General features: G+C 45.1%; 5 long non-coding RNA genes across 5 annotated transcripts; all 5 read right to left on the reverse strand.

Annotated features, from left to right (window-relative positions):
* Positions 1 to 4,709: 4,709 nt before the first annotated feature.
* LOC142069991 (uncharacterized) lies at positions 4,710 to 6,412 on the reverse strand. The gene is made up of 2 exons (XR_012665952.1): positions 6,366 to 6,412; positions 4,710 to 5,300 (listed from the first exon to the last, which is right to left on the reverse strand). It is a non-coding gene; the product is annotated as an uncharacterized LOC142069991 (long non-coding RNA).
* Positions 6,413 to 16,136: 9,724 nt separating this feature from the next.
* LOC142069992 (uncharacterized) lies at positions 16,137 to 17,839 on the reverse strand. The gene is made up of 2 exons (XR_012665954.1): positions 17,793 to 17,839; positions 16,137 to 16,727 (listed from the first exon to the last, which is right to left on the reverse strand). It is a non-coding gene; the product is annotated as an uncharacterized LOC142069992 (long non-coding RNA).
* Positions 17,840 to 27,564: 9,725 nt separating this feature from the next.
* On the reverse strand, positions 27,565 to 29,267 carry LOC125626001 (uncharacterized). Its single transcript, XR_007353677.2, has 2 exons — positions 29,221 to 29,267; positions 27,565 to 28,155 (listed from the first exon to the last, which is right to left on the reverse strand). It is a non-coding gene; the product is annotated as an uncharacterized LOC125626001 (long non-coding RNA).
* A 22,031-nt stretch (positions 29,268 to 51,298) lies between these two features.
* LOC142069989 (uncharacterized) lies at positions 51,299 to 53,001 on the reverse strand. Its single transcript, XR_012665950.1, has 2 exons — positions 52,955 to 53,001; positions 51,299 to 51,889 (listed from the first exon to the last, which is right to left on the reverse strand). It is a non-coding gene; the product is annotated as an uncharacterized LOC142069989 (long non-coding RNA).
* Positions 53,002 to 63,170: 10,169 nt separating this feature from the next.
* Positions 63,171 to 64,873, reverse strand: LOC142069994 (uncharacterized). The gene is made up of 2 exons (XR_012665957.1): positions 64,827 to 64,873; positions 63,171 to 63,761 (listed from the first exon to the last, which is right to left on the reverse strand). It is a non-coding gene; the product is annotated as an uncharacterized LOC142069994 (long non-coding RNA).
* Between the last annotated feature and the right edge of the window lie 6,866 nt (positions 64,874 to 71,739).

Genomic DNA, 71,739 nt, shown 5'->3' on the forward strand with positions numbered 1-71,739 from the left:
TTTCCCTGAATCACCCCCTACTGTTTTAGTTCCTGCAGGAGCTGTGGTATCCTTCCTCTTTGTGTCTGTCAGACACAATCGTCCCTGTATTGCTGTACACACAGTGAGAGATAATCCTAAGACAAAGCATTTCCCCAAAGATTCTGCATGTGGTTTCATTATTTGTCACAACTAACACCCGTAACTGAGAACAGACTAGGTTTTCCGAAAGAAAAAATATTGTTAAAAATCGATCTCCATTTGAAGCTGAATTCTCTGGGTCCCATCTGCTTTTGCTCTGGATCATGCAAGCTGAGCGGAAGTGAGTGTCAAGTGTCAGATCTTGTAAAATGTACGCCCACAGTACACTGGCATAAATGATGGCTCTCTAGATTGATTCTAATCTCTACGTAACAGTGGAGGATCTGGCAGCGAAGAAATGAAAACCAGGATGGAGAATGGGCCGTTATGATGAAGAGAGGACTGGTGAGTCCAGAATTAAGGTCTGGAAGAATTTCTGTTTAAGAGCTGCGTGGGCATAGAGGGGGTAAGAGACGGACTGATTGGAGGATTCATCAGGAACTGAGATCGTATTAGTCATGCAAACTACAAGATTTGCTCCTGAATGGAAACTATCGCTAGTGTGGCACCTCAGTAGTTATAAAGAGAGTGATTCACATCAGACGTACCCAGTTCAGCAAAGAAAAGAGGTGAAGAGAAGTAGGGAAATAGCCCTGAGTTGAAAGAGCTTTTATACAGTTTCTCAGATCTCCTGGAAGGTCTGAGATGCCCTTTGTTCACGAGGTCTTTATTAGTTGCAAATTAATGTTGTTGCATACATTACTCTTTCAACTGATATAATTGTTTTCCTTCATGTTTGTGATTTCCAGTCTGTTCTCAACCTCACCTAGTAGTTGTGAGAAATATTGCAATTGTATGCAATAACTTTGTGGGAATGTATGTTATGAAATTTACATGTCACTGTGGGTCAGAGATTGTACGTAGGATTGTGTTTTACTCCAGCGGGAAGGGTATCACTGCTTCCCTAGAAACTAAAACAGTGTGTGCGTGGGTGATTAAGGTAAAATGCAGACGTTTGTAAATATCCACACAGAGGTACCATCTCTCTCTGATTCATGCTGGATTTTCCAAAGACCAACGAAGAAAGGGCTTCTGGTATAAAACGTCTGGGCTTGAACTGACTCAGAGCCTTCTTTCTGATCCACAACCATACAGGACCTTCTGGCCAAGTAGTTGCCGAAGAGTAGGAAAGACTTGGCTGATGGTGCCCTCTGGTAAGCTTTGAGCATGCTTATAGGGACTTTTATTGTTGTTCATCTGCTTTCTCCGAAATGCCTTTACCGTAAGAGTAGAGGTGCTTGCACCGAAGGAGCTGTGTGGTAACGTGTAACTGAAGGCACTACACTGTTCATAGACCTCAGAGAGAAAAGGAGGCACAGGGGCTACAGGTGCTCACCTTTAGGTAGTCAGGCTTGCTGGGGATATCAGAGGGTAAGGCAGAGATCTGCTGCAGCCTGAAAGCACCCTGTCAGAAGGGAGAGAGAGAGGCAGATCTCCACCCAAGAGCACTGTTGCCTGGGAACCGGAAACTTGAAGGGGCCACAGTGGGGGAATACAGACGTATTTACATGAAACTGTAAGAGTACGATGCACACATTACACCTTGCAGGTTTCTTTCACAGTAAAAGTTTTAAGGGCAACCTACCTTCCTGACTTCACTGGAGTTACTGATATCCAGAGTTGTATCTGTGCATGAGCAATCCAGTCAGGTCATTTAGATCCAGTCTGGGCCTTCAAATCCAGGCGACGAGAGGCCAATGTGAGAGTAAACCCAAGGAAATGCCAGGTGAGAAATAAGGAGACTAACTACTGAGGGGCACTTGTCCTGCTGACAGATCGCGAAGTTCTGTGTTGGCTCCAGACAATGAAGGACTCAAATGGCTGTCTTACCCAGTGGTACTTGGCATTGCAGTTCTTTTGGGTCTGGGTAGGACACCATCCTAAAAAGGAGCGTGAGAAGGTGGACATCTTCTCATGAACAGATGAGGAGATCTGGCTATTCGGTGAGTGCACCAACTGGTCCACTCACGGTAGGGAGGTATGTGAAGCAGCGTACTCCCCTTTTAGCAGTCAGCCTGGAGGCCACAAACAGAACAGACTGTGTGCAACTAAGGAGACTCCCTGCTCTGCGCTAGTGACTAGTTCATCCGGAAGAAGCAGCTGGATAGGGGAGAGGATACGAGGAGCTGACCAGCCTGTAAGAGGTGGTGATCTCCCAGCTGTGGAAGTTTACCCCGCGCAGGCACAAGAGACTTTGTCTGGACTTTAGTGAGTGGGATCTGAACATGGATCTGGCGAAAAGGGCATTTGGTTTGTTATTACATGGGCTCCTGTCCCGGGGCTTCATTAAGGGAAACACACTTCTTTGGACTAGTTTGTTTTGTCCTTTTGTTGCCCTGATCTGTGCAAGTGCATGGTTGACACAGTGGGCAGCACAGCATGGGGAGGAGGTGACCAGCCCTCTGTGGAGAAAGAAGTGGTTTGGGACTATTTAGAAAAGCTGGAGAAGCTCAAATCCATGGGGCCGGATGCGCTGCATCCGAGAGTGCTAAAGGAGTTGGCGGATGTGATTGCAGAGCCGTTGGCCATTGGCCATTATCTTTGAAAACTCATGGCGATCGGGGGAGGTCCCGAACGCCTGGAAAAAGGCTAATGTAGTGCCCATCTTTAAAAAAAAGGAAGAAGGAGGATCCTGGGAACTACTGGCCAGTCAGCCTGACCTCAGTCCCTGGAAAAATCATGGAGCAGGTCCTGAAGGAATCAATTCTGAAGCACTTAGAGGAGAGGAAAGTGATCAGGAACAGTCAGCATGGAGTCACCAAGGGCAAGTCATGCGTGACTAATCTAATTGCCTTCTATGGCGATATAACTGGCTCTGTGGATGAGGGAAAAGCAGTGGATGTGTCGTTCCTTGACTTTAGCAAAGCTTTTGACACGGTCTCCCACAGTATTCTTGCCAGCAAGTTACAGAAGCATGGGCTGGATGAATGGACTCTAAGGTGGATAGAAAGTTGGCTAGATTGTCGGGCTCAACGGGTAGCAATCAATGGCTCCATGTCTAGTTGGCAGCTGGTATCAAGTGGAGTGCCCCAAGGGTCGGTTCTCGGGCCGGTTTTGTTCAATATCTCCATAAATGATTTGGGGGATGATGTGCATTGCACCCTCAGCAAATTTGCAGATGACACTAAATTGGGAGGAGAGGTAGATACACTGGAGGGTAGGGATAGGATACAGAGGGCTCTAGCCAAATTAAAGGATTGGGCCAAAAGAAGTCTGATGAGGTTCAACAAGGACAAGTGCAGAGTCCTGCACTTAGGTCGGAAGAATCCCATGCACCGCTACAGACTAGGGACCGAATGGCTCGGCAGCAGTTCTGCAGAAAAGGACCAAGGGGTTACAGTGGACGAGAAGCTGGATATGAGTCAACAGTGTGCCCTTGTTGCCAAGAAGGCCAATGGCATTTTGGGATGTGTAAGTAGGGTCATTGCCAGCGCATCGAGGGAGGTGATCCTTCCCCTCTATTCGACATTGGTGAGGCCTCATCTGGAGTGCTGTGTCCAGTTTGGGGCCCCACACTACAAGAAGGATGTGGAAAAATTGGAAAGAGTCCAGCGGAGGGCAACAAAAATGATTAGGGGACTGGAACACATGAGTTATGAGGAGAGGCTGAGGGAACTGGGATTGTTTAGTCTGCGGAAGAGAAGAATGAGGGGGGATTTGATAGCTGCTTTCAACTACCTGAAAGGGGGTTCCAGAGAGGATGGCTCTAGACTGTTCTCAGTGGTAGCAGATGACAGAACAAGGAGTAACGGTCTCAAGTTGCAGTGGGGAAGGTTTAGGCTGGATATTAGGAAAAACTTTTTCACTAGGAGAGTGGTGAAACACTGGAATGCATTACCTCGGGAGGTGGTGGAATCTCCTTCCTTTGAAGTTTTTAAGGTCAGGCTTGACAAAGCCCTGGCTGGGATGATTTAGTTGGGGACTGGTCCTGCTTTGAGCAAGGGGTTGGACTAGATGACCTCCTGAGGTCCCTTCCAACCCTGATATTCTGTGTTTCTATGATTCTAAGTAGGGGGCGGTAAGGTGGCTCACCCAGAGTGGCACATCTGGCCAAAAGGGGGCGCTTAGGTTGCCCCTTCCCTTTACACAGGACCAAGGCCCAGTGATGCACAAGATTTCTGAAATTTAAACCTGACGGGCTTTTAATTAAACACCCTTGGGAGGGAGGGAATAGGAGGGATGGTTTCAGTGTTGGCATTGCCCATCTTGAGGGTACCAAGCACCTATTGTTCGAGATTGAACCGGGACTGGCAAGGTCTAGAAGATGTGAATCAGAAGGCATCCCCGACACCTAATTGGTAAAGAGAGGGGACCTAGAGGGCTAATACCTCTCTTATGATATACAGACTTTTGCCAGACCTGATGCTCTTCGCAATACAGGGCTTGAGTGGGACTTAAGTAATGCACAGGCACTGGTTCCCTGCCCAGCAGCGAGTTGTTACCCACAGACCCAGATTCACAAAGGTATTTAGGTGCCTGGCTCGCACTGATTTCAGTGGGAGTTAGGCACGTAAGTAGCTCTTTTGAATCTGGGCCATAGTGGCTGGTAAATCGGGAATGGAGCCGAAAGGAAAACGAAAAGATTGATATTTTGAGGCAGAATCAGTTTAATGTGAAAAAGAGGAGAAGTACACAGGAAGAGACAGACAGTAGGCAGCGTAAAAAGAACCTATTTCCAGGGTTTCATGAAAGTCAACAAGAAATCACCCGTTACAAGGTGACGCCTTTCACACCAGATGTTCTGGAAGACAATAGAGGAAAAAGTCATAAAGTGTAAGTGGGGAAATAAAGATCCTGGGCAGATTTCCGGAGGTGCTGAGGACTCAGAGCTCCCATGGGAGTTGTGCGCAATCAGCATTTCTGAACGTCATTGCCCATAAGCCCAGCTGTGATTCCATATCTCGCTTGACGTTTCCTGGTTGTTCCTTGTTGCGGGTCTATTGCTCCTCGGCTAAACATGGCCAGAACTTTCCATAGCCGTACCCATGGCCCCATCGGTAAGGGTAGTGGCCACCATACTGATGGCCCCACCCATACCTGTATGGCTTCCAGGAACCCCAGGGCCTATAGCAGCCATAATGGCCTCTATAGCCGCGCCAGCCCTGGTAACAGTAGGGGTTATAATACAATTCATCATTCATGAGTTCATCGAAAGTCATCTTTCTGCGCCGGAGGTTAACCTGAAACACACAGCAGGGAAAAGAGTCAACACAATGCGCTAGGGCCAGTGGAATAATAAGGGTCAAAACTCAGTTACTACTGTATTGCCGGCCAGGGAGATAGAGAGAGGTAGAGAAATGGTGACCTAGACCCTTATGTCCTGGCTACCTATTGCCTCCCAGTTTCTCCTTCTTGTCCTCTTGCTCCCCTCTCTCTTAGCCCCCCTCTTATCCAACCCTTTTGAACACTTCTCAGTCCATTTCTCCTAAGAACACTCTTTGGAATAAGTAAACGTACAACACAGAGTATTTCTGTCATACACGCAAGGGATTTTTATTCCTTCTTACAAAATGTTTCTAAGGAGGATGGCAGGGACAAATTTGTTCGGGATAGTTTCCTTGTGAGGATTTAACCTCATCAGAGAGATCAGTTCCCTTCAAAATCAGAGCATGGTGCTTTGGCTTCTGAACCTTGTGGGTCAGTAATACTTACAAATGAATCAATGGACAATATGCTTTTGGGAAAACAAAACAGTAAGAACCAGATCCTCAGCCGGTAGCAATCAGCACTGATCAACTGAGTTCAGTGGAGTTACACCAGTTGTGGCTCTGCATCTTAATATGCTCCTGGTGCACAGAAGAACATAGACATTGCCCTGCTGGATCAGATCAGAATAATGTGTCTGAAAGAATGTTCGGTACCAGCTGCCACAGAAGAACGCAGAAGCACACAGAAGCAATCTGTTTGGCAATAAACTGGGGGAATTTCTTCCTAACCCCACAAACTGAAAAGTTGGGTCTGAGATTTTTCAAATCTACCGAAGGGAGTTGAACACTTTATTCTTAATGAAAATAAAGAGGACCTAGTGTCCAGAAATTCCTATGTACCTCTGAAAGTTTGCAGCCTTAACTTCTAAACCCTGAATCCACCAATGCCTGCAACTTAATAACTTACCATTTTTTCCAGTGGGAAAACCCCTGAATAAAGCCAGTAATCACAGAGGTATGTGCAAGTTTCAGTCCTAAATCAAACCATCACGAACACGTCTTGATAGCTATAGAAAGATAGAGTCAAATCAGACTTACCAAGGTCACCAGGGAGGAGAAGTCAAGAGAAGTGGTTAAAGAACCCTGAGTCGCGAGCACTTTTATACAGTTTCTTAAACAGCCTGGAGAACTTGAGACATCCTTTTGCTCGAGGTCCTAATTAGTTACAAAACGTATGTTGCTGGGCACATGACTCCTGCAATTGATATAATTGTTTTCTTCTGTGTTCAGGATTGTTGTGTTATCAGGCTCACATGGGGTATAACATGCACATACAAGCCCACGGGTTTCTTTTATTTTAAAAGTTTTATAGGACACGTTCGTGCCTGGTATCATTCTAGTGACCTCCTCAGGAGTGCTAATGAGAGTGATTGTCAAGGAGATTCAGGGCTGTATCAGTTTCGCAGTCTGCTGTCCTGCAGAGGAATCCAGTTTGGTCCTGCTAAGATATGCTGATATGTATTGCGGGCATTGTACTGCTCTTGTAATTCCTAGGAGGGAGGGGAAATCTCAGTGTTCAGAATCTGTAACCCCAAGTTTTGAGATCTAACGCCCATAGAAATCAATGTGAGATATTAGTGTGGGAGGGTTTTGACTCAGACCTTATGACTTGAAAATTGCCCCTGGAAGAAAGAGAGGATAAGGTCTTTGAACTCTCTAAGTCCCATTTCATCTTTCAAATTAGGTCTTAAGAGGGACCTGTGAGTTGAATAGGCCTTTGTGTTGGTCCTCTGTGCAGGGGTGAATTTCCCCATACATTGATTAGAAATTCAGTTCATAATCTACCTCTAGTTATGTCACCAATGCTGTGGGGTCAGGATGATCATGATGGCAGAAGCTCATGGTGCTGCCTACTGCAGGGTTCCTCTTGCGTTGAGGTGAGGGTGGGTGATAAAAAGCATTGCAATATTTTATAAAGGCTTTGAGGTCAATCCCGGAACATTTACCACATCAGCAATATGATTTCCCTCCAACAACAGCCAAGACAATTCTTGTCTTGCAGGAAAATGCAGCTGATAAAGCCTCAGGAAAATGGAGATATGGCTTTCTCGGCCAAGGCTATGTTATGAGGTTAGATTAATTCAACGTCTGACCAACTTTAGGGCACGTTGCAAGACCCGGAGTTTGCAGAAAGCTTTCTTAGCATGATGAGAATGTTTTTTAAAGTATAGCAACCTCTCTTCCCAAAGGCTCTTTCCTCTAACCAGGCAGGGTTGAAGACACTTGATGTTGATTCAAATGCCACGAACATCTCTGAATTCTGCGGAGCTGTGCTTATTTATGCCAGCTGATCTCCTGTTCTTAAACTTGAAAAGGAATTTTTATCTGAAAAGGAAATGCCATTTTTTTCCCAATGGAAATCAAATAGTCCAAAACTCTGAGCTACAAATCATGACTTAATTAGGAGAATGACACGAGTGACCTTGACATGCATTTTAAAGTGACTCTATTGCTCATTCGAAGGGCGTCTTCCAGTAAGAAACTATTACCATTGTAATAATCCAACACTTTGGACATCAACAACCTTAATGAATGTTTGTGAAGTGCTTTGAGATCTGGTGTCCTGGGGAAATAGAACATCCACTAGATTGTTATCACTCCTGTCTTATGTGCAAATAAATAGAGTTACGTTGGGGTGAAGGTCACAGAGGAAGTGACAAAGTTACAAATAACGCACCGTAATCTAGATAGCATTTGCTACCCACTTCTCACTGTTGCTAAACTTTCTTAGACCCTTCACTTTCTCGGCTTCCAAATATTTCACTAACAAAAGAAAAAGTAGGTAACGTCATATATTTTATTGGACCAACTTGTGTAAGTTTTCCAGCCCATGCAGAAGAATCATTCTGTGGAAACTTGTCTCTTTCACCTACAAAAGATATTACCTCTCCAACCTTGTCTTTCGAATACCCTGGGCCCAAGACAGCTAGCACCACATTGCAAACCACTTCTTCAAACCTTAGCTGCAACCTCAGCTAATGTAGGTGGAACAGGTCCAGGGCCCATGTTGCTGGAGGAGATGGGAAAATGTTTGGAGGGAAATATGAGGTTGGAGTTAAGATTCTGCTTTATAGTCACAGTCAGATGGAGAGAAGCGAGGAATGGGATTTTCCACAGGAATAAACGTAAGTGTCTTATCACAATCTTCTGGATATTTGAATTCTAAACTGAAGATTATGTTACTGATCCTTATTATGATCATTATGATTATGATCCATCAGGGATGAGTTCTGGGTCCAGTTTTGTTCCATTTCTTCATCAGTGATTTAGATAATGGCATAGAGAGTACACTGAGAAAGTTTGCGTCTGGTACCTGAGAGAAAACCCACCCAGCCAGAGTAATGGCTGTCATTGACTTCAATGGGCAGGAGATCAGAAAACTTGAGGGTTCAGACTTTGGACAGCGTTCCTTCCCTCCTTTGAATTTTAAGAGGAACTGTGCAATGCCCGCAACGCTTACCGGCTTGGCTCACAAGGACCAAACTGGATTCTTTTACAGGACAGCAGATTGTTCAATAGATACAGCTCTGACGAACCTTTGCATTAATTCTTCCTGTAAATCTGATGGAGGTCCCTAGAATAATTCCAGGTTAAATTCTGCCCCATAAAACCTTTCAGATGAAAGAAACCTAAAGGGTGTTTTTGTGGCACCTTAGAGACTAACAAAGGTGCCACAAGTCCTTCTTTTCTTTTTGCAGATTCAGACTAACACAGCTGCTACTCTGAAACGGAAAGGGTGTTGTGTGCATGTCATGCCATGGGAGGCTGAAAACACAATAATCTTGAAAACAATTATATCAGATGACGGAGTGACGTGCGTAGCAAAGCCTGTTTTGTAGTCATTTAAGACCTTAAACTAAAGGTTGTCTCAGATTCTCCTGGCAGTCTGCGAAATTGTATAAAAGCGCTCAGGACTCAGGGCTCTTTAACCACTTCCCTTGATTTATCCCCCTCGGTGAGCTCGGTGAGTCCTATTTCTCTCAAACTCTCTAGAGCTATCGAAATGTTACTACGTGATGGTTTTAATTTAGGACGGAATCTTGCAAGTAACTTTGTGAATATTGGCTACGGAAAGGGGCTTCTCCATTAAAATAGCAGTTAGTCAGTTGCAGGCATTGGTAGATTCATGGTTTAGAAGCATAGGCTGCAATTTTTACAGGTACCTAGGCGTTTGGGACACTAGTGCCTGTTTATTTTCCTTAAGAATTAGGTGTTCAAATCTCTTAGGTAGATTGGAAAAATCTCATACCCACCTTTTCACTAAGGGGTGCTAGAAAGAAACTTCCCCAGTTTATTCCATAAGAAACCACGTCTGTGTGCTTCTTTATAGTGTGACAGCTGCTGCTCAACAATAGTTCAGAGAGTCTGACATTACATGGACTTCTGGTGTGAGGGAGGCTAAGAGAGAGGGGAGCAAGAGGACTAGGACGAGGCAATAGGAGGCAAAATGGAGCTGGGAACTAAGGGGCTAGATTATCATTTCCTGGCTCCGTCTCTCTCTCTCTCTAGCCCTCGTGACAATAGGAACTGAGCTTTTTCCTTTTCATTCTCTTGGCTCTAATGCATTACGCTGACTCTTTTCCCTGCTTTTCCCTGTGTGTTTCAGGTTTACCTCCAACGCAGAAAGATGACTTAGCACCACCAAAAGATTTCTCATTACTGGGGCTGTGACCCCTGTTGGAATAGGGGCTGGGGCGGTTATAGGGGCTATTATGACTGCTATCGGCCATGGGGTTACTATAGGCCATACAGTTATGGATGGGGCCCTAATTACGATTCCTGCTACTCTTACCCTTACCGATGGGGCAGTGGGTATGGCTATGGACGATGCTGGCCATGTTTCGCTGAGGAGCAATAGACCCGGAACAAGGAACAACCAGGAAACGAAAAGCAAGATACGATTCAGCGATCAGCTTATGGGCAATGGCTTTCAGAAATGCTGAGCAACCACCACTGCCATGGGAGCTGTGATTGCTCAGTGCCTCAGGAAACCTACCTAGTAGCTGGATTTCCCTTTATGACTGTTTCCGCTAATGCCTCCTCTTAGAGTATCAGAGTTGGAAGGGACCTCAGGAGATCATCTAGTCCAACCCCTTGCTCAAAGCAGGCACACTGCCCAATTTTTTTTTGCCCCAGATCCCTAAACGGCCCCCTCAAGGATTGAACTCACAACCCTGGGTTTAGCAGGCCAATGCTCAAACCACTGAGCTATCCCTCCCCACCGTTATTCTAACGGCTTCTTCTAGAACTCTCTAAAGGCCTGACTCCCAATTCCATGAAGGCCCCTTTAGGCCACTCTGGCAGTGTCACTGAGGCAGGGACCTTAAAGTTGGCACAAATAACATTTACACTCACGAGCAGGCTCCTTACAGAGCAACGTAAAGGGACCTTAGTGTCAGTGAGAATTAGGCCCTGGGTGTACTGGCCTCTTCCTGGGTATGGGCCATTTGTCTCTGCCTTTAGTTTTGCTACAGAAGATGACTCACAGAGAAAGAGCGTAGTGCTCTGCTCCCATTCTGCTTTGTCTCATTTGATCCTGACTGGGATAAAAATGCTGGAAACAGGACTTCACTCTTACCGCTACAGCTGCAATGAAGGAAGAAGAACATCTGGTATGAAATGCATCACCGTGGAGCCAGTGATTTCTTGTAGACCTTCTTGAAACCCTAGAAATATAGTCTTTCTGCTCTGCATTCCTTGTGTCTCTTGCTATGCCCTTCTCTTCTAATTCACATTAAAGTCCTTCTGCATCATATTACCAGCCTTTTGGTTTTCCTTTCTGCTCCATTTCTTATTTGCCAACCACTGTGGCAGAGAGTCACAGAACTAATGAGGTACATAACCTGTATTGCAATCGGCGTGAGAGAGGCACATGAGTACTGATTTGTATGTGGATGTAACGTGAATATCACACGATCACAGTTTCAGTGTAAATGCAACTGTAGCCCCCTGTGTGATTCCCTCAGCTCCCGGTTGTCAGCGTTCTTGGTTGGAGACCCGCATCAGGCTCCCTTCTCACCCAGGGATTGAAGGCTGCACAACCATAGGCCAGGTTGCCAGGGGGTAGTACCTCTCTGGAAGTGTTTCCATTCCTCAATGATTTCCCTGAATCACCCCCTACTGTTTTAGTTCCTGCAGGAGCTGTGGTATCCTTCCTCTTTGTGTCTGTCAGACACAATCGTCCCTGTATTGCTGTACACACAGTGAGAGATAATCCTAAGACAAAGCATTTCCCCAAAGATTCTGCATGTGGTTTCATTATTTGTCACAACTAACACCCGTAACTGAGAACAGACTAGGTTTTCCGAAAGAAAAAATATTGTTAAAAATCGATCTCCATTTGAAGCTGAATTCTCTGGGTCCCATCTGCTTTTGCTCTGGATCATGCAAGCTGAGCGGAAGTGAGTGTCAAGTGTCAGATCTTGTAAAATGTACGCCCACAGTACACTGGCATAAATGATGGCTCTCTAGATTGATTCTAATCTCTACGTAACAGTGGAGGATCTGGCAGCGAAGAAATGAAAACCAGGATGGAGAATGGGCCGTTATGATGAAGAGAGGACTGGTGAGTCCAGAATTAAGGTCTGGAAGAATTTCTGTTTAAGAGCTGCGTGGGCATAGAGGGGGTAAGAGACGGACTGATTGGAGGATTCATCAGGAACTGAGATCGTATTAGTCATGCAAACTACAAGATTTGCTCCTGAATGGAAACTATCGCTAGTGTGGCACCTCAGTAGTTATAAAGAGAGTGATTCACATCAGACGTACCCAGTTCAGCAAAGAAAAGAGGTGAAGAGAAGTAGGGAAATAGCCCTGAGTTGAAAGAGCTTTTATACAGTTTCTCAGATCTCCTGGAAGGTCTGAGATGCCCTTTGTTCACGAGGTCTTTATTAGTTGCAAATTAATGTTGTTGCATACATTACTCTTTCAACTGATATAATTGTTTTCCTTCATGTTTGTGATTTCCAGTCTGTTCTCAACCTCACCTAGTAGTTGTGAGAAATATTGCAATTGTATGCAATAACTTTGTGGGAATGTATGTTATGAAATTTACATGTCACTGTGGGTCAGAGATTGTACGTAGGATTGTGTTTTACTCCAGCGGGAAGGGTATCACTGCTTCCCTAGAAACTAAAACAGTGTGTGCGTGGGTGATTAAGGTAAAATGCAGACGTTTGTAAATATCCACACAGAGGTACCATCTCTCTCTGATTCATGCTGGATTTTCCAAAGACCAACGAAGAAAGGGCTTCTGGTATAAAACGTCTGGGCTTGAACTGACTCAGAGCCTTCTTTCTGATCCACAACCATACAGGACCTTCTGGCCAAGTAGTTGCCGAAGAGTAGGAAAGACTTGGCTGATGGTGCCCTCTGGTAAGCTTTGAGCATGCTTATAGGGACTTTTATTGTTGTTCATCTGCTTTCTCCGAAATGCCTTTACCGTAAGAGTAGAGGTGCTTGCACCGAAGGAGCTGTGTGGTAACGTGTAACTGAAGGCACTACACTGTTCATAGACCTCAGAGAGAAAAGGAGGCACAGGGGCTACAGGTGCTCACCTTTAGGTAGTCAGGCTTGCTGGGGATATCAGAGGGTAAGGCAGAGATCTGCTGCAGCCTGAAAGCACCCTGTCAGAAGGGAGAGAGAGAGGCAGATCTCCACCCAAGAGCACTGTTGCCTGGGAACCGGAAACTTGAAGGGGCCACAGTGGGGGAATACAGACGTATTTACATGAAACTGTAAGAGTACGATGCACACATTACACCTTGCAGGTTTCTTTCACAGTAAAAGTTTTAAGGGCAACCTACCTTCCTGACTTCACTGGAGTTACTGATATCCAGAGTTGTATCTGTGCATGAGCAATCCAGTCAGGTCATTTAGATCCAGTCTGGGCCTTCAAATCCAGGCGACGAGAGGCCAATGTGAGAGTAAACCCAAGGAAATGCCAGGTGAGAAATAAGGAGACTAACTACTGAGGGGCACTTGTCCTGCTGACAGATCGCGAAGTTCTGTGTTGGCTCCAGACAATGAAGGACTCAAATGGCTGTCTTACCCAGTGGTACTTGGCATTGCAGTTCTTTTGGGTCTGGGTAGGACACCATCCTAAAAAGGAGCGTGAGAAGGTGGACATCTTCTCATGAACAGATGAGGAGATCTGGCTATTCGGTGAGTGCACCAACTGGTCCACTCACGGTAGGGAGGTATGTGAAGCAGCGTACTCCCCTTTTAGCAGTCAGCCTGGAGGCCACAAACAGAACAGACTGTGTGCAACTAAGGAGACTCCCTGCTCTGCGCTAGTGACTAGTTCATCCGGAAGAAGCAGCTGGATAGGGGAGAGGATACGAGGAGCTGACCAGCCTGTAAGAGGTGGTGATCTCCCAGCTGTGGAAGTTTACCCCGCGCAGGCACAAGAGACTTTGTCTGGACTTTAGTGAGTGGGATCTGAACATGGATCTGGCGAAAAGGGCATTTGGTTTGTTATTACATGGGCTCCTGTCCCGGGGCTTCATTAAGGGAAACACACTTCTTTGGACTAGTTTGTTTTGTCCTTTTGTTGCCCTGATCTGTGCAAGTGCATGGTTGACACAGTGGGCAGCACAGCATGGGGAGGAGGTGACCAGCCCTCTGTGGAGAAAGAAGTGGTTTGGGACTATTTAGAAAAGCTGGAGAAGCTCAAATCCATGGGGCCGGATGCGCTGCATCCGAGAGTGCTAAAGGAGTTGGCGGATGTGATTGCAGAGCCGTTGGCCATTGGCCATTATCTTTGAAAACTCATGGCGATCGGGGGAGGTCCCGAACGCCTGGAAAAAGGCTAATGTAGTGCCCATCTTTAAAAAAAAGGAAGAAGGAGGATCCTGGGAACTACTGCCAGTCAGCCTGACCTCAGTCCCTGGAAAAATCATGGAGCAGGTCCTGAAGGAATCAATTCTGAAGCACTTAGAGGAGAGGAAAGTGATCAGGAACAGTCAGCATGGAGTCACAATAGATATACGTATACGTGACTAATCTAATTGCCTTCTATGGCGATATAACTGGCTCTGTGGATGAGGGAAAAGCAGTGGATGTGTCGTTCCTTGACTTTAGCAAAGCTTTTGACACGGTCTCCCACAGTATTCTTGCCAGCAAGTTACAGAAGCATGGGCTGGATGAATGGACTCTAAGGTGGATAGAAAGTTGGCTAGATTGTCGGGCTCAACGGGTAGCAATCAATGGCTCCATGTCTAGTTGGCAGCTGGTATCAAGTGGAGTGCCCCAAGGGTCGGTTCTCGGGCCGGTTTTGTTCAATATCTCCATAAATGATTTGGGGGATGATGTGCATTGCACCCTCAGCAAATTTGCAGATGACACTAAATTGGGAGGAGAGGTAGATACACTGGAGGGTAGGGATAGGATACAGAGGGCTCTAGCCAAATTAAAGGATTGGGCCAAAAGAAGTCTGATGAGGTTCAACAAGGACAAGTGCAGAGTCCTGCACTTAGGTCGGAAGAATCCCATGCACCGCTACAGACTAGGGACCGAATGGCTCGGCAGCAGTTCTGCAGAAAAGGACCAAGGGGTTACAGTGGACGAGAAGCTGGATATGAGTCAACAGTGTGCCCTTGTTGCCAAGAAGGCCAATGGCATTTTGGGATGTGTAAGTAGGGTCATTGCCAGCGCATCGAGGGAGGTGATCCTTCCCCTCTATTCGACATTGGTGAGGCCTCATCTGGAGTGCTGTGTCCAGTTTGGGGCCCCACACTACAAGAAGGATGTGGAAAAATTGGAAAGAGTCCAGCGGAGGGCAACAAAAATGATTAGGGGACTGGAACACATGAGTTATGAGGAGAGGCTGAGGGAACTGGGATTGTTTAGTCTGCGGAAGAGAAGAATGAGGGGGGATTTGATAGCTGCTTTCAACTACCTGAAAGGGGGTTCCAGAGAGGATGGCTCTAGACTGTTCTCAGTGGTAGCAGATGACAGAACAAGGAGTAACGGTCTCAAGTTGCAGTGGGGAAGGTTTAGGCTGGATATTAGGAAAAACTTTTTCACTAGGAGAGTGGTGAAACACTGGAATGCATTACCTCGGGAGGTGGTGGAATCTCCTTCCTTTGAAGTTTTTAAGGTCAGGCTTGACAAAGCCCTGGCTGGGATGATTTAGTTGGGGACTGGTCCTGCTTTGAGCAAGGGGTTGGACTAGATGACCTCCTGAGGTCCCTTCCAACCCTGATATTCTGTGTTTCTATGATTCTAAGTAGGGGGCGGTAAGGTGGCTCACCCAGAGTGGCACATCTGGCCAAAAGGGGGCGCTTAGGTTGCCCCTTCCCTTTACACAGGACCAAGGCCCAGTGATGCACAAGATTTCTGAAATTTAAACCTGACGGGCTTTTAATTAAACACCCTTGGGAGGGAGGGAATAGGAGGGATGGTTTCAGTGTTGGCATTGCCCATCTTGAGGGTACCAAGCACCTATTGTTCGAGATTGAACCGGGACTGGCAAGGTCTAGAAGATGTGAATCAGAAGGCATCCCCGACACCTAATTGGTAAAGAGAGGGGACCTAGAGGGCTAATACCTCTCTTATGATATACAGACTTTTGCCAGACCTGATGCTCTTCGCAATACAGGGCTTGAGTGGGACTTAAGTAATGCACAGGCACTGGTTCCCTGCCCAGCAGCGAGTTGTTACCCACAGACCCAGATTCACAAAGGTATTTAGGTGCCTGGCTCGCACTGATTTCAGTGGGAGTTAGGCACGTAAGTAGCTCTTTTGAATCTGGGCCATAGTGGCTGGTAAATCGGGAATGGAGCCGAAAGGAAAACGAAAAGATTGATATTTTGAGGCAGAATCAGTTTAATGTGAAAAAGAGGAGAAGTACACAGGAAGAGACAGACAGTAGGCAGCGTAAAAAGAACCTATTTCCAGGGTTTCATGAAAGTCAACAAGAAATCACCCGTTACAAGGTGACGCCTTTCACACCAGATGTTCTGGAAGACAATAGAGGAAAAAGTCATAAAGTGTAAGTGGGGAAATAAAGATCCTGGGCAGATTTCCGGAGGTGCTGAGGACTCAGAGCTCCCATGGGAGTTGTGCGCAATCAGCATTTCTGAACGTCATTGCCCATAAGCCCAGCTGTGATTCCATATCTCGCTTGACGTTTCCTGGTTGTTCCTTGTTGCGGGTCTATTGCTCCTCGGCTAAACATGGCCAGAACTTTCCATAGCCGTACCCATGGCCCCATCGGTAAGGGTAGTGGCCACCATACTGATGGCCCCACCCATACCTGTATGGCTTCCAGGAACCCCAGGGCCTATAGCAGCCATAATGGCCTCTATAGCCGCGCCAGCCCTGGTAACAGTAGGGGTTATAATACAATTCATCATTCATGAGTTCATCGAAAGTCATCTTTCTGCGCCGGAGGTTAACCTGAAACACACAGCAGGGAAAAGAGTCAACACAATGCGCTAGGGCCAGTGGAATAATAAGGGTCAAAACTCAGTTACTACTGTATTGCCGGCCAGGGAGATAGAGAGAGGTAGAGAAATGGTGACCTAGACCCTTATGTCCTGGCTACCTATTGCCTCCCAGTTTCTCCTTCTTGTCCTCTTGCTCCCCTCTCTCTTAGCCCCCCTCTTATCCAACCCTTTTGAACACTTCTCAGTCCATTTCTCCTAAGAACACTCTTTGGAATAAGTAAACGTACAACACAGAGTATTTCTGTCATACACGCAAGGGATTTTTATTCCTTCTTACAAAATGTTTCTAAGGAGGATGGCAGGGACAAATTTGTTCGGGATAGTTTCCTTGTGAGGATTTAACCTCATCAGAGAGATCAGTTCCCTTCAAAATCAGAGCATGGTGCTTTGGCTTCTGAACCTTGTGGGTCAGTAATACTTACAAATGAATCAATGGACAATATGCTTTTGGGAAAACAAAACAGTAAGAACCAGATCCTCAGCCGGTAGCAATCAGCACTGATCAACTGAGTTCAGTGGAGTTACACCAGTTGTGGCTCTGCATCTTAATATGCTCCTGGTGCACAGAAGAACATAGACATTGCCCTGCTGGATCAGATCAGAATAATGTGTCTGAAAGAATGTTCGGTACCAGCTGCCACAGAAGAACGCAGAAGCACACAGAAGCAATCTGTTTGGCAATAAACTGGGGGAATTTCTTCCTAACCCCACAAACTGAAAAGTTGGGTCTGAGATTTTTCAAATCTACCGAAGGGAGTTGAACACTTTATTCTTAATGAAAATAAAGAGGACCTAGTGTCCAGAAATTCCTATGTACCTCTGAAAGTTTGCAGCCTTAACTTCTAAACCCTGAATCCACCAATGCCTGCAACTTAATAACTTACCATTTTTTCCAGTGGGAAAACCCCTGAATAAAGCCAGTAATCACAGAGGTATGTGCAAGTTTCAGTCCTAAATCAAACCATCACGAACACGTCTTGATAGCTATAGAAAGATAGAGTCAAATCAGACTTACCAAGGTCACCAGGGAGGAGAAGTCAAGAGAAGTGGTTAAAGAACCCTGAGTCGCGAGCACTTTTATACAGTTTCTTAAACAGCCTGGAGAACTTGAGACATCCTTTTGCTCGAGGTCCTAATTAGTTACAAAACGTATGTTGCTGGGCACATGACTCCTGCAATTGATATAATTGTTTTCTTCTGTGTTCAGGATTGTTGTGTTATCAGGCTCACATGGGGTATAACATGCACATACAAGCCCACGGGTTTCTTTTATTTTAAAAGTTTTATAGGACACGTTCGTGCCTGGTATCATTCTAGTGACCTCCTCAGGAGTGCTAATGAGAGTGATTGTCAAGGAGATTCAGGGCTGTATCAGTTTCGCAGTCTGCTGTCCTGCAGAGGAATCCAGTTTGGTCCTGCTAAGATATGCTGATATGTATTGCGGGCATTGTACTGCTCTTGTAATTCCTAGGAGGGAGGGGAAATCTCAGTGTTCAGAATCTGTAACCCCAAGTTTTGAGATCTAACGCCCATAGAAATCAATGTGAGATATTAGTGTGGGAGGGTTTTGACTCAGACCTTATGACTTGAAAATTGCCCCTGGAAGAAAGAGAGGATAAGGTCTTTGAACTCTCTAAGTCCCATTTCATCTTTCAAATTAGGTCTTAAGAGGGACCTGTGAGTTGAATAGGCCTTTGTGTTGGTCCTCTGTGCAGGGGTGAATTTCCCCATACATTGATTAGAAATTCAGTTCATAATCTACCTCTAGTTATGTCACCAATGCTGTGGGGTCAGGATGATCATGATGGCAGAAGCTCATGGTGCTGCCTACTGCAGGGTTCCTCTTGCGTTGAGGTGAGGGTGGGTGATAAAAAGCATTGCAATATTTTATAAAGGCTTTGAGGTCAATCCCGGAACATTTACCACATCAGCAATATGATTTCCCTCCAACAACAGCCAAGACAATTCTTGTCTTGCAGGAAAATGCAGCTGATAAAGCCTCAGGAAAATGGAGATATGGCTTTCTCGGCCAAGGCTATGTTATGAGGTTAGATTAATTCAACGTCTGACCAACTTTAGGGCACGTTGCAAGACCCGGAGTTTGCAGAAAGCTTTCTTAGCATGATGAGAATGTTTTTTAAAGTATAGCAACCTCTCTTCCCAAAGGCTCTTTCCTCTAACCAGGCAGGGTTGAAGACACTTGATGTTGATTCAAATGCCACGAACATCTCTGAATTCTATGGAGCTGTGCTTATTTATGCCAGCTGATCTCCTGTTCTTAAACTTGAAAAGGAATTTTTATCTGAAAAGGAAATGCCATTTTTTTTCCAATGGAAATCAAATAGTCCAAAACTCTGAGCTCCAAATCATGACTTAATTAGGAGAATGACACGAGTGACCTTGACATGCATTTTAAAGTGACTCTATTGCTCATTCGAAGGGCGTCTTCCAGTAAGAAACTATTACCATTGTAATAATCCAACACTTTGGACATCAACAACCTTAATGAATGTTTGTGAAGTGCTTTGAGATCTGGTGTCCTGGGGAAATAGAACATCCACTAGATTGTTATCACTCCTGTCTTATGTGCAAATAAATAGAGTTACGTTGGGGTGAAGGTCACAGAGGAAGTGACAAAGTTACAAATAACGCACCGTAATCTAGATAGCATTTGCTACCCACTTCTCACTGTTGCTAAACTTTCTTAGACCCTTCACTTTCTCGGCTTCCAAATATTTCACTAACAAAAGAAAAAGTAGGTAACGTCATATATTTTATTGGACCAACTTGTGTAAGTTTTCCAGCCCATGCAGAAGAATCATTCTGTGGAAACTTGTCTCTTTCACCTACAAAAGATATTACCTCTCCAACCTTGTCTTTCGAATACCCTGGGCCCAAGACAGCTAGCACCACATTGCAAACCACTTCTTCAAACCTTAGCTGCAACCTCAGCTAATGTAGGTGGAACAGGTCCAGGGCCCATGTTGCTGGAGGAGATGGGAAAATGTTTGGAGGGAAATATGAGGTTGGAGTTAAGATTCTGCTTTATAGTCACAGTCAGATGGAGAGAAGCGAGGAATGGGATTTTCCACAGGAATAAACGTAAGTGTCTTATCACAATCTTCTGGATATTTGAATTCTAAACTGAAGATTATGTTACTGATCCTTATTATGATCATTATGATTATGATCCATCAGGGATGAGTTCTGGGTCCAGTTTTGTTCCATTTCTTCATCAGTGATTTAGATAATGGCATAGAGAGTACACTGAGAAAGTTTGCGTCCGATACCTGAGAGAAAACCCACCCAGCCAGAGTAATGGCTGTCATTGACTTCAATGGGCAGGAGATCAGAAAACTTGAGGGTTCAGACTTTGGACAGCGTTCCTTCCCTCCTTTGAATTTTAAGAGGAACTGTGCAATGCCCGCAACGCTTACCGGCTTGGCTCACAAGGACCAAACTGGATTCTTTTACAGGACAGCAGATTGTTCAATAGATACAGCTCTGACGAACCTTTGCATTAATTCTTCCTGTAAATCTGATGGAGGTCCCTAGAATAATTCCAGGTTAAATTCTGCCCCATAAAACCTTTCAGATGAAAGAAACCTAAAGGGTGTTTTTGTGGCACCTTAGAGACTAACAAAGGTGCCACAAGTCCTTCTTTTCTTTTTGCAGATTCAGACTAACACAGCTGCTACTCTGAAACGGAAAGGGTGTTGTGTGCATGTCATGCCATGGGAGGCTGAAAACACAATAATCTTGAAAACAATTATATCAGATGACGGAGTGACGTGCGTAGCAAAGCCTGTTTTGTAGTCATTTAAGACCTTAAACTAAAGGTTGTCTCAGATTCTCCTGGCAGTCTGCGAAATTGTATAAAAGCGCTCAGGACTCAGGGCTCTTTAACCACTTCCCTTGATTTATCCCCCTCGGTGAGCTCGGTGAGTCCTATTTCTCTCAAACTCTCTAGAGCTATCGAAATGTTACATACGTGATGGTTTTAATTTAGGACGGAATCTTGCAAGTAACTTTGTGAATATTGGCTACGGAAAGGGGCTTCTCCATTAAAATAGCAGTTAGTCAGTTGCAGGCATTGGTAGATTCATGGTTTAGAAGCATAGGCTGCAATTTTTACAGGTACCTAGGCGTTTGGGACACTAGTGCCTGTTTATTTTCCTTAAGAATTAGGTGTTCAAATCTCTTAGGTAGATTGGAAAAATCTCATACCCACCTTTTCACTAAGGGGTGCTAGAAAGAAACTTCCCCAGTTTATTCCATAAGAAACCACGTCTGTGTGCTTCTTTATAGTGTGACAGCTGCTGCTCAACAATAGTTCAGAGAGTCTGACATTACATGGACTTCTGGTGTGAGGGAGGCTAAGAGAGAGGGGAGCAAGAGGACTAGGACGAGGCAATAGGAGGCAAAATGGAGCTGGGAACTAAGGGGCTAGATTATCATTTCCTGGCTCCGTCTCTCTCTCTCTCTAGCCCTCGTGACAATAGGAACTGAGCTTTTTCCTTTTCATTCTCTTGGCTCTAATGCATTACGCTGACTCTTTTCCCTGCTTTTCCCTGTGTGTTTCAGGTTTACCTCCAACGCAGAAAGATGACTTAGCACCACCAAAAGATTTCTCATTACTGGGGCTGTGACCCCTGTTGGAATAGGGGCTGGGGCGGTTATAGGGGCTATTATGACTGCTATCGGCCATGGGGTTACTATAGGCCATACAGTTATGGATGGGGCCCTAATTACGATTCCTGCTACTCTTACCCTTACCGATGGGGCAGTGGGTATGGCTATGGACGATGCTGGCCATGTTTCGCTGAGGAGCAATAGACCCGGAACAAGGAACAACCAGGAAACGAAAAGCAAGATACGATTCAGCGATCAGCTTATGGGCAATGGCTTTCAGAAATGCTGAGCAACCACCACTGCCATGGGAGCTGTGATTGCTCAGTGCCTCAGGAAACCTACCTAGTAGCTGGATTTCCCTTTATGACTGTTTCCGCTAATGCCTCCTCTTAGAGTATCAGAGTTGGAAGGGACCTCAGGAGATCATCTAGTCCAACCCCTTGCTCAAAGCAGGCACACTGCCCAATTTTTTTTTGCCCCAGATCCCTAAACGGCCCCCTCAAGGATTGAACTCACAACCCTGGGTTTAGCAGGCCAATGCTCAAACCACTGAGCTATCCCTCCCCACCGTTATTCTAACGGCTTCTTCTAGAACTCTCTAAAGGCCTGACTCCCAATTCCATGAAGGCCCCTTTAGGCCACTCTGGCAGTGTCACTGAGGCAGGGACCTTAAAGTTGGCACAAATAACATTTACACTCACGAGCAGGCTCCTTACAGAGCAACGTAAAGGGACCTTAGTGTCAGTGAGAATTAGGCCCTGGGTGTACTGGCCTCTTCCTGGGTATGGGCCATTTGTCTCTGCCTTTAGTTTTGCTACAGAAGATGACTCACAGAGAAAGAGCGTAGTGCTCTGCTCCCATTCTGCTTTGTGTCATTTGATCCTGACTGGGATAAAAATGCTGGAAACAGGACTTCACTCTTACCGCTACAGCTGCAATGAAGGAAGAAGAACATCTGGTATGAAATGCATCACCGTGGAGCCAGTGATTTCTTGTAGACCTTCTTGAAACCCTAGAAATATAGTCTTTCTGCTCTGCATTCCTTGTGTCTCTTGCTATGCCCTTCTCTTCTAATTCACATTAAAGTCCTTCTGCATCATATTACCAGCCTTTTGGTTTTCCTTTCTGCTCCATTTCTTATTTGCCAACCACTGTGGCAGAGAGTCACAGAACTAATGAGGTACATAACCTGTATTGCAATCGGCGTGAGAGAGGCACATGAGTACTGATTTGTATGTGGATGTAACGTGAATATCACACGATCACAGTTTCAGTGTAAATGCAACTGTAGCCCCCTGTGTGATTCCCTCAGCTCCCGGTTGTCAGCGTTCTTGGTTGGAGACCCGCATCAGGCTCCCTTCTCACCCAGGGATTGAAGGCTGCACAACCATAGGCCAGGTTGCCAGGGGGTAGTACCTCTCTGGAAGTGTTTCCATTCCTCAATGATTTCCCTGAATCACCCCCTACTGTTTTAGTTCCTGCAGGAGCTGTGGTATCCTTCCTCTTTGTGTCTGTCAGACACAATCGTCCCTGTATTGCTGTACACACAGTGAGAGATAATCCTAAGACAAAGCATTTCCCCAAAGATTCTGCATGTGGTTTCATTATTTGTCACAACTAACACCCGTAACTGAGAACAGACTAGGTTTTCCGAAAGAAAAAATATTGTTAAAAATCGATCTCCATTTGAAGCTGAATTCTCTGGGTCCCATCTGCTTTTGCTCTGGATCATGCAAGCTGAGCGGAAGTGAGTGTCAAGTGTCAGATCTTGTAAAATGAACGCCCACAGTACACTGGCATAAATGATGGCTCTCTAGATTGATTCTAATCTCTACGTAACAGTGGAGGATCTGGCAGCGAAGAAATGAAAACCAGGATGGAGAATGGGCCGTTATGATGAAGAGAGGACTGGTGAGTCCAGAATTAAGGTCTGGAAGAATTTCTGTTTAAGAGCTGCGTGGGCATAGAGGGGGTAAGAGACGGACTGATTGGAGGATTCATCAGGAACTGAGATCGTATTAGTCATGCAAACTACAAGATTTGCTCCTGAATGGAAACTATCGCTAGTGTGGCACCTCAGTAGTTATAAAGAGAGTGATTCACATCAGACGTACCCAGTTCAGCAAAGAAAAGAGGTGAAGAGAAGTAGGGAAATAGCCCTGAGTTGAAAGAGCTTTTATACAGTTTCTCAGATCTCCTGGAAGGTCTGAGATGCCCTTTGTTCACGAGGTCTTTATTAGTTGCAAATTAATGTTGTTGCATACATTACTCTTTCAACTGATATAATTGTTTTCCTTCATGTTTGTGATTTCCAGTCTGTTCTCAACCTCACCTAGTAGTTGTGAGAAATATTGCAATTGTATGCAATAACTTTGTGGGAATGTATGTTATGAAATTTACATGTCACTGTGGGTCAGAGATTGTACGTAGGATTGTGTTTTACTCCAGCGGGAAGGGTATCACTGCTTCCCTAGAAACTAAAACAGTGTGTGCGTGGGTGATTAAGGTAAAATGCAGACGTTTGTAAACATCCACACAGAGGTACCATCTCTCTCTGATTCATGCTGGATTTTCCAAAGACCAACGAAGAAAGGGCTTCTGGTATAAAACGTCTGGGCTTGAACTGACTCAGAGCCTTCTTTCTGATCCACAACCATACAGGACCTTCTGGCCAAGTAGTTGCCGAAGAGTAGGAAAGACTTGGCTGATGGTGCCCTCTGGTAAGCTTTGAGCATGCTTATAGGGACTTTTATTGTTGTTCATCTGCTTTCTCCGAAATGCCTTTACCGTAAGAGTAGAGGTGCTTGCACCGAAGGAGCTGTGTGGTAACGTGTAACTGAAGGCACTACACTGTTCATAGACCTCAGAGAGAAAAGGAGGCACAGGGGCTACAGGTGCTCACCTTTAGGTAGTCAGGCTTGCTGGGGATATCAGAGGGTAAGGCAGAGATCTGCTGCAGCCTGAAAGCACCCTGTCAGAAGGGAGAGAGAGAGGCAGATCTCCACCCAAGAGCACTGTTGCCTGGGAACCGGAAACTTGAAGGGGCCACAGTGGGGGAATACAGACGTATTTACATGAAACTGTAAGAGTACGATGCACACATTACACCTTGCAGGTTTCTTTCACAGTAAAAGTTTTAAGGGCAACCTACCTTCCTGACTTCACTGGAGTTACTGATATCCAGAGTTGTATCTGTGCATGAGCAATCCAGTCAGGTCATTTAGATCCAGTCTGGGCCTTCAAATCCAGGCGACGAGAGGCCAATGTGAGAGTAAACCCAAGGAAATGCCAGGTGAGAAATAAGGAGACTAACTACTGAGGGGCACTTGTCCTGCTGACAGATCGTGAAGTTCTGTGTTGGCTCCAGACAATGAAGGACTCAAATGGCTGTCTTACCCAGTGGTACTTGGCATTGCAGTTCTTTTGGGTCTGGGTAGGACACCATCCTAAAAAGGAGCGTGAGAAGGTGGACATCTTCTCATGAACAGATGAGGAGATCTGGCTATTCGGTGAGTGCACCAACTGGTCCACTCACGGTAGGGAGGTATGTGAAGCAGCGTACTCCCCTTTTAGCAGTCAGCCTGGAGGCCACAAACAGAACAGACTGTGTGCAACTAAGGAGACTCCCTGCTCTGCGCTAGTGACTAGTTCATCCGGAAGAAGCAGCTGGATAGGGGAGAGGATACGAGGAGCTGACCAGCCTGTAAGAGGCGGTGATCTCCCAGCTGTGGAAGTTTACCCCGCGCAGGCACAAGAGACTTTGTCTGGACTTTAGTGAGTGGGATCTGAACATGGATCTGGCGAAAAGGGCATTTGGTTTGTTATTACATGGGCTCCTGTCCCGGGGCTTCATTAAGGGAAACACACTTCTTTGGACTAGTTTGTTTTGTCCTTTTGTTGCCCTGATCTGTGCAAGTGCATGGTTGACACAGTGGGCAGCACAGCATGGGGAGGAGGTGACCAGCCCTCTGTGGAGAAAGAAGTGGTTTGGGACTATTTAGAAAAGCTGGAGAAGCTCAAATCCATGGGGCCGGATGCGCTGCATCCGAGAGTGCTAAAGGAGTTGGCGGATGTGATTGCAGAGCCGTTGGCCATTGGCCATTATCTTTGAAAACTCATGGCGATCGGGGGAGGTCCCGAACGCCTGGAAAAAGGCTAATGTAGTGCCCATCTTTAAAAAAAGGGAAGAAGGAGGATCCTGGGAACTACTGGCCAGTCAGCCTGACCTCAGTCCCTGGAAAAATCATGGAGCAGGTCCTGAAGGAATCAATTCTGAAGCACTTAGAGGAGAGGAAAGTGATCAGGAACAGTCAGCATGGAGTCACCAAGGGCAAGTCATGCGTGACTAATCTAATTGCCTTCTATGGCGATATAACTGGCTCTGTGGATGAGGGAAAAGCAGTGGATGTGTCGTTCCTTGACTTTAGCAAAGCTTTTGACACGGTCTCCCACAGTATTCTTGCCAGCAAGTTACAGAAGCATGGGCTGGATGAATGGACTCTAAGGTGGATAGAAAGTTGGCTAGATTGTCGGGCTCAACGGGTAGCAATCAATGGCTCCATGTCTAGTTGGCAGCTGGTATCAAGTGGAGTGCCCCAAGGGTCGGTTCTCGGGCCGGTTTTGTTCAATATCTCCATAAATGATTTGGGGGATGATGTGCATTGCACCCTCAGCAAATTTGCAGATGACACTAAATTGGGAGGAGAGGTAGATACACTGGAGGGTAGGGATAGGATACAGAGGGCTCTAGCCAAATTAAAGGATTGGGCCAAAAGAAGTCTGATGAGGTTCAACAAGGACAAGTGCAGAGTCCTGCACTTAGGTCGGAAGAATCCCATGCACCGCGACAGACTAGGGACCGAATGGCTCGGCAGCAGTTCTGCAGAAAAGGACCAAGGGGTTACAGTGGACGAGAAGCTGGATATGAGTCAACAGTGTGCCCTTGTTGCCAAGAAGGCCAATGGCATTTTGGGATGTATAAGTAGGGTCATTGCCAGCGCATCGAGGGACGTGATCCTTCCCCTCTATTCGACATTGGTGAGGCCTCATCTGGAGTGCTGTGTCCAGTTTGGGGCCCCACACTACAAGAAGGATGTGGAAAAATTGGAAAGAGTCCAGCGGAGGGCAAGAAAAATGATTAGGGGACTGGAACACATGAGTTATGAGGAGAGGCTGAGGGAACTGGGATTGTTTAGTCTGCGGAAGAGAAGAATGAGGGGGGATTTGATAGCTGCTTTCAACTACCTGAAAGGGGGTTCCAGAGAGGATGGCTCTAGACTGTTCTCAGTGGTAGCAGATGACAGAACAAGGAGTAACGGTCTCAAGTTGCAGTGGGGAAGGTTTAGGCTGGATATTAGGAAAAACTTTTTCACTAGGAGAGTGGTGAAACACTGGAATGCATTACCTCGGGAGGTGGTGGAATCTCCTTCCTTTGAAGTTTTTAAGGTCAGGCTTGACAAAGCCCTGGCTGGGATGATTTAGTTGGGGACTGGTCCTGCTTTGAGCAAGGGGTTGGACTAGATGACCTCCTGAGGTCCCTTCCAACCCTGATATTCTGTGATTCTATGATTCTAAGTAGGGGGCGGTAAGGTGGCTCACCCAGAGTGGCACATCTGGCCAAAAGGGGGCGCTTAGGTTGCCCCTTCCCTTTACACAGGACCAAGGCTCAGTGATGCACAAGATTTCTGAAATTTAAACCTGACGGGCTTTTAATTAAACACCCTTGGGAGGGAGGGAATAGGAGGGATGGTTTCAGTGTTGGCATTGCCCATCTTGAGGGTACCAAGCACCTATTGTTCGAGATTGAACCGGGACTGGCAAGGTCTAGAAGATGTGAATCAGAAGGCATCCCCGACACCTAATTGGTAAAGAGAGGGGACCTAGAGGGCTAATACCTCTCTTATGATATACAGACTTTTGCCAGACCTGATGCTCTTCGCAATACAGGGCTTGAGTGGGACTTAAGTAATGCACAGGCACTGGTTCCCTGCCCAGCAGCGAGTTGTTACCCACAGACCCAGATTCACAAAGGTATTTAGGTGCCTGGCTCGCACTGATTTCAGTGGGAGTTAGGCACGTAAGTAGCTCTTTTGAATCTGGGCCATAGTGGCTGGTAAATCGGGAATGGAGCCGAAAGGAAAACGAAAAGATTGATATTTTGAGGCAGAATCAGTTTAATGTGAAAAAGAGGAGAAGTACACAGGAAGAGACAGACAGTAGGCAGCGTAAAAAGAACCTATTTCCAGGGTTTCATGAAAGTCAACAAGAAATCACCCGTTACAAGGTGACGCCTTTCACACCAGATGTTCTGGAAGACAATAGAGGAAAAAGTCATAAAGTGTAAGTGGGGAAATAAAGATCCTGGGCAGATTTCCGGAGGTGCTGAGGACTCAGAGCTCCCATGGGAGTTGTGCGCAATCAGCATTTCTGAACGTCATTGCCCATAAGCCCAGCTGTGATTCCATATCTCGCTTGACGTTTCCTGGTTGTTCCTTGTTGCGGGTCTATTGCTCCTCGGCTAAACATGGCCAGAACTTTCCATAGCCGTACCCATGGCCCCATCGGTAAGGGTAGTGGCCACCATACTGATGGCCCCACCCATACCTGTATGGCTTCCAGGAACCCCAGGGCCTATAGCAGCCATAATGGCCTCTATAGCCGCGCCAGCCCTGGTAACAGTAGGGGTTATAATACAATTCATCATTCATGAGTTCATCGAAAGTCATCTTTCTGCGCCGGAGGTTAACCTGAAACACACAGCAGGGAAAAGAGTCAACACAATGCGCTAGGGCCAGTGGAATAATAAGGGTCAAAACTCAGTTACTACTGTATTGCCGGCCAGGGAGATAGAGAGAGGTAGAGAAATGGTGACCTAGACCCTTATGTCCTGGCTACCTATTGCCTCCCAGTTTCTCCTTCTTGTCCTCTTGCTCCCCTCTCTCTTAGCCCCCCTCTTATCCAACCCTTTTGAACACTTCTCAGTCCATTTCTCCTAAGAACACTCTTTGGAATAAGTAAACGTACAACACAGAGTATTTCTGTCATACACGCAAGGGATTTTTATTCCTTCTTACAAAATGTTTCTAAGGAGGATGGCAGGGACAAATTTGTTCGGGATAGTTTCCTTGTGAGGATTTAACCTCATCAGAGAGATCAGTTCCCTTCAAAATCAGAGCATGGTGCTTTGGCTTCTGAACCTTGTGGGTCAGTAATACTTACAAATGAATCAATGGACAATATGCTTTTGGGAAAACAAAACAGTAAGAACCAGATCCTCAGCCGGTAGCAATCAGCACTGATCAACTGAGTTCAGTGGAGTTACACCAGTTGTGGCTCTGCATCTTAATATGCTCCTGGTGCACAGAAGAACATAGACATTGCCCTGCTGGATCAGATCAGAATAATGTGTCTGAAAGAATGTTCGGTACCAGCTGCCACAGAAGAACGCAGAAGCACACAGAAGCAATCTGTTTGGCAATAAACTGGGGGAATTTCTTCCTAACCCCACAAACTGAAAAGTTGGGTCTGAGATTTTTCAAATCTACCGAAGGGAGTTGAACACTTTATTCTTAATGAAAATAAAGAGGACCTAGTGTCCAGAAATTCCTATGTACCTCTGAAAGTTTGCAGCCTTAACTTCTAAACCCTGAATCCACCAATGCCTGCAACTTAATAACTTACCATTTTTTCCAGTGGGAAAACCCCTGAATAAAGCCAGTAATCACAGAGGTATGTGCAAGTTTCAGTCCTAAATCAAACCATCACGAACACGTCTTGATAGCTATAGAAAGATAGAGTCAAATCAGACTTACCAAGGTCACCAGGGAGGAGAAGTCAAGAGAAGTGGTTAAAGAACCCTGAGTCGCGAGCACTTTTATACAGTTTCTTAAACAGCCTGGAGAACTTGAGACATCCTTTTGCTCGAGGTCCTAATTAGTTACAAAACGTATGTTGCTGGGCACATGACTCCTGCAATTGATATAATTGTTTTCTTCTGTGTTCAGGATTGTTGTGTTATCAGGCTCACATGGGGTATAACATGCACATACAAGCCCACGGGTTTCTTTTATTTTAAAAGTTTTATAGGACACGTTCGTGCCTGGTATCATTCTAGTGACCTCCTCAGGAGTGCTAATGAGAGTGATTGTCAAGGAGATTCAGGGCTGTATCAGTTTCGCAGTCTGCTGTCCTGCAGAGGAATCCAGTTTGGTCCTGCTAAGATATGCTGATATGTATTGCGGGCATTGTACTGCTCTTGTAATTCCTAGGAGGGAGGGGAAATCTCAGTGTTCAGAATCTGTAACCCCAAGTTTTGAGATCTAACGCCCATAGAAATCAATGTGAGATATTAGTGTGGGAGGGTTTTGACTCAGACCTTATGACTTGAAAATTGCCCCTGGAAGAAAGAGAGGATAAGGTCTTTGAACTCTCTAAGTCCCATTTCATCTTTCAAATTAGGTCTTAAGAGGGACCTGTGAGTTGAATAGGCCTTTGTGTTGGTCCTCTGTGCAGGGGTGAATTTCCCCATACATTGATTAGAAATTCAGTTCATAATCTACCTCTAGTTATGTCACCAATGCTGTGGGGTCAGGATGATCATGATGGCAGAAGCTCATGGTGCTGCCTACTGCAGGGTTCCTCTTGCGTTGAGGTGAGGGTGGGTGATAAAAAGCATTGCAATATTTTATAAAGGCTTTGAGGTCAATCCCGGAACATTTACCACATCAGCAATATGATTTCCCTCCAACAACAGCCAAGACAATTCTTGTCTTGCAGGAAAATGCAGCTGATAAAGCCTCAGGAAAATGGAGATATGGCTTTCTCGGCCAAGGCTATGTTATGAGGTTAGATTAATTCAACGTCTGACTAACTTTAGGGCACGTTGCAAGACCCGGAGTTTGCAGAAAGCTTTCTTAGCATGATGAGAATGTTTTTTAAAGTATAGCAACCTCTCTTCCCAAAGGCTCTTTCCTCTAACCAGGCAGGGTTGAAGACACTTGATGTTGATTCAAATGCCACGAACATCTCTGAATTCTGCGGAGCTGTGCTTATTTATGCCAGCTGATCTCCTGTTCTTAAACTTGAAAAGGAATTTTTATCTGAAAAGGAAATGCCATTTTTTTCCCAATGGAAATCAAATAGTCCAAAACTCTGAGCTACAAATCATGACTTAATTAGGAGAATGACACGAGTGACCTTGACATGCATTTTAAAGTGACTCTATTGCTCATTCGAAGGGCGTCTTCCAGTAAGAAACTATTACCATTGTAATAATCCAACACTTTGGACATCAACAACCTTAATGAATGTTTGTGAAGTGCTTTGAGATCTGGTGTCCTGGGGAAATAGAACATCCACTAGATTGTTATCACTCCTGTCTTATGTGCAAATAAATAGAGTTACGTTGGGGTGAAGGTCACAGAGGAAGTGACAAAGTTACAAATAACGCACCGTAATCTAGATAGCATTTGCTACCCACTTCTCACTGTTGCTAAACTTTCTTAGACCCTTCACTTTCTCGGCTTCCAAATATTTCACTAACAAAAGAAAAAGTAGGTAACGTCATATATTTTATTGGACCAACTTGTGTAAGTTTTCCAGCCCATGCAGAAGAATCATTCTGTGGAAACTTGTCTCTTTCACCTACAAAAGATATTACCTCTCCAACCTTGTCTTTCGAATACCCTGGGCCCAAGACAGCTAGCACCACATTGCAAACCACTTCTTCAAACCTTAGCTGCAACCTCAGCTAATGTAGGTGGAACAGGTCCAGGGCCCATGTTGCTGGAGGAGATGGGAAAATGTTTGGAGGGAAATATGAGGTTGGAGTTAAGATTCTGCTTTATAGTCACAGTCAGATGGAGAGAAGCGAGGAATGGGATTTTCCACAGGAATAAACGTAAGTGTCTTATCACAATCTTCTGGATATTTGAATTCTAAACTGAAGATTATGTTACTGATCCTTATTATGATCATTATGATTATGATCCATCAGGGATGAGTTCTGGGTCCAGTTTTGTTCCATTTCTTCATCAGTGATTTAGATAATGGCATAGAGAGTACACTGAGAAAGTTTGCATCCGGTACCTGAGAGAAAACCCACCCAGCCAGAGTAATGGCTGTCATTGACTTCAATGGGCAGGAGATCAGAAAACTTGAGGGTTCAGACTTTGGACAGCGTTCCTTCCCTCCTTTGAATTTTAAGAGGAACTGTGCAATGCCCGCAACGCTTACCGGCTTGGCTCACAAGGACCAAACTGGATTCTTTTACAGGACAGCAGATTGTTCAATAGATACAGCTCTGACGAACCTTTGCATTAATTCTTCCTGTAAATCTGATGGAGGTCCCTAGAATAATTCCAGGTTAAATTCTGCCCCATAAAACCTTTCAGATGAAAGAAACCTAAAGGGTGTTTTTGTGGCACCTTAGAGACTAACAAAGGTGCCACAAGTCCTTCTTTTCTTTTTGCAGATTCAGACTAACACAGCTGCTACTCTGAAACGGAAAGGGTGTTGTGTGCATGTCATGCCATGGGAGGCTGAAAACACAATAATCTTGAAAACAATTATATCAGATGACGGAGTGACGTGCGTAGCAAAGCCTGTTTTGTAGTCATTTAAGACCTTAAACTAAAGGTTGCCTCAGATTCTCCTGGCAGTCTGCGAAATTGTATAAAAGCGCTCAGGACTCAGGGCTCTTTAACCACTTCCCTTGATTTATCCCCCTCGGTGAGCTCGGTGAGTCCTATTTCTCTCAAACTCTCTAGAGCTATCGAAATGTTACTACGTGATGGTTTTAATTTAGGACGGAATCTTGCAAGTAACTTTGTGAATATTGGCTACGGAAAGGGGCTTCTCCATTAAAATAGCAGTTAGTCAGTTGCAGGCATTGGTAGATTCATGGTTTAGAAGCATAGGCTGCAATTTTTACAGGTACCTAGGCGTTTGGGACACTAGTGCCTGTTTATTTTCCTTAAGAATTAGGTGTTCAAATCTCTTAGGTAGATTGGAAAAATCTCATACCCACCTTTTCACTAAGGGGTGCTAGAAAGAAACTTCCCCAGTTTATTCCATAAGAAACCACGTCTGTGTGCTTCTTTATAGTGTGACAGCTGCTGCTCAACAATAGTTCAGAGAGTCTGACATTACATGGACTTCTGGTGTGATCCAGGAGGGCAATTTCTGTGGTCTTGTGCGCATGAGTAGCCATGTCAGACGCAGATCCTCAGGTAGTGTAAGTTAGCTTAGATCCTTAAATTTAGTTGACCAGTGCTGATATCTGCCTGCTCAGGTTCCGGTTCTTCGTATTTCGCTTTGACAAAAGAATAGTCCATTCATTCATTTGTAAGTATTGCTGACTCACAAGCTTCAGAAGCCAAAGTGCCATGCTCTGATTCTGGAGAGAATTGGTCTCTAAGCTGAGGTAAAATCCTCACAAGCTAATCTTAACACATTTGTCCCTGCCAAGCATTGTATAAACCTTTTATACAAGGGAAGAAAAATCCCATGAGTGTCTGACAGAAATACTCTATATTGTACGTTTATTTATTCCAGTCAGTTTTTTTAAGAGAAAGGGACTCAGAAGGGTTGAGAAGGGTTGGTTAGGAGGGAGGCTAAGAGAGAGGGGAGCAAGAGGACTAGGACGAGGCAATAGGAGGCAAAATGGAGCTGGGAACTAAGGGGCTAGATTGGCTCCGTCTCTCTCTCTCTCTCTCTAGCCCCCGTTACAATAGGAACTGAGCTTTTTCCTTTTCATTCTCTTGGCTCTAATGCATTACGCTGACTCTTTTCCCTGCTTTTCCCTGTGTGTTTCAGGTTTACCTCCAACGCAGAAAGATGACTTAGCACCACCAAAAGATTTCTCATTACTGGGGCTGTGACCCCTGTTGGAATGGGGGCTGGGGCGGTTATAGGGGCTATTATGACTGCTATCGGCCATGGGGTTACTTTAGGCCATACAGTTATGGATGGGGCCCTAATTACGATTCCTGCTACTCTTACCCTTACCGATGGGGCAGTGGGTACGGCTATGGACGATGCTGGCCATGTTTCGCTGAGGAGCAATAGACCCGGAACAAGGAACAACCAGGAAACGAAAAGCAAGATACGATTCAGCGATCAGCTTATGGGCAATGGCTTTCAGAAATGCTGAGCAACCACCACTGCCATGGGAGCTGTGATTGCTCAGTGCCTCAGGAAACCTACCTAGTAGCTGGATTTCCCTTTATGACTGTTTCCGCTAATGCCTCCTCTTAGAGTATCAGAGTTGGAAGGGACCTCAGGAGATCATCTAGTCCAACCCCTTGCTCAAAGCAGGCACACTCCCCAATTTTTTTTTGCCCCAGATCCCTAAACGGCCCCCTCAAGGATTGAACTCACAACCCTGGGTTTAGCAGGCCAATGCTCAAACCACTGAGCTATCCCTCCCCACCGTTATTCTAACGGCTTCTTCTAGAACTCTCTAAAGGCCTGACTCCCAATTCCATGAAGGCCCCTTTAGGCCACTCTGGCAGTGTCACTGAGGCAGGGACCTTAAAGTTGGCACAAATAACATTTACACTCACGAGCAGGCTCCTTACAGAGCAACGTAAAGGGACCTTAGTGTCAGTGAGAATTAGGCCCTGGGTGTACTGGCCTCTTCCTGGGTATGGGCCATTTGTCTCTGCCTTTAGTTTTGCTACAGAAGATGACTCACAGAGAAAGAGCGTAGTGCTCTGCTCCCATTCTGCTTTGTCTCATTTGATCCTGACTGGGATAAAAATGCTGGAAACAGGACTTCACTCTTACCGCTACAGCTGCAATGAAGGAAGAAGAACATCTGGTATGAAATGCATCACCGTGGAGCCAGTGATTTCTTGTAGACCTTCTTGAAACCCTAGAAATATAGTCTTTCTGCTCTGCATTCCTTGTGTCTCTTGCTATGCCCTTCTCTTCTAATTCACATTAAAGTCCTTCTGCATCATATTACCAGCCTTTTGGTTTTCCTTTCTGCTCCATTTCTTATTTGCCAACCACTGTGGCAGAGAGTCACAGAACTAATGAGGTACATAACCTGTATTGCAATCGGCGTGAGAGAGGCACATGAGTACTGATTTGTATGTGGATGTAACGTGAATATCACACGATCACAGTTTCAGTGTAAATGCAACTGTAGCCCCCTGTGTGATTCCCTCAGCTCCCGGTTGTCAGCGTTCTTGGTTGGAGACCCGCATCAGGCTCCCTTCTCACCCAGGGATTGAAGGCTGCACAACCATAGGCCAGGTTGCCAGGGGGTAGTACCTCTCTGGAAGTGTTTCCATTCCTCAATGATTTCCCTGAATCACCCCCTACTGTTTTAGTTCCTGCAGGAGCTGTGGTATCCTTCCTCTTTGTGTCTGTCAGACACAATCGTCCCTGTATTGCTGTACACACAGTGAGAGATAATCCTAAGACAAAGCATTTCCCCAAAGATTCTGCATGTGGTTTCATTATTTGTCACAACTAACACCCGTAACTGAGAACAGACTAGGTTTTCCGAAAGAAAAAATATTGTTAAAAATCGATCTCCATTTGAAGCTGAATTCTCTGGGTCCCATCTGCTTTTGCTCTGGATCATGCAAGCTGAGCGGAAGTGAGTGTCAAGTGTCAGATCTTGTAAAATGAACGCCCACAGTACACTGGCATAAATGATGGCTCTCTAGATTGATTCTAATCTCTACGTAACAGTGGAGGATCTGGCAGCGAAGAAATGAAAACCAGGATGGAGAATGGGCCGTTATGATGAAGAGAGGACTGGTGAGTCCAGAATTAAGGTCTGGAAGAATTTCTGTTTAAGAGCTGCGTGGGCATAGAGGGGGTAAGAGACGGACTGATTGGAGGATTCATCAGGAACTGAGATCGTATTAGTCATGCAAACTACAAGATTTGCTCCTGAATGGAAACTATCGCTAGTGTGGCACCTCAGTAGTTATAAAGAGAGTGATTCACATCAGACGTACCCAGTTCAGCAAAGAAAAGAGGTGAAGAGAAGTAGGGAAATAGCCCTGAGTTGAAAGAGCTTTTATACAGTTTCTCAGATCTCCTGGAAGGTCTGAGATGCCCTTTGTTCACGAGGTCTTTATTAGTTGCAAATTAATGTTGTTGCATACATTACTCTTTCAACTGATATAATTGTTTTCCTTCATGTTTGTGATTTCCAGTCTGTTCTCAACCTCACCTAGTAGTTGTGAGAAATATTGCAATTGTATGCAATAACTTTGTGGGAATGTATGTTATGAAATTTACATGTCACTGTGGGTCAGAGATTGTACGTAGGATTGTGTTTTACTCCAGCGGGAAGGGTATCACTGCTTCCCTAGAAACTAAAACAGTGTGTGCGTGGGTGATTAAGGTAAAATGCAGACGTTTGTAAACATCCACACAGAGGTACCATCTCTCTCTGATTCATGCTGGATTTTCCAAAGACCAACGAAGAAAGGGCTTCTGGTATAAAACGTCTGGGCTTGAACTGACTCAGAGCCTTCTTTCTGATCCACAACCATACAGGACCTTCTGGCCAAGTAGTTGCCGAAGAGTAGGAAAGACTTGGCTGATGGTGCCCTCTGGTAAGCTTTGAGCATGCTTATAGGGACTTTTATTGTTGTTCATCTGCTTTCTCCGAAATGCCTTTACCGTAAGAGTAGAGGTGCTTGCACCGAAGGAGCTGTGTGGTAACGTGTAACTGAAGGCACTACACTGTTCATAGACCTCAGAGAGAAAAGGAGGCACAGGGGCTACAGGTGCTCACCTTTAGGTAGTCAGGCTTGCTGGGGATATCAGAGGGTAAGGCAGAGATCTGCTGCAGCCTGAAAGCACCCTGTCAGAAGGGAGAGAGAGAGGCAGATCTCCACCCAAGAGCACTGTTGCCTGGGAACCGGAAACTTGAAGGGGCCACAGTGGGGGAATACAGACGTATTTACATGAAACTGTAAGAGTACGATGCACACATTACACCTTGCAGGTTTCTTTCACAGTAAAAGTTTTAAGGGCAACCTACCTTCCTGACTTCACTGGAGTTACTGATATCCAGAGTTGTATCTGTGCATGAGCAATCCAGTCAGGTCATTTAGATCCAGTCTGGGCCTTCAAATCCAGGCGACGAGAGGCCAATGTGAGAGTAAACCCAAGGAAATGCCAGGTGAGAAATAAGGAGACTAACTACTGAGGGGCACTTGTCCTGCTGACAGATCGCGAAGTTCTGTGTTGGCTCCAGACAATGAAGGACTCAAATGGCTGTCTTACCCAGTGGTACTTGGCATTGCAGTTCTTTTGGGTCTGGGTAGGACACCATCCTAAAAAGGAGCGTGAGAAGGTGGACATCTTCTCATGAACAGATGAGGAGATCTGGCTATTCGGTGAGTGCACCAACTGGTCCACTCACGGTAGGGAGGTATGTGAAGCAGCGTACTCCCCTTTTAGCAGTCAGCCTGGAGGCCACAAACAGAACAGACTGTGTGCAACTAAGGAGACTCCCTGCTCTGCGCTAGTGACTAGTTCATCCGGAAGAAGCAGCTGGATAGGGGAGAGGATACGAGGAGCTGACCAGCCTGTAAGAGGCGGTGATCTCCCAGCTGTGGAAGTTTACCCCGCGCAGGCACAAGAGACTTTGTCTGGACTTTAGTGAGTGGGATCTGAACATGGATCTGGCGAAAAGGGCATTTGGTTTGTTATTACATGGGCTCCTGTCCCGGGGCTTCATTAAGGGAAACACACTTCTTTGGACTAGTTTGTTTTGTCCTTTTGTTGCCCTGATCTGTGCAAGTGCATGGTTGACACAGTGGGCAGCACAGCATGGGGAGGAGGTGACCAGCCCTCTGTGGAGAAAGAAGTGGTTTGGGACTATTTAGAAAAGCTGGAGAAGCTCAAATCCATGGGGCCGGATGCGCTGCATCCGAGAGTGCTAAAGGAGTTGGCGGATGTGATTGCAGAGCCGTTGGCCATTGGCCATTATCTTTGAAAACTCATGGCGATCGGGGGAGGTCCCGAACGCCTGGAAAAAGGCTAATGTAGTGCCCATCTTTAAAAAAAGGGAAGAAGGAGGATCCTGGGAACTACTGGCCAGTCAGCCTGACCTCAGTCCCTGGAAAAATCATGGAGCAGGTCCTGAAGGAATCAATTCTGAAGCACTTAGAGGAGAGGAAAGTGATCAGGAACAGTCAGCATGGAGTCACCAAGGGCAAGTCATGCGTGACTAATCTAATTGCCTTCTATGGCGATATAACTGGCTCTGTGGATGAGGGAAAAGCAGTGGATGTGTCGTTCCTTGACTTTAGCAAAGCTTTTGACACGGTCTCCCACAGTATTCTTGCCAGCAAGTTACAGAAGCATGGGCTGGATGAATGGACTCTAAGGTGGATAGAAAGTTGGCTAGATTGTCGGGCTCAACGGGTAGCAATCAATGGCTCCATGTCTAGTTGGCAGCTGGTATCAAGTGGAGTGCCCCAAGGGTCGGTTCTCGGGCCGGTTTTGTTCAATATCTCCATAAATGATTTGGGGGATGATGTGCATTGCACCCTCAGCAAATTTGCAGATGACACTAAATTGGGAGGAGAGGTAGATACACTGGAGGGTAGGGATAGGATACAGAGGGCTCTAGCCAAATTAAAGGATTGGGCCAAAAGAAGTCTGATGAGGTTCAACAAGGACAAGTGCAGAGTCCTGCACTTAGGTCGGAAGAATCCCATGCACCGCGACAGACTAGGGACCGAATGGCTCGGCAGCAGTTCTGCAGAAAAGGACCAAGGGGTTACAGTGGACGAGAAGCTGGATATGAGTCAACAGTGTGCCCTTGTTGCCAAGAAGGCCAATGGCATTTTGGGATGTATAAGTAGGGTCATTGCCAGCGCATCGAGGGACGTGATCCTTCCCCTCTATTCGACATTGGTGAGGCCTCATCTGGAGTGCTGTGTCCAGTTTGGGGCCCCACACTACAAGAAGGATGTGGAAAAATTGGAAAGAGTCCAGCGGAGGGCAAGAAAAATGATTAGGGGACTGGAACACATGAGTTATGAGGAGAGGCTGAGGGAACTGGGATTGTTTAGTCTGTGGAAGAGAAGAATGAGGGGGGATTTGATAGCTGCTTTCAACTACCTGAAAGGGGGTTCCAGAGAGGATGGCTCTAGACTGTTCTCAGTGGTAGCAGATGACAGAACAAGGAGTAACGGTCTCAAGTTGCAGTGGGGAAGGTTTAGGCTGGATATTAGGAAAAACTTTTTCACTAGGAGAGTGGTGAAACACTGGAATGCATTACCTAGGGAGGTGGTGGAATCTCCTTCCTTTGAAGTTTTTAAGGTCAGGCTTGACAAAGCCCTGGCTGGGATGATTTAGTTGGGGACTGGTCCTGCTTTGAGCAAGGGGTTGGACTAGATGACCTCCTGAGGTCCCTTCCAACCCTGATATTCTGTGATTCTATGATTCTAAGTAGGGGGCGGTAAGGTGGCTCACCCAGAGTGGCACATCTGGCCAAAAGGGGGCGCTTAGGTTGCCCCTTCCCTTTACACAGGACCAAGGCCCAGTGATGCACAAGATTTCTGAAATTTAAACCTGACGGGCTTTTAATTAAACACCCTTGGGAGGGAGGGAATAGGAGGGATGGTTTCAGTGTTGGCATTGCCCATCTTGAGGGTACCAAGCACCTATTGTTCGAGATTGAACCGGGACTGGCAAGGTCTAGAAGCTGTGAATCAGAAGGCATCCCCGACACCTAATTGGTAAAGAGAGGGGACCTAGAGGGCTAATACCTCTCTTATGATATACAGACTTTTGCCAGACCTGATGCTCTTCGCAATACAGGGCTTGAGTGGGACTCAAGTAATGCACAGGCACTGGTTCCCTGCCCAGCAGCGAGTTGTTACCCACAGACCCAGATTCACAAAGGTATTTAGGTGCCTGGCTCGCACTGATTTCAGTGGGAGTTAGGCACGTAAGTAGCTCTTTTGAATCTGGGCCATAGTGGCTGGTAAATCGGGAATGGAGCCGAAAGGAAAACGAAAAGATTGATATTATGAGGCAGAATCAGTTTAATGTGAAAAAGAGGAGAAGTACACAGGAAGAGACAGACAGTAGGCAGCGTAAAAAGAACCTATTTCCAGGGTTTCATGAAAGTCAACAAGAAATCACCCGTTACAAGGTGACGCCTTTCACACCAGATGTTCTGGAAGACAATAGAGGAAAAAGTCATAAAGTGTAAGTGGGGAAATAAAGATCCTGGGCAGATTTCCGGAGGTGCTGAGGACTCAGAGCTCCCATGGGAGTTGTGCGCAATCAGCATTTCTGAACGTCATTGCCCATAAGCCCAGCTGTGATTCCATATCTCGCTTGACGTTTCCTGGTTGTTCCTTGTTGCGGGTCTATTGCTCCTCGGCTAAACATGGCCAGAACTTTCCATAGCCGTACCCATGGCCCCATCGGTAAGGGTAGTGGCCACCATACTGATGGCCCCACCCATACCTGTATGGCTTCCAGGAACCCCAGGGCCTATAGCAGCCATAATGGCCTCTATAGCCGCGCCAGCCCTGGTAACAGTAGGGGTTATAATACAATTCATCATTCATGAGTTCATCGAAAGTCATCTTTCTGCACCGGAGGTTAACCTGAAACACACAGCAGGGAAAAGAGTCAACACAATGCGCTAGGGCCAGTGGAATAATAAGGGTCAAAACTCAGTTACTACTGTATTGCCGGCCAGGGAGATAGAGAGAGGTAGAGAAATGGTGACCTAGACCCTTATGTCCTGGCTACCTATTGCCTCCCAGTTTCTCCTTCTTGTCCTCTTGCTCCCCTCTCTCTTAGCCCCCCTCTTATCCAACCCTTTTGAACACTTCTCAGTCCATTTCTCCTAAGAACACTCTTTGGAATAAGTAAACGTACAACACAGAGTATTTCTGTCATACACGCAAGGGATTTTTATTCCTTCTTACAAAATGTTTCTAAGGAGGATGGCAGGGACAAATTTGTTCGGGATAGTTTCCTTGTGAGGATTTAACCTCATCAGAGAGATCAGTTCCCTTCAAAATCAGAGCATGGTGCTTTGGCTTCTGAACCTTGTGGGTCAGTAATACTTACAAATGAATCAATGGACAATATGCTTTTGGGAAAACAAAACAGTAAGAACCAGATCCTCAGCCGGTAGCAATCAGCACTGATCAACGGAGTTCAGTGGAGTTACACCAGTTGTGGCTCTGCATCTTAATATGCTCCTGGTGCACAGAAGAACATAGACATTGCCCTGCTGGATCAGATCAGAATAATGTGTCTGAAAGAATGTTCGGTACCAGCTGCCACAGAAGAACGCAGAAGCACACAGAAGCAATCTGTTTGGCAATAAACTGGGGGAATTTCTTCCTAACCCCACAAACTGAAAAGTTGGGTCTGAGATTTTTCAAATCTACCGAAGGGAGTTGAACACTTTATTCTTAATGAAAATAAAGAGGACCTAGTGTCCAGAAATTCCTATGTACCTCTGAAAGTTTGCAGCCTTAACTTCTAAACCCTGAATCCACCAATGCCTGCAACTTAATAACTTACCATTTTTTCCAGTGGGAAAACCCCTGAATAAAGCCAGTAATCACAGAGGTATGTGCAAGTTTCAGTCCTAAATCAAACCATCACGAACACGTCTTGATAGCTATAGAAAGATAGAGTCAAATCAGACTTACCAAGGTCACCAGGGAGGAGAAGTCAAGAGAAGTGGTTAAAGAACCCTGAGTCGCGAGCACTTTTATACAGTTTCTTAAACAGCCTGGAGAACTTGAGACATCCTTTTGCTCGAGGTCCTAATTAGTTACAAAACGTATGTTGCTGGGCACATGACTCCTGCAATTGATATAATTGTTTTCTTCTGTGTTCAGGATTGTTGTGTTATCAGGCTCACATGGGGTATAACATGCACATACAAGCCCACGGGTTTCTTTTATTTTAAAAGTTTTATAGGACACGTTCGTGCCTGGTATCATTCTAGTGACCTCCTCAGGAGTGCTAATGAGAGTGATTGTCAAGGAGATTCAGGGCTGTATCAGTTTCGCAGTCTGCTGTCCTGCAGAGGAATCCAGTTTGGTCCTGCTAAGATATGCTGATATGTATTGCGGGCATTGTACTGCTCTTGTAATTCCTAGGAGGGAGGGGAAATCTCAGTGTTCAGAATCTGTAACCCCAAGTTTTGAGATCTAACGCCCATAGAAATCAATGTGAGATATTAGTGTGGGAGGGTTTTGACTCAGACCTTATGACTTGAAAATTGCCCCTGGAAGAAAGAGAGGATAAGGTCTTTGAACTCTCTAAGTCCCATTTCATCTTTCAAATTAGGTCTTAAGAGGGACCTGTGAGTTGAATAGGCCTTTGTGTTGGTCCTCTGTGCAGGGGTGAATTTCCCCATACATTGATTAGAAATTCAGTTCATAATCTACCTCTAGTTATGTCACCAATGCTGTGGGGTCAGGATGATCATGATGGCAGAAGCTCATGGTGCTGCCTACTGCAGGGTTCCTCTTGCGTTGAGGTGAGGGTGGGTGATAAAAAGCATTGCAATATTTTATAAAGGCTTTGAGGTCAATCCCGGAACATTTACCACATCAGCAATATGATTTCCCTCCAACAACAGCCAAGACAATTCTTGTCTTGCAGGAAAATGCAGCTGATAAAGCCTCAGGAAAATGGAGATATGGCTTTCTCGGCCAAGGCTATGTTATGAGGTTAGATTAATTCAACGTCTGACTAACTTTAGGGCACGTTGCAAGACCCGGAGTTTGCAGAAAGCTTTCTTAGCATGATGAGAATGTTTTTTAAAGTATAGCAACCTCTCTTCCCAAAGGCTCTTTCCTCTAACCAGGCAGGGTTGAAGACACTTGATGTTGATTCAAATGCCACGAACATCTCTGAATTCTGCGGAGCTGTGCTTATTTATGCCAGCTGATCTCCTGTTCTTAAACTTGAAAAGGAATTTTTATCTGAAAAGGAAATGCCATTTTTTTTCCAATGGAAATCAAATAGTCCAAAACTCTGAGCTCCAAATCATGACTTAATTAGGAGAATGACACGAGTGACCTTGACATGCATTTTAAAGTGACTCTATTGCTCATTCGAAGGGCGTCTTCCAGTAAGAAACTATTACCATTGTAATAATCCAACACTTTGGACATCAACAACCTTAATGAATGTTTGTGAAGTGCTTTGAGATCTGGTGTCCTGGGGAAATAGAACATCCACTAGATTGTTATCACTCCTGTCTTATGTGCAAATAAATAGAGTTACGTTGGGGTGAAGGTCACAGAGGAAGTGACAAAGTTACAAATAACGCACCGTAATCTAGATAGCATTTGCTACCCACTTCTCACTGTTGCTAAACTTTCTTAGACCCTTCACTTTCTCGGCTTCCAAATATTTCACTAACAAAAGAAAAAGTAGGTAACGTCATATATTTTATTGGACCAACTTGTGTAAGTTTTCCAGCCCATGCAGAAGAATCATTCTGTGGAAACTTGTCTCTTTCACCTACAAAAGATATTACCTCTCCAACCTTGTCTTTCGAATACCCTGGGCCCAAGACAGCTAGCACCACATTGCAAACCACTTCTTCAAACCTTAGCTGCAACCTCAGCTAATGTAGGTGGAACAGGTCCAGGGCCCATGTTGCTGGAGGAGATGGGAAAATGTTTGGAGGGAAATATGAGGTTGGAGTTAAGATTCTGCTTTATAGTCACAGTCAGATGGAGAGAAGCGAGGAATGGGATTTTCCACAGGAATAAACGTAAGTGTCTTATCACAATCTTCTGGATATTTGAATTCTAAACTGAAGATTATGTTACTGATCCTTATTATGATCATTATGATTATGATCCATCAGGGATGAGTTCTGGGTCCAGTTTTGTTCCATTTCTTCATCAGTGATTTAGATAATGGCATAGAGAGTACACTGAGAAAGTTTGCGTCCGGTACCTGAGAGAAAACCCACCCAGCCAGAGTAATGGCTGTCATTGACTTCAATGGGCAGGAGATCAGAAAACTTGAGGGTTCAGACTTTGGACAGCGTTCCTTCCCTCCTTTGAATTTTAAGAGGAACTGTGCAATGCCCGCAACGCTTACCGGCTTGGCTCACAAGGACCAAACTGGATTCTTTTACAGGACAGCAGATTGTTCAATAGATACAGCTCTGACGAACCTTTGCATTAATTCTTCCTGTAAATCTGATGGAGGTCCCTAGAATAATTCCAGGTTAAATTCTGCCCCATAAAACCTTTCAGATGACAGAAACCTAAAGGGTGTTTTTGTGGCACCTTAGAGACTAACAAAGGTGCCACAAGTCCTTCTTTTCTTTTTGCAGATTCAGACTAACACAGCTGCTACTCTGAAACGGAAAGGGTGTTGTGTGCATGTCATGCCATGGGAGGCTGAAAACACAATAATCTTGAAAACAATTATATCAGATGACGGAGTGACGTGCGTAGCAAAGCCTGTTTTGTAGTCATTTAAGACCTTAAACTAAAGGTTGTCTCAGATTCTCCTGGCAGTCTGCGAAATTGTATAAAAGCGCTCAGGACTCAGGGCTCTTTAACCACTTCCCTTGATTTATCCCCCTCGGTGAGCTCGGTGAGTCCTATTTCTCTCAAACTCTCTAGAGCTATCGAAATGTTACTACGTGATGGTTTTAATTTAGGACGGAATCTTGCAAGTAACTTTGTGAATATTGGCTACGGAAAGGGGCTTCTCCATTAAAATAGCAGTTAGTCAGTTGCAGGCATTGGTAGATTCATGGTTTAGAAGCATAGGCTGCAATTTTTACAGGTACCTAGGCGTTTGGGACACTAGTGCCTGTTTATTTTCCTTAAGAATTAGGTGTTCAAATCTCTTAGGTAGATTGGAAAAATCTCATACCCACCTTTTCACTAAGGGGTGCTAGAAAGAAACTTCCCCAGTTTATTCCATAAGAAACCACGTCTGTGTGCTTCTTTATAGTGTGACAGCTGCTGCTCAACAATAGTTCAGAGAGTCTGACATTACATGGACTTCTGGTGTGATCCAGGAGGGCAATTTCTGTGGTCTTGTGCGCATGAGTAGCCATGTCAGACGCAGATCCTCAGGTAGTGTAAGTTAGCTTAGATCCTTAAATTTAGTTGACCAGTGCTGATATCTGCCTGCTCAGGTTCCGGTTCTTCGTATTTCGCTTTGACAAAAGAATAGTCCATTCATTCATTTGTAAGTATTGCTGACTCACAAGCTTCAGAAGCCAAAGTGCCATGCTCTGATTCTGGAGAGAATTGGTCTCTAAGCTGAGGTAAAATCCTCACAAGCTAATCTTAACACATTTGTCCCTGCCAAGCATTGTATAAACCTTTTATACAAGGGAAGAAAAATCCCATGAGTGTCTGACAGAAATACTCTATATTGTACGTTTATTTATTCCAGTCAGTTTTTTTAAGAGAAAGGGACTCAGAAGGGTTGAGAAGGGTTGGTTAGGAGGGAGGCTAAGAGAGAGGGGAGCAAGAGGACTAGGACGAGGCAATAGGAGGCAAAATGGAGCTGGGAACTAAGGGGCTAGATTATCATTTCCTGGCTCCGTCTCTCTCTCTCTCTCTCTAGCCCCCGTTACAATAGGAACTGAGCTTTTTCCTTTTCATTCTCTTGGCTCTAATGCATTACGCTGACTCTTTTCCCTGCTTTTCCCTGTGTGTTTCAGGTTTACCTCCAACGCAGAAAGATGACTTAGCACCACCAAAAGATTTCTCATTACTGGGGCTGTGACCCCTGTTGGAATGGGGGCTGGGGCGGTTATAGGGGCTATTATGACTGCTATCGGCCATGGGGTTACTTTAGGCCATACAGTTATGGATGGGGCCCTAATTACGATTCCTGCTACTCTTACCCTTACCGATGGGGCAGTGGGTACGGCTATGGACGATGCTGGCCATGTTTCGCTGAGGAGCAATAGACCCGGAACAAGGAACAACCAGGAAACGAAAAGCAAGATACGATTCAGCGATCAGCTTATGGGCAATGGCTTTCAGAAATGCTGAGCAACCACCACTGCCATGGGAGCTGTGATTGCTCAGTGCCTCAGGAAACCTACCTAGTAGCTGGATTTCCCTTTATGACTGTTTCCGCTAATGCCTCCTCTTAGAGTATCAGAGTTGGAAGGGACCTCAGGAGATCATCTAGTCCAACCCCTTGCTCAAAGCAGGCACACTGCCCAATTTTTTTTTGCCCCAGATCCCTAAACGGCCCCCTCAAGGATTGAACTCACAACCCTGGGTTTAGCAGGCCAATGCTCAAACCACTGAGCTATCCCTCCCCACCGTTATTCTAACGGCTTCTTCTAGAACTCTCTAAAGGCCTGACTCCCAATTCCATGAAGGCCCCTTTAGGCCACTCTGGCAGTGTCACTGAGGCAGGGACCTTAAAGTTGGCACAAATAACATTTACACTCACGAGCAGGCTCCTTACAGAGCAACGTAAAGGGACCTTAGTGTCAGTGAGAATTAGGCCCTGGGTGTACTGGCCTCTTCCTGGGTATGGGCCATTTGTCTCTGCCTTTAGTTTTGCTACAGAAGATGACTCACAGAGAAAGAGCGTAGTGCTCTGCTCCCATTCTGCTTTGTGTCATTTGATCCTGACTGGGATAAAAATGCTGGAAACAGGACTTCACTCTTACCGCTACAGCTGCAATGAAGGAAGAAGAACATCTGGTATGAAATGCATCACCGTGGAGCCAGTGATTTCTTGTAGACCTTCTTGAAACCCTAGAAATATAGTCTTTCTGCTCTGCATTCCTTGTGTCTCTTGCTATGCCCTTCTCTTCTAATTCACATTAAAGTCCTTCTGCATCATATTACCAGCCTTTTGGTTTTCCTTTCTGCTCCATTTCTTATTTGCCAACCACTGTGGCAGAGAGTCACAGAACTAATGAGGTACATAACCTGTATTGCAATCGGCGTGAGAGAGGCACATGAGTACTGATTTGTATGTGGATGTAACGTGAATATCACACGATCACAGTTTCAGTGTAAATGCAACTGTAGCCCCCTGTGTGATTCCCTCAGCTCCCGGTTGTCAGCGTTCTTGGTTGGAGACCCGCATCAGGCTCCCTTCTCACCCAGGGATTGAAGGCTGCACAACCATAGGCCAGGTTGCCAGGGGGTAGTACCTCTCTGGAAGTGTTTCCATTCCTCAATGATTTCCCTGAATCACCCCCTACTGTTTTAGTTCCTGCAGGAGCTGTGGTATCCTTCCTCTTTGTGTCTGTCAGACACAATCGTCCCTGTATTGCTGTACACACAGTGAGAGATAATCCTAAGACAAAGCATTTCCCCAAAGATTCTGCATGTGGTTTCATTATTTGTCACAACTAACACCCGTAACTGAGAACAGACTAGGTTTTCTGAAAGAAAAAATATTGTTAAAAATCGATCTCCATTTGAAGCTGAATTCTCTGGGTCCCATCTGCTTTTGCTCTGGATCATGCAAGCTGAGCGGAAGTGAGTGTCAAGTGTCAGATCTTGTAAAATGTACGCCCACAGTACACTGGCATAAATGATGGCTCTCTAGATTGATTCTAATCTCTACGTAACAGTGGAGGATCTGGCAGCGAAGAAATGAAAACCAGGATGGAGAATGGGCCGTTATGATGAAGAGAGGACTGGTGAGTCCAGAATTAAGGTCTGGAAGAATTTCTGTTTAAGAGCTGCGTGGGCATAGAGGGGGTAAGAGACGGACTGATTGGAGGATTCATCAGGAACTGAGATCGTATTAGTCATGCAAACTACAAGATTTGCTCCTGAATGGAAACTATCGCTAGTGTGGCACCTCAGTAGTTATAAAGAGAGTGATTCACATCAGACGTACCCAGTTCAGCAAAGAAAAGAGGTGAAGAGAAGTAGGGAAATAGCCCTGAGTTGAAAGAGCTTTTATACAGTTTCTCAGATCTCCTGGAAGGTCTGAGATGCCCTTTGTTCACGAGGTCTTTATTAGTTGCAAATTAATGTTGTTGCATACATTACTCTTTCAACTGATATAATTGTTTTCCTTCATGTTTGTGATTTCCAGTCTGTTCTCAACCTCACCTAGTAGTTGTGAGAAATATTGCAATTGTATGCAATAACTTTGTGGGAATGTATGTTATGAAATTTACATGTCACTGTGGGTCAGAGATTGTACGTAGGATTGTGTTTTACTCCAGCGGGAAGGGTATCACTGCTTCCCTAGAAACTAAAACAGTGTGTGCGTGGGTGATTAAGGTAAAATGCAGACGTTTGTAAACATCCACACAGAGGTACCATCTCTCTCTGATTCATGCTGGATTTTCCAAAGACCAACGAAGAAAGGGCTTCTGGTATAAAACGTCTGGGCTTGAACTGACTCAGAGCCTTCTTTCTGATCCACAACCATACAGGACCTTCTGGCCAAGTAGTTGCCGAAGAGTAGGAAAGACTTGGCTGATGGTGCCCTCTGGTAAGCTTTGAGCATGCTTATAGGGACTTTTATTGTTGTTCATCTGCTTTCTCCGAAATGCCTTTACCGTAAGAGTAGAGGTGCTTGCACCGAAGGAGCTGTGTGGTAACGTGTAACTGAAGGCACTACACTGTTCATAGACCTCAGAGAGAAAAGGAGGCACAGGGGCTACAGGTGCTCACCTTTAGGTAGTCAGGCTTGCTGGGGATATCAGAGGGTAAGGCAGAGATCTGCTGCAGCCTGAAAGCACCCTGTCAGAAGGGAGAGAGAGAGGCAGATCTCCACCCAAGAGCACTGTTGCCTGGGAACCGGAAACTTGAAGGGGCCACAGTGGGGGAATACAGACGTATTTACATGAAACTGTAAGAGTACGATGCACACATTACACCTTGCAGGTTTCTTTCACAGTAAAAGTTTTAAGGGCAACCTACCTTCCTGACTTCACTGGAGTTACTGATATCCAGAGTTGTATCTGTGCATGAGCAATCCAGTCAGGTCATTTAGATCCAGTCTGGGCCTTCAAATCCAGGCGACGAGAGGCCAATGTGAGAGTAAACCCAAGGAAATGCCAGGTGAGAAATAAGGAGACTAACTACTGAGGGGCACTTGTCCTGCTGACAGATCGCGAAGTTCTGTGTTGGCTCCAGACAATGAAGGACTCAAATGGCTGTCTTACCCAGTGGTACTTGGCATTGCAGTTCTTTTGGGTATGGGTAGGACACCATCCTAAAAAGGAGCGTGAGAAGGTGGACATCTTCTCATGAACAGATGAGGAGATCTGGCTATTCGGTGAGTGCACCAACTGGTCCACTCACGGTAGGGAGGTATGTGAAGCAGCGTACTCCCCTTTTAGCAGTCAGCCTGGAGGCCACAAACAGAACAGACTGTGTGCAACTAAGGAGACTCCCTGCTCTGCGCTAGTGACTAGTTCATCCGGAAGAAGCAGCTGGATAGGGGAGAGGATACGAGGAGCTGACCAGCCTGTAAGAGGCGGTGATCTCCCAGCTGTGGAAGTTTACCCCGCGCAGGCACAAGAGACTTTGTCTGGACTTTAGTGAGTGGGATCTGAACATGGATCTGGCGAAAAGGGCATTTGGTTTGTTATTACATGGGCTCCTGTCCCGGGGCTTCATTAAGGGAAACACACTTCTTTGGACTAGTTTGTTTTGTCCTTTTGTTGCCCTGATCTGTGCAAGTGCATGGTTGACACAGTGGGCAGCACAGCATGGGGAGGAGGTGACCAGCCCTCTGTGGAGAAAGAAGTGGTTTGGGACTATTTAGAAAAGCTGGAGAAGCTCAAATCCATGGGGCCGGATGCGCTGCATCCGAGAGTGCTAAAGGAGTTGGCGGATGTGATTGCAGAGCCGTTGGCCATTGGCCATTATCTTTGAAAACTCATGGCGATCGGGGGAGGTCCCGAACGCCTGGAAAAAGGCTAATGTAGTGCCCATCTTTAAAAAAAGGGAAGAAGGAGGATCCTGGGAACTACTGGCCAGTCAGCCTGACCTCAGTCCCTGGAAAAATCATGGAGCAGGTCCTGAAGGAATCAATTCTGAAGCACTTAGAGGAGAGGAAAGTGATCAGGAACAGTCAGCATGGAGTCACCAAGGGCAAGTCATGCGTGACTAATCTAATTGCCTTCTATGGCGATATAACTGGCTCTGTGGATGAGGGAAAAGCAGTGGATGTGTCGTTCCTTGACTTTAGCAAAGCTTTTGACACGGTCTCCCACAGTATTCTTGCCAGCAAGTTACAGAAGCATGGGCTGGATGAATGGACTCTAAGGTGGATAGAAAGTTGGCTAGATTGTCGGGCTCAACGGGTAGCAATCAATGGCTCCATGTCTAGTTGGCAGCTGGTATCAAGTGGAGTGCCCCAAGGGTCGGTTCTCGGGCCGGTTTTGTTCAATATCTCCATAAATGATTTGGGGGATGATGTGCATTGCACCCTCAGCAAATTTGCAGATGACACTAAATTGGGAGGAGAGGTAGATACACTGGAGGGTAGGGATAGGATACAGAGGGCTCTAGCCAAATTAAAGGATTGGGCCAAAAGAAGTCTGATGAGGTTCAACAAGGACAAGTGCAGAGTCCTGCACTTAGGTCGGAAGAATCCCATGCACCGCTACAGACTAGGGACCGAATGGCTCGGCAGCAGTTCTGCAGAAAAGGACCAAGGGGTTACAGTGGACGAGAAGCTGGATATGAGTCAACAGTGTGCCCTTCTTGCCAAGAAGGCCAATAGCATTTTGGGATGTGTAAGTAGGGTCATTGCCAGCGCATCGAGGGAGGTGATCCTTCCCCTCTATTCGACATTGGTGAGGCCTCATCTGGAGTGCTGTGTCCAGTTTGGGGCCCCACACTACAAGAAGGATGTGGAAAAATTGGAAAGAGTCCAGCGGAGGGCAAGAAAAATGATTAGGGGACTGGAACACATGAGTTATGAGGAGAGGCTGAGGGAACTGGGATTGTTTAGTCTGCGGAAGAGAAGAATGAGGGGGGATTTGATAGCTGCTTTCAACTACCTGAAAGGGGGTTCCAGAGAGGATGGCTCTAGACTGTTCTCAGTGGTAGCAGATGACAGAACAAGGAGTAACGGTCTCAAGTTGCAGTGGGGAAGGTTTAGGCTGGATATTAGGAAAAACTTTTTCACTAGGAGAGTGGTGAAACACTGGAATGCATTACCTAGGGAGGTGGTGGAATCTCCTTCCTTTGAAGTTTTTAAGGTCAGGCTTGACAAAGCCCTGGCTGGGATGATTTAGTTGGGGACTGGTCCTGCTTTGAGCAAGGGGTTGGACTAGATGACCTCCTGAGGTCCCTTCCAACCCTGATATTCTGTGATTCTATGATTCTAAGTAGGGGGCGGTAAGGTGGCTCACCCAGAGTGGCACATCTGGCCAAAAGGGGGCGCTTAGGTTGCCCCTTCCCTTTACACAGGACCAAGGCTCAGTGATGCACAAGATTTCTGAAATTTAAACCTGACGGGCTTTTAATTAAACACCCTTGGGAGGGAGGGAATAGGAGGGATGGTTTCAGTGTTGGCATTGCCCATCTTGAGGGTACCAAGCACCTATTGTTCGAGATTGAACCGGGACTGGCAAGGTCTAGAAGCTGTGAATCAGAAGGCATCCCCGACACCTAATTGGTAAAGAGAGGGGACCTAGAGGGCTAATACCTCTCTTATGATATACAGACTTTTGCCAGACCTGATGCTCTTCGCAATACAGGGCTTGAGTGGGACTTAAGTAATGCACAGGCACTGGTTCCCTGCCCAGCAGCGAGTTGTTACCCACAGACCCAGATTCACAAAGGTATTTAGGTGCCTGGCTCGCACTGATTTCAGTGGGAGTTAGGCACGTAAGTAGCTCTTTTGAATCTGGGCCATAGTGGCTGGTAAATCGGGAATGGAGCCGAAAGGAAAACGAAAAGATTGATATTTTGAGGCAGAATCAGTTTAATGTGAAAAAGAGGAGAAGTACACAGGAAGAGACAGACAGTAGGCAGCGTAAAAAGAACCTATTTCCAGGGTTTCATGAAAGTCAACAAGAAATCACCCGTTACAAGGTGACGCCTTTCACACCAGATGTTCTGGAAGACAATAGAGGAAAAAGTCATAAAGTGTAAGTGGGGAAATAAAGATCCTGGGCAGATTTCCGGAGGTGCTGAGGACTCAGAGCTCCCATGGGAGTTGTGCGCAATCAGCATTTCTGAACGTCATTGCCCATAAGCCCAGCTGTGATTCCATATCTCGCTTGACGTTTCCTGGTTGTTCCTTGTTGCGGGTCTATTGCTCCTCGGCTAAACATGGCCAGAACTTTCCATAGCCGTACCCATGGCCCCATCGGTAAGGGTAGTGGCCACCATACTGATGGCCCCACCCATACCTGTATGGCTTCCAGGAACCCCAGGGCCTATAGCAGCCATAATGGCCTCTATAGCCGCGCCAGCCCTGGTAACAGTAGGGGTTATAATACAATTCATCATTCATGAGTTCATCGAAAGTCATCTTTCTGCGCCGGAGGTTAACCTGAAACACACAGCAGGGAAAAGAGTCAACACAATGCGCTAGGGCCAGTGGAATAATAAGGGTCAAAACTCAGTTACTACTGTATTGCCGGCCAGGGAGATAGAGAGAGGTAGAGAAATGGTGACCTAGACCCTTATGTCCTGGCTACCTATTGCCTCCCAGTTTCTCCTTCTTGTCCTCTTGCTCCCCTCTCTCTTAGCCCCCCTCTTATCCAACCCTTTTGAACACTTCTCAGTCCATTTCTCCTAAGAACACTCTTTGGAATAAGTAAACGTACAACACAGAGTATTTCTGTCATACACGCAAGGGATTTTTATTCCTTCTTACAAAATGTTTCTAAGGAGGATGGCAGGGACAAATTTGTTCGGGATAGTTTCCTTGTGAGGATTTAACCTCATCAGAGAGATCAGTTCCCTTCAAAATCAGAGCATGGTGCTTTGGCTTCTGAACCTTGTGGGTCAGTAATACTTACAAATGAATCAATGGACAATATGCTTTTGGGAAAACAAAACAGTAAGAACCAGATCCTCAGCCGGTAGCAATCAGCACTGATCAACGGAGTTCAGTGGAGTTACACCAGTTGTGGCTCTGCATCTTAATATGCTCCTGGTGCACAGAAGAACATAGACATTGCCCTGCTGGATCAGATCAGAATAATGTGTCTGAAAGAATGTTCGGTACCAGCTGCCACAGAAGAACGCAGAAGCACACAGAAGCAATCTGTTTGGCAATAAACTGGGGGAATTTCTTCCTAACCCCACAAACTGAAAAGTTGGGTCTGAGATTTTTCAAATCTACCGAAGGGAGTTGAACACTTTATTCTTAATGAAAATAAAGAGGACCTAGTGTCCAGAAATTCCTATGTACCTCTGAAAGTTTGCAGCCTTAACTTCTAAACCCTGAATCCACCAATGCCTGCAACTTAATAACTTACCATTTTTTCCAGTGGGAAAACCCCTGAATAAAGCCAGTAATCACAGAGGTATGTGCAAGTTTCAGTCCTAAATCAAACCATCACGAACACGTCTTGATAGCTATAGAAAGATAGAGTCAAATCAGACTTACCAAGGTCACCAGGGAGGAGAAGTCAAGAGAAGTGGTTAAAGAACCCTGAGTCGCGAGCACTTTTATACAGTTTCTTAAACAGCCTGGAGAACTTGAGACATCCTTTTGCTCGAGGTCCTAATTAGTTACAAAACGTATGTTGCTGGGCACATGACTCCTGCAATTGATATAATTGTTTTCTTCTGTGTTCAGGATTGTTGTGTTATCAGGCTCACATGGGGTATAACATGCACATACAAGCCCACGGGTTTCTTTTATTTTAAAAGTTTTATAGGACACGTTCGTGCCTGGTATCATTCTAGTGACCTCCTCAGGAGTGCTAATGAGAGTGATTGTCAAGGAGATTCAGGGCTGTATCAGTTTCGCAGTCTGCTGTCCTGCAGAGGAATCCAGTTTGGTCCTGCTAAGATATGCTGATATGTATTGCGGGCATTGTACTGCTCTTGTAATTCCTAGGAGGGAGGGGAAATCTCAGTGTTCAGAATCTGTAACCCCAAGTTTTGAGATCTAACGCCCATAGAAATCAATGTGAGATATTAGTGTGGGAGGGTTTTGACTCAGACCTTATGACTTGAAAATTGCCCCTGGAAGAAAGAGAGGATAAGGTCTTTGAACTCTCTAAGTCCCATTTCATCTTTCAAATTAGGTCTTAAGAGGGACCTGTGAGTTGAATAGGCCTTTGTGTTGGTCCTCTGTGCAGGGGTGAATTTCCCCATACATTGATTAGAAATTCAGTTCATAATCTACCTCTAGTTATGTCACCAATGCTGTGGGGTCAGGATGATCATGATGGCAGAAGCTCATGGTGCTGCCTACTGCAGGGTTCCTCTTGCGTTGAGGTGAGGGTGGGTGATAAAAAGCATTGCAATATTTTATAAAGGCTTTGAGGTCAATCCCGGAACATTTACCACATCAGCAATATGATTTCCCTCCAACAACAGCCAAGACAATTCTTGTCTTGCAGGAAAATGCAGCTGATAAAGCCTCAGGAAAATGGAGATATGGCTTTCTCGGCCAAGACTATGTTATGAGGTTAGATTAATTCAACGTCTGACTAACTTTAGGGCACGTTGCAAGACCCGGAGTTTGCAGAAAGCTTTCTTAGCATGATGAGAATGTTTTTTAAAGTATAGCAACCTCTCTTCCCAAAGGCTCTTTCCTCTAACCAGGCAGGGTTGAAGACACTTGATGTTGATTCAAATGCCACGAACATCTCTGAATTCTGCGGAGCTGTGCTTATTTATGCCAGCTGATCTCCTGTTCTTAAACTTGAAAAGGAATTTTTATCTGAAAAGGAAATGCCATTTTTTTCCCAATGGAAATCAAATAGTCCAAAACTCTGAGCTACAAATCATGACTTAATTAGGAGAATGACACGAGTGACCTTGACATGCATTTTAAAGTGACTCTATTGCTCATTCGAAGGGCGTCTTCCAGTAAGAAACTATTACCATTGTAATAATCCAACACTTTGGACATCAACAACCTTAATGAATGTTTGTGAAGTGCTTTGAGATCTGGTGTCCTGGGGAAATAGAACATCCACTAGATTGTTATCACTCCTGTCTTATGTGCAAATAAATAGAGTTACGTTGGGGTGAAGGTCACAGAGGAAGTGACAAAGTTACAAATAACGCACCGTAATCTAGATAGCATTTGCTACCCACTTCTCACTGTTGCTAAACTTTCTTAGACCCTTCACTTTCTCGGCTTCCAAATATTTCACTAACAAAAGAAAAAGTAGGTAACGTCATATATTTTATTGGACCAACTTGTGTAAGTTTTCCAGCCCATGCAGAAGAATCATTCTGTGGAAACTTGTCTCTTTCACCTACAAAAGATATTACCTCTCCAACCTTGTCTTTCGAATACCCTGGGCCCAAGACAGCTAGCACCACATTGCAAACCACTTCTTCAAACCTTAGCTGCAACCTCAGCTAATGTAGGTGGAACAGGTCCAGGGCCCATGTTGCTGGAGGAGATGGGAAAATGTTTGGAGGGAAATATGAGGTTGGAGTTAAGATTCTGCTTTATAGTCACAGTCAGATGGAGAGAAGCGAGGAATGGGATTTTCCACAGGAATAAACGTAAGTGTCTTATCACAATCTTCTGGATATTTGAATTCTAAACTGAAGATTATGTTACTGATCCTTATTATGATCATTATGATTATGATCCATCAGGGATGAGTTCTGGGTCCAGTTTTGTTCCATTTCTTCATCAGTGATTTAGATAATGGCATAGAGAGTACACTGAGAAAGTTTGCGTCCGGTACCTGAGAGAAAACCCACCCAGCCAGAGTAATGGCTGTCATTGACTTCAATGGGCAGGAGATCAGAAAACTTGAGGGTTCAGACTTTGGACAGCGTTCCTTCCCTCCTTTGAATTTTAAGAGGAACTGTGCAATGCCCGCAACGCTTACCGGCTTGGCTCACAAGGACCAAACTGGATTCTTTTACAGGACAGCAGATTGTTCAATAGATACAGCTCTGACGAACCTTTGCATTAATTCTTCCTGTAAATCTGATGGAGGTCCCTAGAATAATTCCAGGTTAAATTCTGCCCCATAAAACCTTTCAGATGAAAGAAACCTAAAGGGTGTTTTTGTGGCACCTTAGAGACTAACAAAGGTGCCACAAGTCCTTCTTTTCTTTTTGCAGATTCAGACTAACACAGCTGCTACTCTGAAACGGAAAGGGTGTTGTGTGCATGTCATGCCATGGGAGGCTGAAAACAGAATAATCTTGAAAACAATTATATCAGATGACGGAGTGACGTGCGTAGCAAAGCCTGTTTTGTAGTCATTTAAGACCTTAAACTAAAGGTTGTCTCAGATTCTCCTGGCAGTCTGCGAAATTGTATAAAAGCGCTCAGGACTCAGGGCTCTTTAACCACTTCCCTTGATTTATCCCCCTCGGTGAGCTCGGTGAGTCCTATTTCTCTCAAACTCTCTAGAGCTATCGAAATGTTACTACGTGATGGTTTTAATTTAGGACGGAATCTTGCAAGTAACTTTGTGAATATTGGCTACGGAAAGGGGCTTCTCCATTAAAATAGCAGTTAGTCAGTTGCAGGCATTGGTAGATTCATGGTTTAGAAGCATAGGCTGCAATTTTTACAGGTACCTAGGCGTTTGGGACACTAGTGCCTGTTTATTTTCCTTAAGAATTAGGTGTTCAAATCTCTTAGGTAGATTGGAAAAATCTCATACCCACCTTTTCACTAAGGGGTGCTAGAAAGAAACTTCCCCAGTTTATTCCATAAGAAACCACGTCTGTGTGCTTCTTTATAGTGTGACAGCTGCTGCTCAACAATAGTTCAGAGAGTCTGACATTACATGGACTTCTGGTGTGATCCAGGAGGGCAATTTCTGTGGTCTTGTGCGCATGAGTAGCCATGTCAGACGCAGATCCTCAGGTAGTGTAAGTTAGCTTAGATCCTTAAATTTAGTTGACCAGTGCTGATATCTGCCTGCTCAGGTTCCGGTTCTTCGTATTTCGCTTTGACAAAAGAATAGTCCATTCATTCATTTGTAAGTATTGCTGACTCACAAGCTTCAGAAGCCAAAGTGCCATGCTCTGATTCTGGAGAGAATTGGTCTCTAAGCTGAGGTAAAATCCTCACAAGCTAATCTTAACACATTTGTCCCTGCCAAGCATTGTATAAACCTTTTATACAAGGGAAGAAAAATCCCATGAGTGTCTGACAGAAATACTCTATATTGTACGTTTATTTATTCCAGTCAGTTTTTTTAAGAGAAAGGGACTCAGAAGGGTTGAGAAGGGTTGGTTAGGAGGGAGGCTAAGAGAGAGGGGAGCAAGAGGACTAGGACGAGGCAATAGGAGGCAAAATGGAGCTGGGAACTAAGGGGCTAGATTATCATTTCCTGGCTCCGTCTCTCTCTCTCTCTCTCTAGCCCCCGTTACAATAGGAACTGAGCTTTTTCCTTTTCATTCTCTTGGCTCTAATGCATTACGCTGACTCTTTTCCCTGCTTTTCCCTGTGTGTTTCAGGTTTACCTCCAACGCAGAAAGATGACTTAGCACCACCAAAAGATTTCTCATTACTGGGGCTGTGACCCCTGTTGGAATGGGGGCTGGGGCGGTTATAGGGGCTATTATGACTGCTATCGGCCATGGGGTTACTTTAGGCCATACAGTTATGGATGGGGCCCTAATTACGATTCCTGCTACTCTTACCCTTACCGATGGGGCAGTGGGTACGGCTATGGACGATGCTGGCCATGTTTCGCTGAGGAGCAATAGACCCGGAACAAGGAACAACCAGGAAACGAAAAGCAAGATACGATTCAGCGATCAGCTTATGGGCAATGGCTTTCAGAAATGCTGAGCAACCACCACTGCCATGGGAGCTGTGATTGCTCAGTGCCTCAGGAAACCTACCTAGTAGCTGGATTTCCCTTTATGACTGTTTCCGCTAATGCCTCCTCTTAGAGTATCAGAGTTGGAAGGGACCTCAGGAGATCATCTAGTCCAACCCCTTGCTCAAAGCAGGCACACTCCCCAATTTTTTTTTGCCCCAGATCCCTAAACGGCCCCCTCAAGGATTGAACTCACAACCCTGGGTTTAGCAGGCCAATGCTCAAACCACTGAGCTATCCCTCCCCACCGTTATTCTAACGGCTTCTTCTAGAACTCTCTAAAGGCCTGACTCCCAATTCCATGAAGGCCCCTTTAGGCCACTCTGGCAGTGTCACTGAGGCAGGGACCTTAAAGTTGGCACAAATAACATTTACACTCACGAGCAGGCTCCTTACAGAGCAACGTAAAGGGACCTTAGTGTCAGTGAGAATTAGGCCCTGGGTGTACTGGCCTCTTCCTGGGTATGGGCCATTTGTCTCTGCCTTTAGTTTTGCTACAGAAGATGACTCACAGAGAAAGAGCGTAGTGCTCTGCTCCCATTCTGCTTTGTCTCATTTGATCCTGACTGGGATAAAAATGCTGGAAACAGGACTTCACTCTTACCGCTACAGCTGCAATGAAGGAAGAAGAACATCTGGTATGAAATGCATCACTGTGGAGCCAGTGATTTCTTGTAGACCTTCTTGAAACCCTAGAAATATAGTCTTTCTGCTCTGCATTCCTTGTGTCTCTTGCTATGCCCTTCTCTTCTAATTCACATTAAAGTCCTTCTGCATCATATTACCAGCCTTTTGGTTTTCCTTTCTGCTCCATTTCTTATTTGCCAACCACTGTGGCAGAGAGTCACAGAACTAATGAGGTACATAACCTGTATTGCAATCGGCGTGAGAGAGGCACATGAGTACTGATTTGTATGTGGATGTAACGTGAATATCACACGATCACAGTTTCAGTGTAAATGCAACTGTAGCCCCCTGTGTGATTCCCTCAGCTCCCGGTTGTCAGCGTTCTTGGTTGGAGACCCGCATCAGGCTCCCTTCTCACCCAGGGATTGAAGGCTGCACAACCATAGGCCAGGTTGCCAGGGGGTAGTACCTCTCTGGAAGTGTTTCCATTCCTCAATGATTTCCCTGAATCACCCCCTACTGTTTTAGTTCCTGCAGGAGCTGTGGTATCCTTCCTCTTTGTGTCTGTCAGACACAATCGTCCCTGTATTGCTGTACACACAGTGAGAGATAATCCTAAGACAAAGCATTTCCCCAAAGATTCTGCATGTGGTTTCATTATTTGTCACAACTAACACCCGTAACTGAGAACAGACTAGGTTTTCCGAAAGAAAAAATATTGTTAAAAATCGATCTCCATTTGAAGCTGAATTCTCTGGGTCCCATCTGCTTTTGCTCTGGATCATGCAAGCTGAGCGGAAGTGAGTGTCAAGTGTCAGATCTTGTAAAATGTACGCCCACAGTACACTGGCATAAATGATGGCTCTCTAGATTGATTCTAATCTCTACGTAACAGTGGAGGATCTGGCAGCGAAGAAATGAAAACCAGGATGGAGAATGGGCCGTTATGATGAAGAGAGGACTGGTGAGTCCAGAATTAAGGTCTGGAAGAATTTCTGTTTAAGAGCTGCGTGGGCATAGAGGGGGTAAGAGACGGACTGATTGGAGGATTCATCAGGAACTGAGATCGTATTAGTCATGCAAACTACAAGATTTGCTCCTGAATGGAAACTATCGCTAGTGTGGCACCTCAGTAGTTATAAAGAGAGTGATTCACATCAGACGTACCCAGTTCAGCAAAGAAAAGAGGTGAAGAGAAGTAGGGAAATAGCCCTGAGTTGAAAGAGCTTTTATACAGTTTCTCAGATCTCCTGGAAGGTCTGAGATGCCCTTTGTTCACGAGGTCTTTATTAGTTGCAAATTAATGTTGTTGCATACATTACTCTTTCAACTGATATAATTGTTTTCCTTCATGTTTGTGATTTCCAGTCTGTTCTCAACCTCACCTAGTAGTTGTGAGAAATATTGCAATTGTATGCAATAACTTTGTGGGAATGTATGTTATGAAATTTACATGTCACTGTGGGTCAGAGATTGTACGTAGGATTGTGTTTTACTCCAGCGGGAAGGGTATCACTGCTTCCCTAGAAACTAAAACAGTGTGTGCGTGGGTGATTAAGGTAAAATGCAGACGTTTGTAAACATCCACACAGAGGTACCATCTCTCTCTGATTCATGCTGGATTTTCCAAAGACCAACGAAGAAAGGGCTTCTGGTATAAAACGTCTGGGCTTGAACTGACTCAGAGCCTTCTTTCTGATCCACAACCATACAGGACCTTCTGGCCAAGTAGTTGCCGAAGAGTAGGAAAGACTTGGCTGATGGTGCCCTCTGGTAAGCTTTGAGCATGCTTATAGGGACTTTTATTGTTGTTCATCTGCTTTCTCCGAAATGCCTTTACCGTAAGAGTAGAGGTGCTTGCACCGAAGGAGCTGTGTGGTAACGTGTAACTGAAGGCACTACACTGTTCATAGACCTCAGAGAGAAAAGGAGGCACAGGGGCTACAGGTGCTCACCTTTAGGTAGTCAGGCTTGCTGGGGATATCAGAGGGTAAGGCAGAGATCTGCTGCAGCCTGAAAGCACCCTGTCAGAAGGGAGAGAGAGAGGCAGATCTCCACCCAAGAGCACTGTTGCCTGGGAACCGGAAACTTGAAGGGGCCACAGTGGGGGAATACAGACGTATTTACATGAAACTGTAAGAGTACGATGCACACATTACACCTTGCAGGTTTCTTTCACAGTAAAAGTTTTAAGGGCAACCTACCTTCCTGACTTCACTGGAGTTACTGATATCCAGAGTTGTATCTGTGCATGAGCAATCCAGTCAGGTCATTTAGATCCAGTCTGGGCCTTCAAATCCAGGCGACGAGAGGCCAATGTGAGAGTAAACCCAAGGAAATGCCAGGTGAGAAATAAGGAGACTAACTACTGAGGGGCACTTGTCCTGCTGACAGATCGCGAAGTTCTGTGTTGGCTCCAGACAATGAAGGACTCAAATGGCTGTCTTACCCAGTGGTACTTGGCATTGCAGTTCTTTTGGGTCTGGGTAGGACACCATCCTAAAAAGGAGCGTGAGAAGGTGGACATCTTCTCATGAACAGATGAGGAGATCTGGCTATTCGGTGAGTGCACCAACTGGTCCACTCACGGTAGGGAGGTATGTGAAGCAGCGTACTCCCCTTTTAGCAGTCAGCCTGGAGGCCACAAACAGAACAGACTGTGTGCAACTAAGGAGACTCCCTGCTCTGCGCTAGTGACTAGTTCATCCGGAAGAAGCAGCTGGATAGGGGAGAGGATACGAGGAGCTGACCAGCCTGTAAGAGGTGGTGATCTCCCAGCTGTGGAAGTTTACCCCGCGCAGGCACAAGAGACTTTGTCTGGACTTTAGTGAGTGGGATCTGAACATGGATCTGGCGAAAAGGGCATTTGGTTTGTTATTACATGGGCTCCTGTCCCGGGGCTTCATTAAGGGAAACACACTTCTTTGGACTAGTTTGTTTTGTCCTTTTGTTGCCCTGATCTGTGCAAGTGCATGGTTGACACAGTGGGCAGCACAGCATGGGGAGGAGGTGACCAGCCCTCTGTGGAGAAAGAAGTGGTTTGGGACTATTTAGAAAAGCTGGAGAAGCTCAAATCCATGGGGCCGGATGCGCTGCATCCGAGAGTGCTAAAGGAGTTGGCGGATGTGATTGCAGAGCCGTTGGCCATTGGCCATTATCTTTGAAAACTCATGGCGATCGGGGGAGGTCCCGAACGCCTGGAAAAAGGCTAATGTAGTGCCCATCTTTAAAAAAAGGGAAGAAGGAGGATCCTGGGAACTACTGGCCAGTCAGCCTGACCTCAGTCCCTGGAAAAATCATGGAGCAGGTCCTGAAGGAATCAATTCTGAAGCACTTAGAGGAGAGGAAAGTGATCAGGAACAGTCAGCATGGAGTCACCAAGGGCAAGTCATGCGTGACTAATCTAATTGCCTTCTATGGCGATATAACTGGCTCTGTGGATGAGGGAAAAGCAGTGGATGTGTCGTTCCTTGACTTTAGCAAAGCTTTTGACACGGTCTCCCACAGTATTCTTGCCAGCAAGTTACAGAAGCATGGGCTGGATGAATGGACTCTAAGGTGGATAGAAAGTTGGCTAGATTGTCGGGCTCAACGGGTAGCAATCAATGGCTCCATGTCTAGTTGGCAGCTGGTATCAAGTGGAGTGCCCCAAGGGTCGGTTCTCGGGCCGGTTTTGTTCAATATCTCCATAAATGATTTGGGGGATGATGTGCATTGCACCCTCAGCAAATTTGCAGATGACACTAAATTGGGAGGAGAGGTAGATACACTGGAGGGTAGGGATAGGATACAGAGGGCTCTAGCCAAATTAAAGGATTGGGCCAAAAGAAGTCTGATGAGGTTCAACAAGGACAAGTGCAGAGTCCTGCACTTAGGTCGGAAGAATCCCATGCACCGCTACAGACTAGGGACCGAATGGCTCGGCAGCAGTTCTGCAGAAAAGGACCAAGGGGTTACAGTGGACGAGAAGCTGGATATGAGTCAACAGTGTGCCCTTGTTGCCAAGAAGGCCAATAGCATTTTGGGATGTGTAAGTAGGGTCATTGCCAGCGCATCGAGGGAGGTGATCCTTCCCCTCTATTCGACATTGGTGAGGCCTCATCTGGAGTGCTGTGTCCAGTTTGGGGCCCCACACTACAAGAAGGATGTGGAAAAATTGGAAAGAGTCCAGCGGAGGGCAACAAAAATGATTAGGGGACTGGAACACATGAGTTATGAGGAGAGGCTGAGGGAACTGGGATTGTTTAGTCTGTGGAAGAGAAGAATGAGGGGGGATTTGATAGCTGCTTTCAACTACCTGAAAGGGGGTTCCAGAGAGGATGGCTCTAGACTGTTCTCAGTGGTAGCAGATGACAGAACAAGGAGTAACGGTCTCAAGTTGCAGTGGGGAAGGTTTAGGCTGGATATTAGGAAAAACTTTTTCACTAGGAGAGTGGTGAAACACTGGAATGCATTACCTAGGGAGGTGGTGGAATCTCCTTCCTTTGAAGTTTTTAAGGTCAGGCTTGACAAAGCCCTGGCTGGGATGATTTAGTTGGGGACTGGTCCTGCTTTGAGCAAGGGGTTGGACTAGATGACCTCCTGAGGTCCCTTCCAACCCTGATATTCTGTGATTCTATGATTCTAAGTAGGGGGCGGTAAGGTGGCTCACCCAGAGTGGCACATCTGGCCAAAAGGGGGCGCTTAGGTTGCCCCTTCCCTTTACACAGGACCAAGGCTCAGTGATGCACAAGATTTCTGAAATTTAAACCTGACGGGCTTTTAATTAAACACCCTTGGGAGGGAGGGAATAGGAGGGATGGTTTCAGTGTTGGCATTGCCCATCTTGAGGGTACCAAGCACCTATTGTTCGAGATTGAACCGGGACTGGCAAGGTCTAGAAGCTGTGAATCAGAAGGCATCCCCGACACCTAATTGGTAAAGAGAGGGGACCTAGAGGGCTAATACCTCTCTTATGATATACAGACTTTTGCCAGACCTGATGCTCTTCGCAATACAGGGCTTGAGTGGGACTCAAGTAATGCACAGGCACTGGTTCCCTGCCCAGCAGCGAGTTGTTACCCACAGACCCAGATTCACAAAGGTATTTAGGTGCCTGGCTCGCACTGATTTCAGTGGGAGTTAGGCACGTAAGTAGCTCTTTTGAATCTGGGCCATAGTGGCTGGTAAATCGGGAATGGAGCCGAAAGGAAAACGAAAAGATTGATATTATGAGGCAGAATCAGTTTAATGTGAAAAAGAGGAGAAGTACACAGGAAGAGACAGACAGTAGGCAGCGTAAAAAGAACCTATTTCCAGGGTTTCATGAAAGTCAACAAGAAATCACCCGTTACAAGGTGACGCCTTTCACACCAGATGTTCTGGAAGACAATAGAGGAAAAAGTCATAAAGTGTAAGTGGGGAAATAAAGATCCTGGGCAGATTTCCAGAGGTGCTGAGGACTCAGAGCTCCCATGGGAGTTGTGCGCAATCAGCATTTCTGAACGTCATTGCCCATAAGCCCAGCTGTGATTCCATATCTCGCTTGACGTTTCCTGGTTGTTCCTTGTTGCGGGTCTATTGCTCCTCGGCTAAACATGGCCAGAACTTTCCATAGCCGTACCCATGGCCCCATCGGTAAGGGTAGTGGCCACCATACTGATGGCCCCACCCATACCTGTATGGCTTCCAGGAACCCCAGGGCCTATAGCAGCCATAATGGCCTCTATAGCCGCGCCAGCCCTGGTAACAGTAGGGGTTATAATACAATTCATCATTCATGAGTTCATCGAAAGTCATCTTTCTGCGCCGGAGGTTAACCTGAAACACACAGCAGGGAAAAGAGTCAACACAATGCGCTAGGGCCAGTGGAATAATAAGGGTCAAAACTCAGTTACTACTGTATTGCTGGCCAGGGAGATAGAGAGAGGTAGAGAAATGGTGACCTAGACCCTTATGTCCTGGCTACCTATTGCCTCCCAGTTTCTCCTTCTTGTCCTCTTGCTCCCCTCTCTCTTAGCCCCCCTCTTATCCAACCCTTTTGAACACTTCTCAGTCCATTTCTCCTAAGAACACTCTTTGGAATAAGTAAACGTACAACACAGAGTATTTCTGTCATACACGCAAGGGATTTTTATTCCTTCTTACAAAATGTTTCTAAGGAGGATGGCAGGGACAAATTTGTTCGGGATAGTTTCCTTGTGAGGATTTAACCTCATCAGAGAGATCAGTTCCCTTCAAAATCAGAGCATGGTGCTTTGGCTTCTGAACCTTGTGGGTCAGTAATACTTACAAATGAATCAATGGACAATATGCTTTTGGGAAAACAAAACAGTAAGAACCAGATCCTCAGCCGGTAGCAATCAGCACTGATCAACTGAGTTCAGTGGAGTTACACCAGTTGTGGCTCTGCATCTTAATATGCTCCTGGTGCACAGAAGAACATAGACATTGCCCTGCTGGATCAGATCAGAATAATGTGTCTGAAAGAATGTTCGGTACCAGCTGCCACAGAAGAACGCAGAAGCACACAGAAGCAATCTGTTTGGCAATAAACTGGGGGAATTTCTTCCTAACCCCACAAACTGAAAAGTTGGGTCTGAGATTTTTCAAATCTACCGAAGGGAGTTGAACACTTTATTCTTAATGAAAATAAAGAGGACCTAGTGTCCAGAAATTCCTATGTACCTCTGAAAGATTGCAGCCTTAACTTCTAAACCCTGAATCCACCAATGCCTGCAACTTAATAACTTACCATTTTTTCCAGTGGGAAAACCCCTGAATAAAGCCAGTAATCACAGAGGTATGTGCAAGTTTCAGTCCTAAATCAAACCATCACGAACACGTCTTGATAGCTATAGAAAGATAGAGTCAAATCAGACTTACCAAGGTCACCAGGGAGGAGAAGTCAAGAGAAGTGGTTAAAGAACCCTGAGTCGCGAGCACTTTTATACAGTTTCTTAAACAGCCTGGAGAACTTGAGACATCCTTTTGCTCGAGGTCCTAATTAGTTACAAAACGTATGTTGCTGGGCACATGACTCCTGCAATTGATATAATTGTTTTCTTCTGTGTTCAGGATTGTTGTGTTATCAGGCTCACATGGGGTATAACATGCACATACAAGCCCACGGGTTTCTTTTATTTTAAAAGTTTTATAGGACACGTTCGTGCCTGGTATCATTCTAGTGACCTCCTCAGGAGTGCTAATGAGAGTGATTGTCAAGGAGATTCAGGGCTGTATCAGTTTCGCAGTCTGCTGTCCTGCAGAGGAATCCAGTTTGGTCCAGCTAAGATATGCTGATATGTATTGCGGGCATTGTACTGCTCTTGTAATTCCTAGGAGGGAGGGGAAATCTCAGTGTTCAGAATCTGTAACCCCAAGTTTTGAGATCTAATGCCCATTGAAATCAATGTGAGACATTAGTGTGGGAGGGTTTTGACTCAGACCTTATGACTTGAAAATTGCCCCTGGAAGAAAGAGAGGATAAGGTCTTTGAACTCTCTAAGTCCCATTATATCTTTCAAATTAAGTCTTAAGAGGGACTTGTGAGTTGAATAGGGCCTTTGTGTTGGTCCTCTGTGCAGGGGTGAATTTCCCCATATATTGATTAGAAATTCAGTTCATAATCTACCTCTAGTTATGTCACCAGTGCTGTGGGGGCAGGATGATCATGATGGCAGAAGCTCATGGTGCTGCCTACTGCAGGGTTCCTCTTGCATTGAGGTGAGGGTGGGTGATAAAAAGCATTGCAATATTTTATAAAGGCTTTGAGGTCAATCCCGGAATATTTACAACATGAGCAATATGATTTCCCTCCAACAACAGCCAAGACAATTCTTGTCTTGCAGGAAAATGCAGCTGATAAAGCCTCAGGAAAATGGAGATATGGCTTTCTCGGCCAAGGCTATGTTATGAGGTTAGATTAATTCAACATCTGACCAACTTTAGGGCATGTTGCAAGACCCGGAGCTTGCAGAAAGCTTTCTTAGCATGATGAGAATGATTTTTAAAGTGTAACAATCTCTTTTCCCACAGGCTCTTTCCTCTAACCAGGCAAGGTTGAAGACGCTTATTTTGATTCAAATGCCATGAACATCTCTGAATTCTATGGAGCTGTGCTTATTTATGCCAGCTGATCTCCTGCTCTTAAACTTGAAAAGGAATTTTTATCTGAAAAGGAAATGCCATTTTTTTTCCAATGGAAATCAAATAGTCTGAAACTCTGAGCTACAAATCATGACTTAATTAGGAGAATGACACGAGTAACCTTGACATGCATTTTTAGAGTGACTCTATTGCTCATTCGAAGGGCGTCTTCCGGTAAGAAACTATTACCATCGTAATAATCCAACACTTTGTATATCAACAACTTTAATGAATGTTTGTGAAGTGCTTTGATATCTGGAGTCCGGGGGAAATAGAACATCCACTAGATTGTTATCACTCCTGTCTTATGTGCAAATAAATAGAGTTACGTTGGGGTGAAGGTCACAGAGGAAGTGACAAAGTTACAAATAACGCACCGTAATCTAGATAGCATTTGCTACCCACTTCTCACTGTTGCTAAACTTTCTTAGACCCTTCACTTTCTCAGCTTCCAAATATTTCACCAACAAAAGAAAAAGTAGGTAACGTCATATATTTTATTGGACCAACTTGTGTAAGTTTTCCAGCCCATGCAGAAGAATCATTCTGTGGAAACTTGTCTCTTTCACCTACAAAAGATATTACCTCTCCAACCTTGTCTTTCGAATACCCTGGGCCCAAGACAGCTAGCACAACATTGCAAACCACTTCTTCAAATCTTAACTGCAACCTCAGCTAATGTAGGTGGAACAGGTCCAGGGTCTACGTTGCTGGAGGAGATGGGAAAATGTTTGGAGGGAAATATGAGGTTGGAGTTAAGATTCTGCTTTATATTCACAGTCGGATGGAGAGAAGTGAGGAATAGGATTTTTCACAGGAATAAACGTAAGTGTCTTATCACAATCTTCTGGAGATTTGAATTCTAAACTGAAGATTATGATACTGATCCTTATTATGATCATTATGATTATGACCCATCAGGGATCGGTTCTGGGTCCAGTTTTGTTCCATTTCTTAATTTAGATAATGGCATAGAGAGTACACTTATAAAGTTTGTGCACGATACCAAGCTGGGAGAGCTTGTAAGGATAGGCTTTGGAGGATAGGATTAATATTAAAAATGATTTGGAGAAACTGGATATGTGGTCTGAAGTAAATAGGATGAAATTCAATAAGTACAAATGCAAATTACTCCACTTTGGAAAGAACAATCAGTTGCATCCATACAAAATGGGAAATGACTGCCTAAGAAGGAGTACTCCAGAAAGGGATCTGGGGTGTCACATTAGATCAAAGCTAAATATGAGTCAACAGTCTAACACCATTGCAAAAAAGGCAAACATTCTGGGATGTATTAACAGGAGTGTTGTGAGCAAAACAGGCGAAGTCATTCTTCCACTGTACTCCACACTGATTAGGCCTCAGCTGGAGTATTCTGTCCAGTTTTGGGTGCCATATTACAGGCAAGATGTGGACAAATTTGAGAAAGGAGAGCAACAAAAATTATTAAAGGCCTTGAAAAGATGTCATCTGAGGAAAGATTTAAAAAATTGGGTTTGTTTAGTCTGAAGAAGAGAACAGTGAGGGAGATTAATTGTTCTCTTTAACCTCTGAGGATAGGAGAAGAAGCAATGGGCTTAAATTGCAGAAAGGGTGGTTTAGGTTGGACATTAGGAAAAACTTCCTGTCTTGGTAGTTAAGACCTGGAATAAATTGCCTTGGGATGTTGTGGAATCTCCATCATTGGAGAGATTTAAGAGCAGGTTAGACAAACACCTGTCAGGGATGGTCTAAATAATACTTAGTCCTGACTTGAGTGCAAGGGATTGGACTCGACGACCTCTTGAGGTCCCTTCCAGTCCTGTGATTCTAAGATTCTATGATTCTATACTACACATGAATGGACCCATATGTTATGTATACACTTGTCATTCCTTTGGAGAATTATTGTCTACATGCATACAGAAGCCCGGAAGATGATTCATCCAGAAGCTCCCAGAAAAATAAAACACCAAAAAACCAAAGAAACAACAACATAATTGAGTCTCTGTAACAATTATAGTCATGTCAGTGGCATATTAGGAAGTCAAAAATACTAAATGTTATTAACAAGACAACAGCACACATTACTAATGTTGTCTTGTAATGCAGTCTAATGGTGTTCATCTCAGAATAACATCTGGTATGAGTTGTCAGGACTATTGGCTTTTATTTCTGTCTCTACACCTGACTCCTTATGTGACCTTCAACTCAATGTGCCTCTGTTTATCTACATATAAAATGGGGATAACACGCCTGCTGCATGCTTTGTAAGGCTTCCCCAGAACTCATGGTATCAAAGCACTCCACAAACACTGATTAGGATTTTCCAAGGACAATATTAATAGTTCAATCTTGGAAAATGCCCATGATTTGAGCAACAGCGTCACTTAAAATGCATGTCAAGTTCTCTTATTTCTATACCTTAATCAGGTCATGATTTGTAGCCTCCGAATTTGGAACTATTTGATTTTCATTAAATAGCAGCTATGTGTTTCTCTGTTGTATAAAATGCCATTGTATAGTTTATGGGCCAGAAGCTCAGCTGGTGGAAATCTTTCCAGCTCTGTTCACCTCAATGACAGCTGAAAATCAAAGACACTCTCTTCCTTTCCCCCTGGTAAGAGGAACCACTGACTGGAGCATATAGAACGCTGCAAGGATTATAGGTGGAACTCTTTATACAAGAGAAGGATCTGGAAGCATGACTTTTGGCTGGTCTGAGTCTGCATTAGCCTAATCTTATCCCACTGCCATCTCCTACTTGGCCAATGCTCCCTTTTTGCCATCTCTCCTGTGCTTCTCGTGGGCTACCTCAGCTGCATTTTCTCATTTTCTGCATTTTCTGAGGCCGTACAGAGTCAAAGTTATAACTCAAAGATTGTATAAAACACTGCCCCACCAACCCTCGGTGTGAACAATGAGCAACCCCGCAATAAACAGCTTTGTGCGGCTCTGCCGTGGTGATCATGCTAATTCCACACCATTGGTGACATACCTGGAGCTCTATTGGGAGCTGTATTTCTAATCACCGTAAGGTGAAATTCACCCCAGGGCAGAGGGGCAGCACAAAAGCTTATGCAAATTTAGGAGTGTGAGAAGAGCTATTTTTGAATGTGTAAGTGGGACTTATGGGGTTTATAGCTCTTGTATTGCCCCTCTGCCAGGGGTAATTTCAAGCCATATGGCTTCATGAACAGCCCACTGAAGTCAATGGATTAGCTACCCATTCATTTCCATGGGCGTTGGTTCAGCTGCATTATGGGTCGATGTGCTGAGTATGCAGAATGAAGGCTGATTGAGTCTAAAGAATTACAGTGGGCAAATGCCAAAATATCCCTAACCAATACCAGCATGGATATCAAGGACCAGATTGGATTCCTATACATGATACTGATGCACAGATCTGGCTCTGAATTTCCTTCAGATTCATTCTCAGTGTAATGCCAAGGAAGTCAGGAGAATGAGACCAGGAATACAGTTCATCCATAAAATATTTAGTACAATTGATTCCTGCTGGGTGTAATGTGCACATTATTCCATGTGAGTTTAAGGAGAGATTAATAACCACAAGCACTGAGGAAAACAATTATATCAATTAAAAGAGTGACATGTGCAACAAAATTTGTTTTGTAACTAATAAAGACCTGATGCACAATGATGTCTCAGTTCTCCATGTGGTAAGACAAACAGTATAAAAGCTCTTGTGAGTCCAGCTCTTCTAACCACTTCTCTTGACTTCGTTTCCTTGGTGAATTGGGTAAGTCTGATTTGAATCAATCTTTCTTTAACTATTGAGGTGTCACATTAGTAATGGTTTTAATTTAGGACTGAATTTTTCAACTAGACTCTGTGATTTTTAGCAGTGCTAAGGAGTTTTTCCATATTTTTTCACAGTTTTTAAGTAGCAGACTTTGGTGGATTCATGCTTTAGAAGTTAATGGTGGGATTTTCAGAGCAACATATATATTTCTGACACCCAATTCCTACGAATCTTAATTGAAAATAGGGAATTGGAATCCCTTTGGTAGCTTTGAATAATCTCCAACCCAGTATTAGCTAGGAGGTTTGGGGAAGAAGCTTTTCCACTTCCATCCACAAATGACTAACGCACTCCTCTTTTACTTCATTGGTAAATGGTTGATACTCAACACCCTGAGACAGTATAATGGATTAAATGGCCCACCGGTCTGACATAGTGTGACAATTATTATATTCTTGTGTGCAACTAAGAATTTCAGAGGCACATCTTAGACTGGTGTAGGTTAGCAAAGCTCCACTGAAGTCTGTAACTGAGCTGATTTAATCCAGCTCAAGATCTGTTCCTTCGTGTGTTTCCTTGGGAAATGACTATTGTCCATTCATTCATTAGCAAGTATCTCTGACTCACAAGCTTTAGAAGCCAAAGCGCCATGTTCTGGTTCTAGAGAGAACTCGTCTCCATGCTGAGGTTAAATCCTCCCAAAGACATGAACATGATTACCTTTGTCCCAGCCAGACTTTGCCCCAACCATCTGTAAAAGAGAATACAATGCGTGATAGCAAGAGTCTGTAGCACATATTTACTTTGCCATCAGTATTTTTCAGATAAAGGGACTGAGAGAGAATTAAAGGGGTTGGTTAAGAAGGAGGCTAAGAATGAGTGAAGGAAGACTATTAGAAGGAGGGAATGGGAGGGAATATATAGCCAGGAAATGAGGGTCTAGGTCATAATTTCTCTGTTCCATCTCACTCTGTCTCTCTCTCTCTCCATGGCCTCCAACACAGTAATAACTGAGCATTCAGTCTTTTATTCCACTGGCCCTAGCGCATTGTGTTGACTCTTTTCCCTGCTGTTTGTTTTAGGTTTACCTCCAGTGCAGAAAGATGACTTTCGATGAAAGCATTAATGAGGAATTGTTTTATAACCCCTGGAGTCACGGGTGCTGGCACGGTTCCAGGGGCCATTACGGCTGCGGGAGGCCATGGGGTTATGGGAGGCAATCCAGGTTGGGGTGGGGCCACGGTTACGATTGCTACTACCCTTACTCTTCCCGATGGGGTCATTGGTACCCCTATGGAAAATGTTGGCCCTGTTAAACCCAGCAGGAATAGCCCAGGAACAAGGAACAACAAGGATATGAAAAGCAAGATGTGGATTCATGGCTGAGCACCCATGACTCCAATGAGAGCTGTGAGTGCCTAGTAACTCTATAAAACTACCCCATATCTGTATTTCCCAGGTTACATTTTATGACTCTTTCTTCAAATGCCTTCTGTACTATCTGCCTCTATAATTCTCCGAGGGCCTGAATCTCAAGTCCATGCAGACTCCTTTATGCCACTCTGATAGTGTAAATGAAGCAAGGGCCTTAAGATTGGCAGAAATAACATTTACACTCACTTGAATGCTCCTTACAGAGCAGTGTACAAGGATCTTTGTATCAATGAGAATTAGGCCCTGGGTTTTCTAGCCCTTTCGTGAATATGTACTTTTTGTTTCTGGCTTTAATTTTGCTACAGAAAATGTATCATGGAGAAGTTGCTTAGTGCTCTGCTCATATTGTACTTTGTCTCATTTAACCGTGATTGGGATGAAACAAGTACTTTAAAATGGTTACAAACAGGACTTGAATGTCTAACGCTACAACTGCCATGAAGAAAGAAGAACATCTGGTGTGAAATGTCTCAT

This window comes from Caretta caretta, chromosome 24, assembly GCF_965140235.1.
Source record: "Caretta caretta isolate rCarCar2 chromosome 24, rCarCar1.hap1, whole genome shotgun sequence".
Taxonomy (NCBI): Eukaryota; Metazoa; Chordata; order Testudines; family Cheloniidae; genus Caretta; species Caretta caretta.